Source organism: Zingiber officinale, chromosome 2B (genome assembly GCF_018446385.1).
Source record: "Zingiber officinale cultivar Zhangliang chromosome 2B, Zo_v1.1, whole genome shotgun sequence".
Classification (NCBI taxonomy): Eukaryota; Viridiplantae; Streptophyta; class Magnoliopsida; order Zingiberales; family Zingiberaceae; genus Zingiber; species Zingiber officinale.
In genome coordinates this window covers 101382697-101454785 of record NC_055989.1, presented here as the reverse complement: position 1 = coordinate 101454785, position 72089 = coordinate 101382697, and the positions used below count along the sequence as shown (strand labels likewise).

General features: G+C 38.7%; 4 protein-coding genes across 6 annotated transcripts; 1 reads left to right on the top strand and 3 right to left on the bottom strand.

Annotated features, from left to right (window-relative positions):
- Positions 1-22869: 22869 nt before the first annotated feature.
- LOC122049341 (protein ELC-like) lies at positions 22870-24060 on the bottom strand. The gene has a single exon (XM_042610735.1). The coding sequence runs from the start codon at positions 23961-23963 to the stop codon at positions 22956-22958; it is 1008 nt and encodes a 335-aa protein (XP_042466669.1). The 5' UTR covers positions 23964-24060; the 3' UTR covers positions 22870-22955.
- Positions 24061-26325: 2265 nt separating this feature from the next.
- Positions 26326-32631, top strand: LOC122046530. Of its 3 annotated transcripts, XM_042607271.1 has the most exons (7): positions 26334-26474; positions 26606-26758; positions 28411-29312; positions 29418-29819; positions 29970-30034; positions 30892-31652; positions 32181-32631. In XM_042607271.1, exons 3-6 carry the CDS (start codon positions 28475-28477, stop codon positions 31597-31599), a joined length of 2013 nt encoding a protein of 670 aa, XP_042463205.1. In that variant the 5' UTR covers positions 26334-26474; positions 26606-26758; positions 28411-28474; the 3' UTR covers positions 31600-31652; positions 32181-32631. The 3 variants fall into 3 exon arrangements, with proteins under 3 accessions (XP_042463206.1, XP_042463204.1, XP_042463205.1); XM_042607272.1 differs by lacking the exon at positions 26606-26758 and having other exon boundaries at positions 26326-26474; positions 29970-29995; XM_042607270.1 differs by lacking the exon at positions 26606-26758 and having other exon boundaries at positions 26326-26474.
- LOC122046532 (chlorophyll a-b binding protein of LHCII type 1-like) lies at positions 32529-33584 on the bottom strand. The gene has a single exon (XM_042607275.1). The coding sequence runs from the start codon at positions 33522-33524 to the stop codon at positions 32730-32732; it is 795 nt and encodes a 264-aa protein (XP_042463209.1). The 5' UTR covers positions 33525-33584; the 3' UTR covers positions 32529-32729.
- Positions 33585-34382: 798 nt separating this feature from the next.
- LOC122046531 (cytochrome P450 72A397-like) lies at positions 34383-36665 on the bottom strand. Its single transcript, XM_042607273.1, has 6 exons — positions 36507-36665; positions 36125-36403; positions 35815-36044; positions 35483-35721; positions 34998-35376; positions 34383-34927 (listed from the first exon to the last, which is right to left on the bottom strand). Exons 2-6 carry the CDS (start codon positions 36399-36401, stop codon positions 34499-34501), a joined length of 1554 nt encoding a protein of 517 aa, XP_042463207.1. The 5' UTR covers positions 36402-36403; positions 36507-36665; the 3' UTR covers positions 34383-34498.
- Between the last annotated feature and the right edge of the window lie 35424 nt (positions 36666-72089).

Genomic DNA, 72089 nt, shown 5'->3' with positions numbered 1-72089 from the left:
TCCTTTGGGTGGAGGAGCAAGTAACAATGGGCATTCGAGGGCTAGAATGAAAGCATGTGTGGTACCCTCCTTCTTTCGGGCAACTTGAGCTTCTTCAATATTGATGAATTCAGTTGCCCGTTCAATCAGCAGGTCAAAGTTGGTTGGAGGTTTTCTAACCAAATCTCTGAAGAAATCATTATCATTAAGTCCCTGAGAAAAGATACTTACTAAAATCTCCGTGGTGGTCGTGGGAGCATCCATAGCCACCTGATTGAACCTATTGATATAGGCTCGAATGGTCTCCTTGGCCCCTATTTAAGTGAAAAGAGGCTCCAAGGAGTTTTGTGATATCGCCGGTTGTTGAAGTGGTGAAGAAATACCTTACGAAAGTCCTTGAAGTGATAAATAGAGTTATTTGGCAACCATTTGAACCATCATTGGGCTACTCTGCCAAATGTGGTGAGGAACATTCCGGCATTTTACACCATTAGTAAATTGCTGAAGAAGGGCGGCGTGCTCAAATTTAAGGAGATGATCCTCCGGGTTAGTTGTTCTCGAATATTCTCTTATGTTCAGGTTCTGATAACGTTTGGGTAATGGATAATCCAACCCCCCTTTGAGAGAATGGAGTAGCAATTCGCTCAAGGAAGCTATCATTGGCTACAGCTTTTCCTTTGAACTTGTCCCGCACAGGTACTGTAACACCCATAGGATCCCTAGAAATTTTATACGAATTTATGCATGATTAAATAGGTTTCATGTGGATTCTTCTTAAAAATATATATATATGTCATAAAAAGAACCAAAAAGAGGCATGACCAAGGATTGAACCTTGGACCTCTTAGTAAATGGTTCCATGTTATAACCAGTAGCCCCAGTAGGGGTGTGCTGATATGAAAAGAGGGAAATTATGGTTAAAGGTAAGAAAAGTGAAGACTCTCTTCACTAAAGAGGAGAAGTACAAGTTTCCTTCCTCTTCTTACAATGAAAAGAGAGTTTTACTTCCTCCCTTCATTTAGGATGAGTAAAAGAAAAAGGGAAGGAAAAGTTCATTTTTCCTTCTTCCTTTCATTTGGAATAAAAGGAGAAAAGAAAGAGAAATTTTCATTTTCTTCTCTTCCTCCTCCCTCCTCCTCTCCACCGAAACAAACCCCTCCTTCCTCACCATTGCCGAACCAAGCAAGAAGGTTTTCTCTCTAGGAAAACCTTCACAACCAAGGTTACTTCTCTTATGGAATTATGTGAGAGATGTAAGTATCCCCTCACCTGCAGTACAATAGTTTTCCTACGCTTTATGTTTAAAGATTTTTGAAAAAAAACTTAGGGATTTCCTTGCAAGTTTCGGCCAAGATGAGAAGTTGTGGTCACTTATGGTTGTTAAGTTTACAATTCATGCTATATGTTGTATAAATAAAACCTAGGACCTTACCTTAGGTTTCGGCCAAGATGAAATATAAGGTTTAGATCAAAGGGTTGAAACCTAAACATGATTGTTTATGCTCCTTCATGATACATGATTTATTACATGTTGTTAGTTAAGGTTTCATGCTATATGTTGTATAAATAAAACCTAGAACTTTACTTTAGGTTTCGGCCAAGATGGAACATAGGGTTTAGATCAAAGTATTGAAACCTAAACATGCTTGTTTATGCTCCTTCATGATACATGATTTATTACATGTTGTTAGTTAAATTTTCATGCTACATGTTGTACAAATAAAACCTAGGACCTCACCTTAGGTTTCAGCCAAGATGGAACATGAGGTTTAGATCAAAGTGTTGAAACCTAAACATGCTTGTTTATGCTCCTTCATGATACATGATTTATTACATGTTGTTAGTTAAGTTTTCATGTTATATGTTGTATAAATAAAACCTAGGACCTTACCTTAGGTTTCGGCCAAGATGGAACATGAGGTTTAGATCAAAGTGTTAAACCTAAACATGCTTGTTTACGCTCCTTCATGATACATGATGTATTACATGTTGTTAGTTAAGTTTTCATGCTACATGTTGTACAAATAAAACCTAGAACCTCACCTTAGGTTTCGGCCAAGATGGAACATAAGGTTTAGAGCAAAGTATTGAAACCTAAACATGCTTGTTTATGCTCCTTCATGATACATGATTTATTACATGTTGTTAGTTAAGTTTTCATGTTACATGATGTATAAACAAAACCTAGAGTCTTACCTTAGGTTTCGGCCAAGCATGAACACAAGGTTTAGGGCAAGATTTTGAAATCTAACCATGCTTGTTTTATGCTTCCTCATGATGTATGATTTCCTATTCAATGTTAGGTTAAATGTCCATGGCTTATGTTGCATGAAAAACCTAGAAACACCACCTTAAGGTTTCGGCCAAGGTTGAATATTAGAGTTAGAACCTCATTTATGGTTACCAAAGGACTCACTTGCTATGCTATGTCGGTTGCAAAAGTCTCATGCTTTAAATTGATTAAAGGAAAATTTAAAACATGCCTTCATGTTTCGGCCTAGTTAAGAAGAATGAGGTTAAGAAGCTACCTAGGGTTCCTAAGCTCTTCATGCTATGAATAATGATTATGAAGACTTAGGTAGTTGATTTCATGTATCCATGTTGTTTGAAAAGCTATGATGTATGTTTATATGTTTCGGCCAAGCATGATTTAGGGCTTGTAGGAAGTTTCAAAAACCTTAATCATGTATGATGTTGACCCTTATGATATGATATGAATTTCTATGTCACCATGTTAATTGATATGTGCACTTCATGTTATCATGTTATGTTTTTATGAGATGCTATATAATGTGCACTTCATGTTATCATGTTATGTTTTTATGATATGCTATATGTTATGTGCACTTGGTGCCATCATGCTATGTTTATGCAAGGCTTATGTAAGATGAAAAGCCTAAGAGATGCTTCCCTTAAGTTGGGATCAAGAGCACTCTTCATGATATGACAAGAATATGAATGCTATGAAATGACAAGAACATGATATGTATGATATGACATAATATGACATGCTATTTTACTTTGTATGACTTGTACCAAGGGTGGGCTCCTCAAGCGCCCCTAGGTCGATGGTCTATGAAACGGGCCCAGTAAAAGGGATGGGCTCCTAAGTTGCCCCTAGGTCGATGGTCTATGAAACGGGCCTAGTTCCTAATAGGTTCAAGATTTGCTACCTTGAATCTATTTAGGATGCGCGCATTTATGTATGTATGTGGTACAAGCCGGGCCCTCATGTTGAGATTATGTTTAAGTATGTATATGATATATATTTTCAAAAGGACATTTTTCATATACTCATTTCATGACACATGTTTTCAAAAGATCATCTTGCATTTACAAGTTCATGTTATATGTTTTTTTTTATGCTTCTTAAAGATGCTATTGAAATATGTCTATGATGTTTATATGATCATGTTACGACTTTATGTTTATGTCCTCACATGATATGATATGACTTTATGTTTATGCTCTCACATGATATGATATGACTTTATGTTTATTTCCTCACATGACATGATATGATTTTATGTTTATGTCCTCACATGATATGATATGACTTTATGTTTATGCCCTCACATGATATGATATGACTTTATGTTATGCTCTCACATGTTATGTTATGATTTACCAAATGAACATGTTATTACTTTATGTTCATGCATGAATCATGTTTTTTTGAGTAGGAAAGGGACTTACTAAGCCTATGGGCTTATAGTTTTTATGTTTCCTTGTACTGCAGAAAAAGGAAAGGAATGGCTAAACTAAGAGGAGCAGCAGGAAGGGTAAGTGTGTGTGTGGCAGTGGCACGGTGGAAGAAAACTACTATATGTTTTTAAGTTCTAAGTTTGCATATGAACCATATGTTATCTTTATGCTTTGATAGTACTTTAACTAGTATGGATAGTTATGCACTTATGTTCTTCAGGTTTCATGCTAGTATGCTTATGATATCATGAATTATGTTTCAAATAGTTGGTATTAATTAAGTTGTATGCATGAATACTAGTAAGTCTACATGTTCAGTATGATAAGCATGATGATTAGTGTAGAAAAAAAAATGAATAACTGTTTCCGCTGCCATGAATTTATATGTATGTACGTATGTAAGTAAGTAACCCCGTCCCTCCTTAAGCAGTGGGAGGGCGGGCGTTACAGTATGGTATCAGAGCAAGTCTGTCTTTCCACTACACACACATCAAGTCTACATCCTACCGCTCTAAGTAAGAATTTCTATGCCTACGCTATTTTTTTTATGTATGATAAGGAATGCTTTAATTTAAGTATGCATGTCTACTCCATTTTTAATTATGATAAGTTACAGTTTTAGTCTAAGTATGCATGATGGTAGATTAGGAATAATAATAACTTATACTAGCCTTGTTGTCATTCATGAAGATAAGCATGGCTAGAAGACGCAATACTAGAACCGATGAGACAGTACCTCCACCTGATTTGATGCATGTAGTCACTGAACTTCAGCGTCAGGTCACAGAACAGCAGCAGATAATAAATACTTTGATAAACCAGCAAGGGAACCCTGCTACCCCACCAGGGAATCAGAATACGATGCCCGTCACCAGTGCCACCGGCACCTGTACCACCGGTAGGCCCAGCTCCAGTGGTTCGTCAGGAGGCGTATCTGATTCAGTGGCAGAGGCTGAAGCCGAAAGCTTTCTCCGATAACTGTGAACCATGGGATGCCTAAGCCTGGTTCAAGACTGTGGAGAGCATAGTGGAGCTATTGGATTGGCCCGAGCACGAGAAAGTCAAATGTGCATCGTTCTGCCTTACGGGCGATGCCAGAATGTGGTGGGACCTAGTCAAAGCAAAGAGACAAGTGAATCAAATGAGATGGACAGACTTCGAGACTGAATTCTTCGAGGAATTCTTTCACATGCGTGTGACCAACAAGCACTATGACGAGTTCACCAAGTTCCGACAAGGTGACCTCTCAGTTAATGAAGCCGTGAAGAGATTTAACCAGTTAGCGCGCCTATGCCCAGAATTGGTCAGCACAGAAAGAGAAAGGGTCAAACTTATGCTAAAGATGCTCAGACCCGAGATAGCTCTGAATGTGGCCGGCGGAGTTAATAGACGGCAGGCTGCCGAAGAGTTAATCAGCAGTGCCCTGATCACTGAACACTACTTGAAGGCGATGAACGAGGGCAAAAGTCAAGACCAGCCAGGAGGACAGAAATCTCAAAACACCAAAGCCAACTGGAAAGGAAACCACAGTGGCAAGAGAAAGCAATGAAACGACTCTAAGGGTGGTCCAGCAAGCAAGCAACCTACGTTCCCTCAGTGTACCACATGTGGGAAGAAACATCCGGGAAAATGTCGTATGGGCACAAATAAGTGCTACAACTGTGGATTGGAATGACATATGGCCAGAAACTGTCCTACCCAGAGTCAGACACCTCCTCAGCAGTATGTCCAGAACACAGGTGCTCCCCCACAGCTACACCTGATGCAAGCTGCGATAGAAGGTCCTTAGATAAGCCAAGGGCGATTGGAGGCCCCGCTAGTTATGACGAATGCCAGAATTTTCTCCCTCACCAATGAAGATGTGGCGAATGCTTCTACCATTGTCACAGGTCAGATATTTATTTTCAGTCAGCATGCTACTGTATTATTTGATACTGGGGCAACGCACTCGTTCGTCTCTACCCTGTTCACAAGAAAGATAGACATGACACCCCAAGCCTTAGATTGCAAGTTCTTAACGACCCTACCGTCGGGAGAAGTAATTGTTGGTTGCTACTCGGAAAACCTAATGGCTCCACAGTACAAAAATTTTGTACAAAGGTCTGAACCTTTTCCTAGCTACCATGTGTTCTTTTAAATTAAACTTGGATTGCCTGTGGAACTTAACACGTTTGATCCAAAGTTTAATCTATTTGTTCTTTTAGGTTTAGACTCGGATCTCCTGCGGAACTTAACACGTTCGATCCAAATCACCTAAGTTATTAATTTCATTAAATATTAGTTTCCAAAATTGGCTTCCAGTACTGACGTGGCGAGGCACATGGCCTTCTTGGATATGGGAACAACCACCACCGACTAGACAAAGCCTTTTAAGGAAAGTTAATATTTAATTTCCTTAAATAACTTTAGGTCAACCAAAAAGAACAATCAAATCACAAGGAAAAAAAACAAAAAAAACGCAACATCGAAAACAAATTCGAAATACTAGAATCGCATGCCTCTTGTATTTGGTATTTTACAAAAAAACAAAACTAGTATGATGCGGAAACAATTACTAGTTTTACCTTTCTTTGAAGACAATGACCTCTTGATCTTCTACCGTATTCCTCTTCTAATCTCGGACATTGTGTGGGCAATGATCTTCCGAGACGAGAACCACCTAGCACCTTCTTCTTCTTCCTTCAAGTTTCGGCTAAGCAAAAACTTCCAAAGGATGAAGAACTTTTTCCACCAACCAAGCTCCAAGGGATACAAGCTTTCTCTCCTTCTTCTCCAAGCTAGAATCCGGCCACCAATTAAAACTCCAAGAGCATGAAGAGGTTCGGCCACAAGATGGAGAAGAAAGAAAGAGAAGGGGTCGGCCACACCCAAGGAGAAAAAGAGAGGAGAAAATAATAGAGTCGTTCACCATGAAGACACCTCTACCCCCTCTTTTATAATCCTTGGTCTTGGCAAATAAGGAAATTTAAATAAAAACTTCCTTAATTCTTTTGTCATGAAAAGGAAAATTTTTAATTAATTAAAATCAAAATTCTTTTCTCAATTTCAATGGCCGGCCACATTAATATCTCCAAGCAAATAAAATTTTAAACACAAATTAAAACTTCCTTATTTGCTTCCGGAAATTTATAAAAATTTCTCCAATAATTTTTATCCCTTCATGATTGTTTAATAAGAAGGAAATTTTATAAATTAAAAACTTTCTTTTAAACATGTGGATAATTTCTAAAAAGGAAAGTTATCTCTAAAAATTAAAATCTCCTTTCAATCTACAAATAAGGAAAGATATCAAATCTTTTCTTAATCTTTTGTAGAAACTTATAAAAGAGAATATTTAATTTTTAAACTCTCTTTTAAATCATGAACATGTTTAAAAGGGAAAGTTTTCTTAAAATTTAAAATCCACCTTTTAATCAACAAATAAGGAAAGATTTCAAATTTTTAAACTCTCTTTTAAACATGTGGATGATCTACAAATAAGGAAAGTTTTTACTAAAAATTAAAACTATCCTTTTAATCTACAAATAAGGAAAAAGATTAATCTCTTCTCTTAATCTTTTATAGATAGCTATAAAAGGAAATTTTAATTTTAAAACTCTCTTTTAAATCATGATATCCACATAAGAAATAATTTTAATAAAAAAACCTTTTTAATATTCTAGTGGCCGACCACCTAAGCTTGGGACCCAAGCTTTGGCCGGCCACCAACTTGGCTCATCCATTTGGTCTTGGCCGGCCCTAGCTTGGGTTCCAAGCTAGCTTGGCCGACCCCATTGGATGAGTAAGAAGGTGGGTATGTGGTGTGTATAAATCTCTATATACAAGAGGCTACGATAGGGACCGAGAGGAGGAATTGGTTTTGGTCTCCCGATGAAATTAAGCATCCCGTGTTCACCCCGAACACACAACTTAATTTCATCAATAATAATTCATTCCACTAAAGAACTATTATTGAACTACCGCACCGATCCTAAATTACATTTTGGGCTCCTTCTTATTATGAGTGTGTTAGTCTCCCTGTGTTTAAGATAACAAATGTCCACTAATTAAGTAAGTTACTGATAACTCACTTAATTAATATCTAGCTCTAAGAGTAGTACCACTCAACATTATCGTCATGTCGGACTAAGTCCACCTGCAGGGTTTAACATGACAATCCTTATGAGCTCCTCTTGAAGACATTCTCAACCTAGATTACTAGGACATAGTTTCCTTTTATAATCAACAACACACACTATAAGTGATATCATTTCCCAACTTATCGGGCTTATTGATTTATCGAACTAAATCTCACCCATTGATAAATTAAAAAAATAAATATCAAATATATGTGCTTGTTATTATATTAGGATTAAGAGCACATACTTCCATAATAACTGAGGTCTTTGTTCCTTTATAAAGTCAGTATAAAAGAAACGACCTCTAATGGTCCTACTCAATACACTCTAAGTGTACTAGTGTAATTATATAGTTAAGATAAGCTAATACCTAATTACACTACGACCTTCTAATGGTCTGTTCCTTTCCATCTTGGTCATGAGCTACTATTTATAATTTATAAGGTACTGATAACATGATCTTCTATGTGTGACACCACACACCATGTTATCTACAATATAAATTAATTGAACAACTACATTTATCATAAATGTAGACATTTGACCAATGTGATTCTTATTTCTAGATAAATGTTTATACCAGAAGCTAGACTTTTAGTATACATCCTAACAATCTCCCACTTATACTAAAATACTAAGCTGCTATATCTGCTGCCATACATCTGATTCCCAAACCTTCAACATGCCCATCAAAAGCTCTTGCCTTAAGGGCTTTAGTGAAAGAATCTTCTAGGTTATCATTTGATGCAATCTATGCAGCAACAATTTCTTCTCGTTTATACGATTTCTCGTATTGGGTGGTACTTGCGCTCTATTGCGTTTACTTGCCTTATAGACTTATGGTTTCTTCGAGTTTGCTACTGCACCACTATTATTACAATGAATTGTAATAATCTTTGGACAAAGTAGAAATCATATCTAAGTCCATCTTGAGGTTATTGAGTCATTTAGCTTTTATGGCTACCTCAGAGGCTTGCCATATACTCAGCTTCTATGGTGGAGTCCAGAAAAACACCTATGCTTATCACTCTTCCATAGTTATGACTTTTCCTCCTAAAGTAAACACAAAACCCCGAGATTGACTTATTATTGTCCCTATCTGATTGGAAGTCAAAATTCGTGCAACCCACAGGGACCAAATTAACTGCCTTGTAAGCTAGCATATAATCTCTAGTGCCTCTAAGGTACTTTAATATATGCTTTACTGCAGTCCAATGTCCTTGTCTAGGGTTACTTTGATATCTGTTAACTATATCCTTGGCAAAACAGATTTCTGATCTCGTGTATAGCATACATTAGGCTGTCTAACTTTCGAAGCATAAAGAACTGCCTACATGTCCTCAATCTCCTTTGATGTCATCGGAGACATCTCTTTAGATAAAGACACTCCATGCTTAAAAGGTAGAAAACCTTTCTTGGAGTTTTGCATGCTAAAACGAGCTTGTTATATAAAGCTTGAGATAAGCACAACATTCTTTTCTTGCGAACCTTGTTCCCAAGAATATGTGCTTATTTTCCTAAGTCCTTTATAACGAATTGCTTGGACAACCATACCCTTACTTCCGATAACACCTTGATATTGTTTCCAACTATCAAAAATGTAATCTACGTATAGTACAAGAAATACCACCACGTTTCCATCACACCTTTTGTATACACAAGACTTATCCGGTTACTAAATAAATCCATAGGTCTGGATAACTTTGATAAACCGGATGTTCCAAGACCTTTGAAGCTTTGTCTCAGTCCATAGACTGATTGAGCTTGCACACAAGATGCTCTTAGCCCTTTGCAATGAACCCTTCTGGTTGCTTTATATGGATGCTTTCTTCAGGACTTCCATTAAGGAATGCTGTCTTGGCATCCAATTGCCAAATAGATAAAAGAATCCAGATAGATTTAAGCATGGCTACCAATGAAAAAGTTCCCTTTTTCATCAAGCCTTGCTTTGAAAGTTTCTACCTTCCTGTCTATCCCTCTTTTCCTATTATAGACCTTTTTATACCCAAAGGCTTTTACACCATTTGGTGGTTCTACAAGCTTCCAGATTTTATTAGAATACATATATTCTAATTCTGTTATTCATTACTCTTTACCAAGATGTTGCATCTTTATCTTGGAGTGCTTCGTCATATGTCCGGAGATCAGGTTCATGTCCTCCAGGGATCAAGTCCAAAAACTCTCCCAAAACATGAATCTTTTTAGGTTGCCTAACAACACTCCCACTACGACGAGGCACTTTCTGCAATTATGTATCATTTGTGATACGTGTTGCAGTTTCTTGTGATATTTCATCTTGTACAGTTGGTACTAGGTTAGACATGTCCTTTATTATTTCCTTAAGAACAAATTTACTTATGGGCACGTGATTTATTACATAGTCCTTTTCTAAAAATCGGTCATTGATGCTAACAATGACCTTCTGATTTTTAAGACTATAATCCTACTTTCATTTCTCTAGGATAACCCACAAGTGAATTCCTGTCCAACTTATCATTATCTCTCTTCAGCATATGTGCTGGACTACCCGAATCCGAATATGCTTCAAAATAGGCTTACGCTTATTCAGCAATTCTATATGAGTAGAGAGTTCTGACTTTGGAAGGTACTATATTCACTTCTGTTTCCAGAGTATATCCTTAAAATGAATTTGGCAATAACTCATCATCAATCTATTTATTTCCATAAGAGTCCTATACCTTCCTTTTTCTACACCATTCTGTTGGAGTGTACCAGGTGCAGTTAGTTGGGATTGAATCCCTACTTCTGATAAGTGACTCCTAAATTCTCCCAAGAGGTACTTGCCACTACGATCTCACCGTAGTATCTTGATACTTTTACTTTGACGTTTCTCCGCATCAGCCTTGTACTCTTTGAACTAATCAAAGCACTTAGTCTTGCGGCACATTAAGTAAATGTATTTGTATCTTGAATAGTTGTCTATAAAATAGATGAAATATTTGATACTACCTCTTGTCTGGATAGTCATAGGATCACACAAATCAGAATGAAACAATTCCAACATATCTTCGGCTCCATACCCCTTAGACTAAAAGCTTCTTGGTTATTATTCCTTCCAAGTAAGACTCACAGGTTGGAAAGATTTCCACTACCAATGAACCCAAAAGTTCATCAGCTACCAATGAATCCTACTCAAGTTAATATAACCTAGCCTTAGATGCCAAAGATATAATTGGTTCATTTCCGAAGGTTGCTTTCTCTTAAAGTTAGAAGATGTGTTATAATTTTCATTTATTGCATCGTGGGAGTTATTGGATTATAAATTGTCAACCAACATACCAGAATAGATAACTTCTCTATTTTTCTTGATAACAACTTTGTTATCAAAATAGATACAATATCTATTCTATAATAGTTTAGAAACTGAAATCAGGTTCTTTCTAAACTTAGTACGTAAAGATAATTTCTAATAATCCATATTTTATTCCTATTAGAGAATAAACCTCTCCCACTACAACAGCTGCTACTTTTGCAGTAGTGCCCACGTGGAGGATGTTTTTATTTTCATTTAGTTGTCGGGTTTCCTGGAACCCTGCAATGAATTGTGAACATGATTAATGGCATCTGTATCTACACTCTAGGTTCTGGTAGATAACACCACTAAACATGTTTCAACTAATGAATACACCTATATTGTTCTTTAGTTCTAAAAAGACAGACTACCTTAATGTCCAAGTCCTATTTCTAATTTTTACAATCGGGACTACTAAGTCTTTTCTATAGTATAACAGCTAGGGAATTGACAAACATTTTAAAATCCTAAGAATCACAAAAAAATATTTGGTCAAGATCAATTCCTTAAAATCCCCATGAATTTTGTATGTCACGATAGTGTGGACGTATACAAAATCAAAGAAGAGATTTTATCCATTAATTTTATTATCTCGTCAACTTTACTTTATGACGAATAAAATTAATAGTTGATCTTTCTTTGATCAAATATTTGGTCAAAACTTTTGAATTTAAAATAACATTGATTCCTCAAATAATATTATTTAAATTCTCCAACACCTCAAACATCGTGAATTTTGCATGCCACGATAGTGTGGACGTATATAAAATTAAACATTTGTAAGAGGAGGGGTTTACCCTTTAATTATCTTGTCAATAAATCTTTATGACAAATAAAATTACCTCAAACACCGTGAATTTTGTATGCCACGATAGTGTGGACGTATACAAAATCAAACATTTGTAAGAGGGGTTTTTAATTTTATTATCTTGTCAACTTATTTATTTGACAAATCAATAGTTGGTTTTCTTCGGTCACACAAATAATAGCAGTGACTCCGATGGGGAGGATACTATTAGATGTGCCTAAGTGTATACCATTACTTGACACTAAGTCCATTAATAAGATTGTGCCCCTTCCAATGGGGAAGATCACACGCTCTTAATTAACTTCCTATAGTCATCCAAAATGGAAGTTTAAGCTAGTGATCTGCAAACAAGCTCATCCGATATGGAGGAAGGCACTCAGAGCCAACGCGCAAGCTTGTTGCATCACTTATAAGCCAGTAATGGAGATCGTGGAATTTATTTAAAAAATAAATCCCTCTCCCACTTAGTTATTTAAAGTGAAGAATTTTGACTATGCTAGCCTACTTAGCATGCATACTAACAAGCACACACAACACAACATAAAAAGCAATAAATAGAAAAACTAATTTTCAACTATTATGGCTTTTTATCTATTGCTGTCCTCCATGTGTCGCCAACCCTAGCTGCTGCCATCTTTGGCCACCGCCACCGAGTCTAGTTGTCGCATCCATCTTGCTCCTTGTTCCGCTGCGCCTCTGGTCCTCAAAAGGTTCCACGCCTTGCAAGATTCGATCCGCGACATAAATAGAATTTTACATTTTTCGATCCTATATTCCTCGAAGGAATGTACATGTAAACTAGATCGAACATAAAATAAAATTTACATCCATCGATCCTATATTCCATAAAAGGAATGTACATGTAACTAGATTAAAAAATAAAATCCTAATAAAACTAAATACAGCTCCTGCTGTATTTTATAATACAATCATGCACACACAATAAAATGCCCTTGACATGTCCAAGGGTCCAATCACACACACAATATCTATAAGCCATAATAGTTGGATCCTGCATCCACAAAGTTAGCACATCCTACTATTATCCTGCCTAAATTATGTATGACATGTGCATAATTAAACTAATACCAAATACACAGAGGCAAAACCCTAGCTCTGATACCAATTGTTGGTTGCTACTAGGAAAACCTAATGGCTCCACTGTACAAAAATTTTGTACAAAGGTCTGAACCTTTTCCTAGCTACCATGTGTTCTTTTAAATTAAACTTGGATCGCCTGTGGAACTTAACACGTTTGATCCAAAGTTTAATCTATTTGTTCTTTTAGGTTTAGACTCGGATCTCCTGCGGAACTTAACACGTTCGATCCAAATCACCTAAGTTATTAATTTCATTAAATATTAGTTTCCAAAATTAGCTTCCAGTACTGACGTGGCGAGGCACATGGCCTTCTTGGATATGGGAACAACCACTACCGACTAGACAAAGCCTTTTAAGGAAAGTTAATATTTAATTTCCTTAAATAACTTTAGGTCAACCGAAAAGAACAATCAAATCACAAGGAAAAAAAACAAAAAAAACACAACATCGAAAACAAATTCGAAATACTAGAATCGCATGCCTCTTGTATTTGGTATTTTTACAAAAAAAAATAAAACTAGTATGATGCGGAAACAATTACTAGTTTTACCTTTCTTTGAAGACAATGACCTCTTGATCTTCTACCGTATTCCTCTTCTAATCTCGGACATCATTATCTTCCGAGACGAGAACCACCTAGCACCTTCTTCTTCTTCCTTCAAGTTTCGGCCAAGCAAAAACTTCCAAAGGATGAAGAACTTTTTCCACCAACCAAGCTCCAAGGGATGCAAGCTTTCTCTCCTTCTTCTCCAAGCTAGAATCCGGCCACCAATTAAAACTCCAAGAGCATGAAGAGGTTCGGCCACAAGATGGAGAAGAAAGAAAGAGAAGGGGCCGGCCACACCCAAGGAGAAAAAGAGAGGAGAAAATAATAGAGTCGTTCACCATGAAGACACCTCTACCCCCTCTTTTATAATCCTTGGTCTTGGCAAATAAGGAAATTTAAATAAAAACTTCCTTAATTCTTTTGTCATGAAAAGGAAAAATTTTAATTAATTAAAATCAAAATTCTTTTCTCAATTTCAATGGCCGGTCACATTAATATCTCCAATCAAATAAAATTCTAAACACAAATTAAAACTTCCTTATTTGCTTCCAGAAATTTATAAAAATTTCTCCAATAATTTTTATCCCTTCATGATTGGTTAATAAGAAGGAAATTTTATAAATTAAAAACTTTCTTTTAAACATGTGGATAATTTCTAAAAAGGAAAGTTATCTCTAAAAATTAAAATCTCCTTTCAATCTACAAATAAGGAAAGATATCAAATCTTTTCTTAATCTTTTGTAGAAACTTATAAAAGAGAATATTTAATTTTTAAACTCTCTTTTAAATCATGAACATGTTTAAAAGGGAAAGTTTTCTTAAAATTTAAAATCCACCTTTTAATCAACAAATAAGGAAAGATTTTAAATTTTTAAACTCTCTTTTAAACATGTGGATGATTTACAAATAAGGAAAGTTTTTACTAAAAATTAAAACTATCCTTTTAATCTACAAATAAGGAAAAAGATTAATCTCTTCTTTTAATCTTTTGTAGAAAGCTATAAAAGGAAATTTTAATTTTAAAACTCTCTTTTAAATCATGATATCCACATAAGAAATAATTTTAATAAAAAAAACCCTTTTAATATTCTAGTGGCCGGCCACCTAAGCTTGGGACCCAAGCTTTGGCCGGCCACCAACTTGGCTCATCCATTTGGTCTTGGTCGACCCTAGCTTTGGTTCCAAGCTAGCTTGGTCGGCCTCATTGGATGAGTAAGAAGGTGGGTATGTGGTGTGTATAAATCTCTATATACAAGAGGCTACGATAGGGACCGAGAGGAGGAATTGGTTTTGGTCTCCCGATGAAATTAAGCATCCCGTGTTCACCCCGAACACACAACTTAATTTCATCAATAATAATTCATTCCACTAAAGAACTATTATTGAACTACCGCACCAATCCCAAATTACATTTTGGGCTCCTTCTTATTATGAGTGTGTTAGTCTCCCTGTGTTTAAGATAACAAATGTCCACAAATTAAGTAAGTTACTAACAACTCACTTAATTAATATCTAGCTCCAAGAGTAGTACCACTCAACCTTATCGTCATGTCGGACTAAGTCCACCTGCAGGGTTTAACATGACAATCCTTATGAGCTCCTCTTGAAGACATTCTCAACCTAGATTACTAGGACATAGTTTCCTTCTATAATCAACAACACACACTATAAGTGATATCATTTCCCAACTTATCGGGCTTATTGATTTATCGAACTAAATCTCACCCATTGATAAATTAAAAAAATAAATATCAAATATATGTGCTTGTTATTATATTAGGATTAAGAGCACACACTTTCATAATAACTGAGGTCTTTGTTCCTTTATAAAGTCAGTATAAAAGAAATGACCTCTAATGGTCCTACTCAATACACTCTAAGTGTACTAGTGTAATTATATAGTTAAGATAAACTAATACCTAATTACACTACGACCTTCTAATGGTCTATTCCTTTCCATCTTGGTCGTGAGCTATTATTTATAATTTATAAGGTACTGATAACATGATCTTCTATGTGTGACACCACACACCATGTTATCTACAATATAAATTAATTGAACAACTACATTTATCATAAATGTAGACATTTGACCAATGTGATTCTTATTTCTAGATAAATGTTTATACCAAAAGCTAGGCTTTTAGTATACATCCTAACAGTAATGTCATCTACTCATATGTTGCAAGCTGCGCCCATCAGAATCGCAGACAGGGAACTCTACTGTGATCTGATAGTGCTGGACATGCAGGATTATGATAGTATATTGGGCATGGATTTCCTGAGCAAGTACGGTGCTTCGATAGAGTGTCGTAAGAGAAAAGTGGTTTTCCGGCCTGGAGCAGAACCGATGTTTGAATTTATTGGGAAACCAAGAGAAATTTGGTGCTACGGGGTCAAAAATGTGTCCGGACAGCTTTCTCTCCTGACTATAGCACCGATGCTGTTCGACGATATATTGGGGAAGCAAACCCGTGACCCAAGCATCCAAAGGATCAAGCAAGAAGTCTTAGAGGGAAAGAATGATGGATTCCATATCGCTGACAGTGGAATATTATACCTCAAGGATCGCTTATGTATTCCCGACGACCCAAAGTTGTGAAAGAAGATACTGGAAGAAGCCCATGCAACACCCTATGCGATGCATCCTGGATCCACCAAGATGTACCAAGACCTGAAGAAGAAATTCTGGTGGTTTGGTATGAAAAGAGACGTGGCTCAGTATGTCAGTACCTGTCTGACCTGCGAGAGGGTTAAAGCAGAACACCAGAGACCTGGAGAAGTATTGCAGCCAATCCAAATTCCGGAATGGAAATGGGAAGATATCTCTATGGACTTTATTTCAGGATTACCCAAAACAACAAACGGCTACGACGCTATATGGGTAATCGTGGACAGATTAACAAAATCTGCCCACTTCCTGGCAATCAAAATGACCTATTCGATTGAGCAACTGACTCAATTATATGTCAAAGAAATTATTAGATTACATGGGATTCCTAAGACCATTAATTCTGACAGAGATGGTCGCTTTGTTTCACATTTTTGGGAGTGTGTTCAGAAGGCTCTTGGCACAAAGCTATTGTTCAGTACTGCCTTCCATCCTCAAATCGACGGACAAACAGAAAGGGTGAACCAAGTACTAGAAGATATGTTACGAGCTTGCGCCTTAGACTTCAAGGGGAACTGGTGTCGATATCTATGCTTAGCGGAATTCGCCTACAACAATAGTTACCAAGCTACTATTGGAATGGCGCCTTACGAGGCTTTGTACGGGAGGAAATGTAGATCCCCTATATGTTGGTACGAAGGTGGTGAAAAGAAAGAGATGGGATTTCGAACAGATTTCATTGACAACACCACCCGTGCTATACAGAACATCCGCCAAAGAATAGAAACTGCTCAGAGTCGACAGAAGAATTATGCAGATAAGCGACGAAGGCCGTTGGAATTTAGTGTTGGAGATTCAGTATTTCTCAAGGTAGCTCCCATGAAAGGAGTAATGAGGTTCGGAAAGAAGGGAAAATTGAGTCCGCGCTACGTGGGACCATATCAGATTCAGAAAAGGGTCGGCAAGGTAGCTTATGAGATAGAGCTGCCTCAAGAAATGTCAGCTATCCACAACGTGTTCCACGTTTCGATGCTAAAGAAATGTATTCTGAGCACGGACCAGGTGATCGAGCCACAAACAGTACAAGTTCAAGAGGACTTAAGTTATGAAAGCCGACCGGTTCAGATATTAGACCGAGATGTCAAAAGACTAAGGAACAAAGAAGTACCCTTAGTAAAGGTCATGTAGCAAAATCAAAGGTTCGAAGAAGCCACTTGGGAACGCGAAGACGATATGAAGCAAAAGTACCCGGAGTTATTTTAAGTTCGAGGACGAACTTTTATGAGGTGTGGGGGACTGTAACACCCATAGGATCCCTAGAAATTTTATACGAATTTATGCATGATTAAATAGGTTTCATGTGGATTCTTCTATAAAAAAATATATATATGTCATAAAAAGAACCAAAAAGAGGCATGACCAAGGATTGAACCTTGGACCTCTTAGTAAATGGTTCCATGTTATAACCAGTAGCCCCAGCAGGGGTGTGCTGATATGAAAAGAGGGAAATTATGGTTAAAGGTAAGGAAAGTGAAGGCTCTCTTCACTAAAGAGGAGAAGTACAAGTTTCCTTCCTCTTCTTACAATGAAAAGAGAGTTTTACTTCCTCCCTTCATTTAGGATGAGTAAAAGAAAAAGGGAAGGAAAAGTTCATTTTTCCTTCTTCCTTTCATTTGGAATAAAAGGAGAAAAGAAAGAGAAATTTTCATTTTCTTCTCTTCCTCCTCCCTCCTCCTCTCCACCGAAACAAACCCCTCCTTCTTCACCATTGCCGAACCAAGCAAGAAGGTTTTCTCTCTAGGAAAACCTTCACAACCAAGGTTACTTCTCTTAGGGAATTAAGCGAGAGATGTAAGTATCCCCTCACCTGCAGTACAATAGTTTTCGTACGCTTTATGTTTAAAGATTTTTGAAAAAAAACTTAGGCATTTCCTTGCAAGTTTCGGCCAAGATGAGAAGTTGTGGTCACTTATGGTTGTTAAGTTTACAATTCATGCTATATGTTGTATAAATAAAACCTAGGACCTTACCTTAGGTTTCGGCCAAGATGAAATATAAGGTTTAGATCAAAGGGTTGAAATTTAAACATGATTGTTTATGCTCCTTCATGATATATGATTTATTACATGTTGTTAGTTAAGGTTTCATGCTATATGTTGTATAAATAAAACCTAGAACTTTACTTTAGGTTTCGGCCAAGATGGAACATAGGGTTTAGATCAAAGTATTGAAACCTAAACATGCTTGTTTATGCTCCTTCATGATACATGATTTATTACATGTTGTTAGTTAAGTTTTCATGCTACATGTTGTACAAATAAAACCTAGGACCTCACCTTAGGTTTCGGCCAAGATGGAACATGAGGTTTAGATCAAAGTGTTGAAACCTAAACATGCTTGTTTATGCTCCTTCATGATACATGATTTATTACATGTTGTTAGTTAAGTTTTCATGCTATATGTTGTATAAATAAAACCTAGGACCTTACCTTAGGTTTCGGCCAAGATGGAACATGAGGTTTAGATCAAAGTGTTGAAACCTAAACATGCTTGTTTATGCTCCTTCATGATACATGATTTATTACATGTTGTTAGTTAAGTTTTCATGCTACATGTTGTACAAATAAAACCTAGAACCTCACCTTAGGTTTCGGCCAAGATGGAACATAAGGTTTAGAGCAAAATATTGAAACCTAAACATGCTTGTTTATGCTCCTTCATGATACATGATTTATTACATGTTGTTAGTTAAGTTTTCATGCTACATGATGTATAAACAAAACCTAGAGTCTTACCTTAGGTTTCGGCCAAGGATGAACACAAGGTCTAGGGCAAGATTTTGAAATCTAACCATACTTGTTTTATGCTTCCTCATGATGTATGATTTCCTATGCAATGTTAGGTTAAATTTCCATGGCTTATGTTGCATGAAAAACCTAGAAACACCACCTTAAGGTTTCGGCCAAGGTTGAATATTAGAGTTAGAACCTCACTTATGGTTACCAAAGGACTCACTTGCTATGCTATGTAGGTTGCAAAAGTCTCATGCTTTAAATTGATTAAAGGAAAATTTAAAACATGCCTTCATGTTTCGGCCTAGTTAAGAAGAATGAGGTTAAGAAGCTACCTAGGGTTCCTAAGCTCTTACATGCTATGAATAATGATTATGAAGACTTAGGTAGTTGATTTCATGTATCCATGTTGTTTGAAAAGCTATGATGTATGTTTATATATTTCGGCCAAGCATGATTTAGGGCTTGTAGGAAGTTTCAAAAACCTTAATCATGTATGATGTTGACCCTTATGATATGATATGATATGAATTTCTATGTCACCATGTTAATTGATATGTGCACTTCATGTTATCATGTTATGTTTTTATGAGATGCTATATAATGTGCACTTCATGTTATCATGTTATGTTTTTATGATATGCTATATGTTATGTGCACTTGGTGCCATCATGCTATGTTTATGCAAGGCTTATGTAAGATGAAAAGTCTAAGAGATGCTTCCCTTAAGTTGGCATCAAGAGCACTCTTCATGATATGACAAGAATATGAATGTTATGAAATGACAAGAACATGATATGTATGATATGACATGCTATTTTACTTTGTATGACTTGTACCAAGGGTGGGCTCCTCAAGCGCCCCTAGGTCGATGGTCTATAAAACGGGCCTAGTAAAAGGGATGGGCTCCTAAGTTGCCTCTAGGTCGATGGTCTATGAAACAGGCCTAGTTCCTAGTAGGTTCAAGATTTGTTACCTTGGATCTATTTAGGATGCGCGCATTTATGTATATATGTGGTACAAGTCGGGCCCTCATGTTGAGATTATGTTTAAGTATGTATATGATATATATTTTCAAAAGGACATCTTGCATATACTCATTTCATGACACATGTTTTCAAAAGATCATCTTGCATTTACAAGTTCATGTTATATGTTTTTTTTTATGCTTCTTAAAGATGCTATTGAAATATGTCTATGATGTTTATATGATCATGCTACGACTTTATGTTTATGTCCTCACATGATATGATATGACTTTATGTTTATGCTCTCACATGATATGATATGACTTTATGTTTATGTCTTCACATGATATGATATGACTTTATGTTTATGTCCTCACATGATATGATATGACTTTATGTTTATGCCCTCACATGTTATGTTATGATTTACCAAATGAACATGTTATCACTTTATGTTCATGCATGAATCATGTTTTTATGAGTAGGAAAGGGACTTACTAAGCCTATGGGCTTATAGTTTTTATGTTTCCTTGTACTGCAGAAAAAGGAAAGGAATGACTAAACTAAGAGGAACAGCAGGAAGGGCAAGTGTGTGTGTGGCAGTGGCACGGTGGAAGAAAACTGCTATATGTTTTTAAGTTCTAAGTTTGCATATGAACCATATGTTATCTTTATGCTTTGATACTACTTTAACTAGTATGGATAGTTATGTACTTATGTTCTTCAGGTTTCATGCTAGTATGCTTATGATATCATGAATTATGTTTTAAGTAGTTGGTATTAATTAAGTTGTATGCATGAATACTAGTAAGTCTACATGTTCAGTATGATAAGCATGATGATTAGTATAGAAAAAAAAATTAAATAATTGTTTCCGCTGCCATGATTTTATATGTATGCACGTATGTAAGTAACTAACCCCGTCCCTCCTTAAGCAGTGGGAGGGCGGGCGTTACAGGTACCTCTCCAGAAGACTCCTGGGGTATTATTCCTTGGCCCAATTATTCTAATGGCGTACGAAAAAGTGCTCAGGGTGCTGGGTTGGTGAGAGAGGCACAGGGGGCAAGCCAGCATGACCCTCCTGCTAAACCCCTCTCTCCCTTTGATGAGCAGTTGTTGATGCTATCGGATTTGGTGGTGGTAGTTTACCACCAGTGTTGGCTTGTTATTATTGTTGAAGTAATTTCTGCACTCTAGCATTGATAAGCAACTCCAGATCTTCCTGTGTTAAGGTGATGGTATTGAGTTTTCCAACCTCCTCCATCACAAAGCTTTAGATTTAGACGAAGAATCCCACAGATGGTGCCAAACTTGATCCTGTCTGAAGGCTATGAGATGACACGCTAGCTTCAATGGATGGTTGGTAGAAGAGTAATAAGCTTCTCATGATCTGAAGGAACTCCCTAACGACCCTACGCACAATCAGACAAGCTAACAAAGTGTTAGTGACCTAAGATCGGAATACGAATCTCTAGCTAGGGCCTCCGACGCTCAAGTCAGTCTCCTCTTTTGAAAGTGGAAGAAGAACAGTAGAGAAAGTGCAAGAAAGTATAACTTCAGATGCAAATGTTTGCGTACCTTTCCAGCGGAGAGGATTTCTCCTTTTATACCACCTCACATAACCTTTGCGATCGTGAGGTGGTCCCCGATTTGTTAGACCTTGTTAAGTGATGGAAGAAAGTACAACCTGAGTGTTTCATGATAGTTCCAAGAAATCTTTTTTCTATCTATAAATGTATGTCTTTTGTCATTTATGCTCCGCACTATTACTGAAGTTGTTGAAGGAGAATGTTATTATAACTTACTCATTAATAGGAAACCAATTAGTTTTCAAAGGAGATTTCAAGGAAATATTCCCTAACAATTATGAGAGGCTGTCAAAATGCTGTCTGTTGTTGGCTTGCTGAATGCATCTCAGCCGCTCCACCAGGCCAGCTGTACTACTTGTTATTGTATTAATCTACTTGACCATACATTAAATATTACAAAAACCTACTCAGAAACTAATATAATACCCTTATTATGCCATAAGTTCACCTGAGGAGCCCTATAATAAAATGCGTATGTGAGAACTATATTTTAGGGGTACTATATCTTCAAGTAATTTAAACCTAACCGTCCTTTGATAAGCCAGACATATATAGAGAGTCATATATTTAATCTATCCTTATCCGAACAATAGTGTATGTATAAAGAGTTTTATGAGATGAAATGTTATCAAGTCCGCCTGGGTTTTGTCTGGCCAGGTATTCACGGAGAACCTTATGTCCATTTAGCTTTTACCCGACCGAACGCGTGTCAAGAGCTATATATAGGATTAAGTATTTTTGGGTCTGTCCGGGCCTTGCCCGACCGGGCCTTGCCTGGTTGGGTGGGTGTTCGCAGAGACTGTTCAGCCTTTACACGCCCGAACACATATCGAGAGCTATATATGAGATTGAGTATCTCTGGGTCCATCCGGTCTTTGCCCGACAGAGTGTTCACAGAGAACCTTATGTCCGTTTAGCCTTACCCAGCCGAACGCGTATCAAGAGCTATATATAGGATTAAATATCTCTAAGTCCGTCCGGACTTTGTCCGACCAGGTGTTCACAGAGAACCTTAATATTCATTCAAGTTGACCCATCTAAATATTTTAAGCTAGAGTTATTTGAGCAAGACCTAACAATTAGATGATCAACTGACTTAGATGGAAATTACTTTCCTATCTTAACTTTAACCTCAACATTATTTTAATCAAAATCTTTCCGTCTTCTCCAAAACCTGCTCGATACAACCTGTATCCCTCGTCATTGGATAAAAGAGAACAACATGTTTGAAAATTATTATTCATCAAAAACTCCTGAATAACAACTTAAACCGGTATTTAAATAGACTAAAAACTCTAATTTTGATGGATAACTTAGCCATTATTTGTTTAACTTATATGTATATGAAGTCGTTTTAACCTTGAGAAATTTCTATATCATAACAACTAAGCAAGACTGGTAGAAACATAACCACCAAATCTAATTCAATAGCCTGCCAAATCTTTGTCCAGAAGCAATAAGAGTCTACTAGAGCGTTGGATTTTGCTGACCCAGGCCCTGTGGAAGAACTGCTGCCTCGCCAAGGCTTTCATTTGCTTCATGTAGCTAGCGAAATCCAACACCTCCGCCTCCAGCGCTTGATCAAGCGCGTACACCACGTCATCCACAGCGGCGGCCGCCGCTTCCTCCTCCAACATCCGCCTCCCGGCCTCTTCCACCGCCTCCAGCCCTTCTAATGACGTAGCCTCCACGCCACGAACCAGTTCTAACCAATCGCAGAGCGCATGCGCGTCCTCTGCTTTTCGCTTCACGGCCTCCTCCAATCTTTGCTTCTCTGTTTCGAGCTCCCACAGCCCCGATTGAATCGCTCGAGCTCTGTCGAGCAGCAACGCTTGCATCTTCGCGAGCCGCTCGACGTCGGCCTCGATTTGCGACCGGAACGCCCACGCGTCATCAAGGAGACGGGCCAGAAGACAGTCGATTGTCTCCTTCATCGTCGGCATTACGGGTCCCCTTTTTACTGCCGCGTAGGGGTGGCAGAGCCCAAAGACCCTAACGAGGTCGCGGGCGAGGCCGGCTAGGTTGGACTCGGGGAAGGCCCACTCTTCAAGGTAGGGAGAGGCGACGGCGCCGGACGCGGCGTCGACGAAGGGGTGGTCGTGGAGGAGCGGTTGGTCGGCGCCGGCAGGGAAGACGAAGACGAGGGGCGGCGTCAAGGGGTAGTCACGCTGGAGCCAGATGGTGAGGAGGACGTGGGGCGCGTCGGGTGAGACGGGGAGGAGACCGTGGGCGTGGAGGAGTCGGGCGGCGTCGCCGTCGCCATCGGTGAAGGTGGCGGAGTGGGGGGAAAGGGAGGGGAACGCACCGAGGAGGGAGAGGAGGTGGTCGCGGATGAGCCACTTGAGGTCGGTATGAGTGTGGGTGTAGGAGAGGGGTTCGTCGCCGGTGGCCCGCAGGGCGGCGTCGATGAACTCGGCTGCGGCAGATGGCATGGCGGCTGGATCTCGCGCTTTGTGAGGTTTGTAAAAGTTTGGCCGGGACGAAACCGTTCGATTTCTTCCGAGTTCATAGCGAAGTAAATCCGTTCAATACAGGTAGATATTAAGAAATAATTTTGAATTAGTAGATTAGATTCATCAATTTCAGTACAATTTCTCATTATACTAAATCACACGCTAAGTTTAAGTTTAATCATTTTTTATTTTTTATTTTTTTTGTTAGTTGCTTGGTGTACGATGCGAGCTACAACTTAGAGGCCAAGGAAACTAATCGCAGTTGTTTCTTCTTCGATGGTTGGAATTATAATTAAGCCATTTACTTGACGAACTAAGTCTTCTCAAAAGAGATTAAGAATTAGAAAGCATGCAAGTTGAGCATAATTATAATTATTTCTTTACCAAATTCCAGTTTACCAAACACTTCAATCTATTATATTCCCTTGGCTACCGGACCTGCTAAAGATTTCAGGGAACTCTTTTATATATATAGACTGTGTTATAATCGAATTGGAAAATCTGCAGTGTTATATCATTGGATTGTTTTATTTATTAGGTGAAAATAAAAGGGAAATGTGCTTCAAAGATCTTAATACCTGGAGCCCTCTTGCCCGTTTTCACTTTTCAGCTTTCCGGGTTCTTTAGTACCACATCTAGAGATTTGAAACTCGTGAGTAGAAAAGTATCTATAAAATAGCTGAGCCGGTGATTAGAAAAGTATATTAATTTTTTTTGACCTTTTGATAATAAGTATAGTATCTCTTAGGTTGTACTAATGTAAGCCTACTAAATTTGAGTAAAGTTTTATTTGGAGCTTTTGATTGAATAATTAGCTACGTATGTAATGTAATTTTGATTACATTATTACGTTTGGAAATGTAATGTATGTAATATTTGATTACAAGGATGATTATATTTTTTTGTTTAATATTTATTATTTTTTTTTTGTTTGGTATCTATTATTTTTTATTAAGAATGTTGTTTGGTATCTATTATTTTTTATCAGGAATGTAATTTGTATTATTATAAAATGATAAAACTACTGATGGTCGTTGCACTTCTACCGGAGCTTGCGGCAGCTACCGGCCGATCGCCGTCGACGGTCGCCGCACTTCTACCGGATCTTGCGGTAGCGATCGGTCGGCGGCGGTCAGCGATCGGTCGACGGCGGCGGGCGGTCGCGGTCGGCGACGGCCGGCGGCGGTGGCCGGTGGCCGGCGGCCGGCGGCGGTGGCCGGTGGCCGGCGGCGGGTGGTCGACGGCCGACGGCGGGGGCCGACGGTGGACTAAGGGTATATTCGGTATTTAAATTTTGATGGGACGTTGACCTCGTAATGTAATCGGATTACATAGTATTTGCTTTGTAATCCAGATTACAAAACTTCACTACATTTTGTAATCCAGATTACATTACATTACAAGTTTAAAAGTAAAATAAATAAAATAATCTACCTTGTAATGTAATCAGGATTATATTATAAGGCAGATTACGCTCTACCAAATGTAGCCTTAATGCAAAGTAGTGATCTGATTATTTGCGTGAACACTAAGTTTAAGTTGCTGTTAGTGTTATTAAACACCAAGGTTAGATTAATTAGAAGAACCAGTCAACTGTTCGTTCATTAGCTCTCGATTTTAGAAAATCAATAGTGTTTTCAATGATAGGAAATTGTAAAGTACATTATAGGATTTAGGTATCATTTCACATCCATCATTATATATCCAGAAATTGCTACACCTCCCAAATTCATAGCATTTGTACTTAGTCTTTGTCACTAATTAAAGCAGTATGAATCACGGTCCAACAAGACCGACTGCAACCGCCCGACCGACAGGCGACAGCCGTTGGTTTGGTGCCTTCTTAAGGACAATAAATGACAATTAAGAGTGTTTTAATGCATTTAACTATTGTTTATGCGAGAAGTTATCCGTCCTAATAAAACTTCATGTGCTCGAATATAGAAAATATTAAATAATAAAATCAATGAATTATGAAAGTAATATTGATAAAATAGGATAAATCATGCGGATAAACGGATATAATGGGAAGTTTCGAAAATGAGTAAAAATTTAGAAATCGGAATTCGGGAAGATTGAAACTTCTGACATTTATTAAAGATATTATTATTATTATTATTTATTATTTATTATTTATTCTTATTTTTAAAAAAAAAAATTGAAGAAAGGATACGTCATGTGAATAGTGGGAGACATCGGAACTAGGAAAGACGGAAGCTTTTGGACAAATTTTAAAAATAAAAAATTGGAGATATTTTGATTATTTAAATTGGTTTATCATTTTTTTAACGAAAATATAAAAATATTATTGCACTTTTCTGTCGTTGCCAGATTACGTGGCTGCGCCGTGGCCCTCACTTTTCCTATCTCCCACGTTTCCTGCCTCTCCTCCTCTTCCTCCCTCCGATTCTCAACACCAGCGAACAACGCGATTCGCCTTCCTCGATCCCGGCCTTCTTCTGTGCTTTCTGGCGGCGGAGCCACTTCGAGGTGACCAAATGTTTCTGCTTGCCTTTCGTGTTGTCGCCTTTTTTTCCTTCTTCTTTCTGTTAGTATTTTTTTTTTTTTTATGTTTTGGATGGTTCCGATTCTCCGCGGTTTTATATGTTTGGGTGCTGCAGCCTGCAGATGAGTTGGCTCCGGCTTCTTGTCTTCTTATTGATGTTGCGAACGAAGAAATACACAGCGAGCTTTATCCGTTGGTTTCGGGCTTTTCGTCCTCCCTCCCGTGGATTTTCTTTTTAACCTTTTTAAGTAAAAGAGATGAATTTTAGGTAAGAACATGTAGGACTTTTGGCCTCCCCTGTTCCTGCTACTCCGTTCTGGCTTGAGTTTCTTAGTTCCTCGTTCCAATTCTTGTCTCACGGTCGTGACGGAAGATGCAAAAATTTATTGGGAGAAAATAAGAGGTTTTTTATAACTCTAAAGAAGCTGACGAAGGATTTCCAATGGAAGTTTCGTTAGCTAAATCTTGTTTGACAATTGCCTTTGGTCGATTTGTTGCCAAAGTATCCTTTTCCAACTATTTTTGTTTATTGAAGAGCTGTTTTTGTTTGTGAATCGTGTCATGCACAGAAGAACAGTGTCACACTCAGAACAAATTCTTCTTCAGTGGTGCCTATACTATTATTTGTTGGCATTATTCCATGTCCTCCTCATCCAATCGTTTCTATTGGCAATGTCGCAGTGAATCTTTCTTCTATCCGTGAGTGGAACCATTTAGTACTAATATGTATCGAATAGGTCCAATCCAATTCTAAACCAATCACATCCGATTGCTTGAAAATTACCCTTGCTCCCCCTTATTAATTTTTAGATATTTATGTATTCAATCAAGTCGAACTATTTTGAATGATTAAACCATGGGATTAGTGGCTTTAAAGACATTGGATCTAGTGACAAATTACAAAAGCAAGTGAGAGCATAGAAAGTTAAAGATTCAAGATTGTGCTATCATTCAAAGTCTAGTGAGAAATGTGGAGTTTCTTTCATGTATCATTATTATAGTTTTATTTTTGCATTTGTTTCTTTCATGTACCTAAGGCTAGTGAGAAATGTGGAGTTTTATTCTGTATTTGTTTCTTTCATGTATTATTGTTGTATTTTATTTATTTCACGGTGTCAATTGCCACCAATGTGATCTACCTTGCCCCACCACTATGTAGGCAAATTTCCCATCAACACTAGGTTGTGTTAGTTCTAATTTGAAAGTCTGTGAATGAGTTAATCATTAGTTTTTTTTGTTGTTGCGCTGATGTTATCATATAATCATCTTCTATCATCTAGTTTAAGTGCATGGACTCTGACAATTTGTTTTTTTTTTAGTGGACATTGAGAGAGAGCAGTAAGGTAGGAATTTATTTACTGAATTCTTTAGTCTACCAGGAGAGATTCTGCTTTGATGACTAGTCAAAACATTCTACAAACACCAAAATATCGCATATCATACCTGTTCTATCATGACACACATCTACCAATTTGCTCATGGTGTGATATTTACAAAAGGTATTTGACTATTTTTCCATAAAAAAGACCTTTTCGCTATGCTCTTTGATATTATTATCCAAGATATAAGAATCGAAGACTTAGATGTCAACCCCTGAAAGCTTTCAAATTTTCTTATTCTTTCCGACACAATTTTTTTTTTTATTCTTGATGGTCATAGTGATAAATCTAAAAGTAGCATCAGAACACAATTTCTTGCTTTACAACTACATGTTGATACTATATGTAGCACCTTCAAAAACACCATGGCACATCATACAATTCAAAGAGATAGCAACAGAAAAAACTTGGACATGGGCTGTGTAATGAAAGTGATAGACTAACTCTCTATCACTTCCATTCACAATGGATGGCACATGGGAAACTAGCAAGTAACAACACAACATTTCATTGTAATAAAAATGGTACTTTTTTATGATAGGATCAAAGTCAATCACCAAGAAGAAGAGGGCTACTTGCAAGTTTGAAATATCAATTCTGGAAGCATGGATACAAGAGAAAGAAGTACATCTGGATCCATGATTGTTTGTGATTCCCATGTTAATGATTTAAACTCGACCTTAGGTGCTCATGAGTTAACTGAATTTATGGGACCCAGAATGACGACAAGTCATTTGGGCAATTCTATGCCGGAGAAGGTTGTAGATTCATGCAATGAAGTAAATGTATCAAATGAATTATATGATCAAAAATGCCAAGATTGTTCTATAAACCAGGAGAACACTAGCATATGCCATCATTTCAATCCAGAAGGCATTTTCTCAGAGGAAATTCATTTTCCTATGCGTTTGATAAATCAGAAGATGAAGAATATGATAAATCGAAAAAAAGGATTTGCATTCAATCGAGTGGCTAGTAGATTTGCTCAGTCACATTTACCATTAAGCAAACACACAGTAGGTTCCTATCTGACAGAATTTGCTGCAAAGGAGCCTAGTCTTGGAGCACAGGACATGCCACAAAGTAGTGACAAGGAGTTTGATCCCTGTGAAGCTTCTAAAACCTTTCAACTTTTCCAAGATGAATTTACTGCATCAATTTCTCAGTCAGCAGCAGAGAAATTTGAATCTCCAACAACAAACCTGTCTACTGTGTATAGTAAAGATAAAAAAGTTTCGACACGATCGGATCATGTTTTTGAACACCCAATACTGGCTAGTTTGACTAATGTGAATAGGATGCACAACTTCCATAACTTTGTTGGCCAGTCAAGGTTCACAGGTTTAGGTGCCAAAGCTGGTAGTAAGGTTGCCAGTAATATTAGAAGTTCATGGTCCAGAAAAAAAAATGAATATATTAATGCAATAGAAGATTCATGGCCAGGTAATCTCCCCTTTCCTTCTAAAGACAGAATAAATGAGAACGAGTATGTTAATCACTCATTAAGCAATATGCCTGACTGTTTCTTTCATAATGTTGGAAATTCAGATATGCATGAGAATCCGAATTCTGCAAATTCATATGGCAATCCGAATTCTGGAACACACACAAATGGAGGATCAGCAGACCCTTCCAATGCTCTTGATTTTTGGTTGATGAGAAAGATGGACACAGAATTGTCACAAGGGAAAAATACTATGGTAAACTCAACAGAAACTGCCCAAGTGAACTATACTAATTTGTTTGAAATGTTCACACTGCCTGCAATATCAATGAGACCTGGAAAGCAAGAAGGAGATTTACCTTTTATTAACTTGAGTAGCATGAGAAATGGGGATGATGGGTTTGAAAATGAGACTTATATGATGGAAACAAGGAAAATATCTTATTCCAAAATTGATGCTGTTCAAGTTGATGCTTGCCCAGTAACGTCTTCTCCAACTCCAGTAGGTAATGTTTGATAGTTAAATGATTAACAACTAAGACTAGAGAAAGCATTCCATATTTGTTTTCGAGAATCAATGGGCTTATTCGAATGCAGTGTTTTTATTTCTAAAAGCTTTATACTTCCTATTGAATTCCTTTTATTATGATTTTCAGGCATGATTTTTGACAGACTACAAAAGGTACGACTACGTTGTCTTGAATTTTCTAACTCTAATAAGGTATCTGTAAGACAAGTTACTAATTGGTTATTATGGTGTATAATATATGTATACATGGAGACATGCCAAGTTAATTAATCTGGTTGAACATTTCATGCCCACTGTATTCTTCTTTTCTTATTTCATTGTGCTCAAAATTGCTGATGTATCACTTTCTTGAGTTGTATACCTTCTGTACATTGTCTCTCGTTATTATTATTGCTATTACAGTATTTAACTTTTGAAAATTACCATGAAGTCTGGTGTCGTTCTTTCATGTTCTAGTTTCTTTGTATCCATAATGAGTATCTTGATCTGACCTAATAACAACAGCTGAGTTCCCTTAGTCTATTAATTGCAGAGGAGAATCGCATGAAACTAGAAAAAAACTATAAGGACAAGGCATGCTATGTACAAGAGTTTTGGAGCCATGAGTAAAATATCTACTTATTAGGACTGCTTGGAAAACCCTTTTTACTAATGTTGAAAAAAATCTATCAGTATCCTAGAAATAAAAACAAAGGACAATGGACAATCTATTGAATATTTGAGCAAAAGTGCCAATCAATATAATGTGCTATATCAGGACTCATCAAACATTACTATCGGAATACTGCCAATTATCTGAACGTTTTCTTGGAGGTAGTAAAATGCACCACGTTGATATAAGGCTACAGCATCTCATGATACAATGTCCCTTGATATCTTGATTTTCTATTTTGGCATATATGCATATTTGTACACATCCGCCCATCCTCTAGCCTAAGCTTATTTAGCATTTGATTTCTCAGATAGTTTATGCATATTTTGATAGTCTTCCTTTTAGTCATATTGGTGATGATTAAAAAAGGTGCCACTACTGACAATGGATTCTACAGGATCTTGAGCGCACAAAACTAATAAACCACCACGTATCAGCTTTTCCAATCAAACAAGCCATGGTGAGACATGCTGCTTCCTTAGATAGAAGATGTAGCACAAGTAATGAAGAACTGAATGTATCTAAAACTGGGAGCAAGGATGTGGTTCAAGCTGTAACTCACGCCCAAAGATCCATTGAATCCAATTCAGTTTGTGTAGTTGAAAACTGTACAATGCCCGAGCATTCTAGCAAATGGCTTAAGCGCTTAAGACCGAGAAGTTCAGACTTGTTTAGTGCTAAAAGAACCAACATTGGAGTTGACCCCACAAGTGCAGATGTGTATAGCTTATCAAGTGATCTCGGCAGTTATAAGATACCCAGCCCTGACATGAATAAAAATCCTAAGGAGCAACTGATATCCCTTGGGACCAATAACTCGCCATCTGCACTGGAATGCTCAAATGAACCATCAGTGAAGGAAAATCAGTACTGGATAAAAAGGTGGTGTTGTGATTCCTGTCAAAAAGTTGAATCTTACAAAAATATCAGCACACCTGGGCTTTGTGAACCTGAAATTCCTCAATCGTCCCTAGATAATTTTGAAGGTAAACAATTCCCTAGCATCAGGGCTATGGCATTGATGGGGAGGGCAATGAACAGTTCTCAGACACCCAAGTTCAAAAGAAAGGGATCAACACTGTTGTGGAATGATGATGATTTTTGAAATCTTCTCAGCTTTCAGTTGGAGCCTGCTTTCTCATAGTCATGGCATGATAGGTACGATATTGACATCTTCCACCGTTCAATAATGGCAGTGTGTTTCACGCAGACATTTAAGAAATATTTCCTTAATATCCATGTTTTTGTTTTTGCTTTTATTCAGTATCTCTTCTCTTCATCCATTCATCCATCCATCCATCCTGAACCCTTTGTTCTTTCTGCATTCCATCATATTTCTCATACTTCATAGCTAAAAGATGAAGTTTAAATTTTCACATCTTATTACTAAAGAAAAAATGTCCAAACGAAAAGTTTCATGAAAATTATTACAAAGGCTCTTATTTTGAGATCACAGAGGTTATGTTTACCCTTGCATATTTTTGATGAACTCCTGAGAGATTGAATTTGTTTTAGTTCCTAACATGTTCTATCTAGTATCCCAATTTCAGTCATATATTGAGCATTATTCTATAATCACCAATTCAAATTAGTTATTACCAAGTAAATAGCAACCCAAAGCGTAAAAGGAAGGTTCCAATTTTCAACTGATGCAGTGATGCTTTTTCTTGAACTTCCGTCTTGCAGGGACCAACAATAGTGTGTTCTGTAAATTGTTGCGCCACATATATGTAGCTGTATACTATCGAACCTCCTCAGCTTTGAGACGTATATATTTGTAGAGAACGAGTCTTCTGTACGGTAACAGGATGTTCTAGATAATAATGTACAGTGTAAGTGGAATAATCACTGTGTAATAAAGCATCGAGGGTTTGCAGGGTTCCTCCCATAATTATTTGTTGTTTTCATTATATTTTAAGTGATAAATTATAGTTTACACATTTTGTTATGGAGCATTCCCTGCTAAGTGATCTTCCTAATGGAGCAGCATTTTGATGCACATGAACCGAGGTCACAAAGTATTACAACCATGTATTGAAATGGACATCTAACATCGAAACATTTTATTTAGACTTAGATTTCTCTTACTGAACAGATTGATCATCCCATCTTACAATCCATCTAAACAAAGGAGGAACAGAGTACATTACAAAGTTCCAATTTCACACACTAGTGATTCCCTAATAAATAGTGCACATGAGTTTTCAGTCTCGACCCAAACATTAATTACATTGCTTATTTGCCAGGGACGAAGTTGGTGGCGTAGGCCCAGGCGTTGTTGTTCACTGGGTCGGCGAGGTGGTCGGCGAGGTTCTCCAGCGGTCCCTTCCCGGTGACGATGGCCTGCACGAAGAATCCGAACATGGAGAACATGGCGAGCCGCCCGTTCTTGATTTCCTTCACTTTCAGCTCCGCGAAGGCCTCAGGGTCGTCGGCGAGTCCCAGCGGGTCAAAGCTACCGCCAGGGTACAGTGGATCGTTCACCTCACCGAGCGGCCCGCCGCCGATCCGGTACCCCTCAACGGCCCCCATCAGCACCACCTGGGACGCCCATATGGCCAGGATGCTCTGTGCGTGGACCAGGTTGGGGTTGCCGAGATAGTCAAGCCCGCCCTCGGAGAAGATCTGCGAGCCGGCCTTGAACCACACTGCCTCGCCGAACTTGACACCGTTGCGGGAGAGTAGCTCCGGGGTGACGCAACCCAGCGCGCCGAGCATGGCCCACCGGCAGTGGATCACCTCCAATTCTCTGTTCTTGGCGAAGGTCTCGGGGTCGGCGGAGAGGCCTGCAGTGTCCCATCCATAGTCTCCGGGGAACTCTCCAGTGAGGTAGGAGGGGGGATCACCAGAGAGTGGGCCGAGGTACTTGACGCGGTCGGGGCCGTACCAGGGGCTGGCCGAGGCAGGCTTCGGCCTACCCCCGGTCTTGCGCATGGTGAACCGGCCACCACCTCCGAGGCCATCGGAGGAGGCGAGCTTGACGGGCTTGCCAATGAAGGAAGGGGAGGAGAGCGCCATGGTGGAAGCCATTAACTGGAGCAAGAGCAGAGAAGTGAGTGATGAAGGAAAGGTGTTAATTCGATGAGGAGGTGTGATGTGTTGGGGACTGGGGAGTGTCAATTTAAGAGTCAAGGGAGAGCGGGAAAATGTGGTGAGCTTATCCTTCGCAATCTCTATCTCGCGTTTCATTGGCTCTGAGGCTGAGAAGCATGGATTTTCGTTGAACGCGTGGCGGATTATGATCCTCAACAGCCATGAAATTACTTGGGTAGGCGCCGTCGACTCCCGTGTTGTGGATACGTGTCGATGGGAGATTGGAAACTTTAGATTTTCCGGGGACAGTTGCGTATCTAGTTTATTTCCCCATCTGGAACTGCACGATAAGCCATTAATTGGGGCTTCCCCTGCCTCTCAATCCGTTAATTTGGTTCCCATTTTGAGGAATTTCATAATTTAATTTTAAATTTCATGACAATAACGGCATCGCTATGCTGAGTGGATTACACTTGATCTGGGAGATCGCAACCATTGTGTTTCAGAGAAAGACCAATTCACTTAAAAGCCGAAAGATTTCGGGAAGGTGAAATTTAATTGGCCAAACAATGATGTTGTTAGGAGACATGGCGTGGAGATCCAAATGGGCATAGGACTTATTTTAGCCATTTGAAACTAATATCAGTTAATACTTTGAAAATAAAAATTATGAAATATCTACTGGGTGATGAGATGTGAAGTTTCAGAAATTTCAAAGATCATCGTGAACAAATGAAGTTTTAGACCCATTTAACTAGAAAGTTCTTTCCTGGATAAAATTGTTATCATGTGATCAAAAGATCTAGAGTTAGAATTCTAAAAATAATCTTTTATAAAAAATAAAATAAGACTATGTATGACGAAAGTTTCATGCACTGGTTCTTCATTTATTTATTTTTTTTAAACTAGAAAGTTCTTTGATTATTCAAGTGAAGAAATAGCAGTATAAGATTACAACTCGACTGGTCATATCAAAGGGAAAGGGGGCGCAACCTGATCGGAACACCGTGCTGAGGCTTGAGAGTCAGGACAGTGTACGGCGCATGAGTGTACGACGGCGAGAGCTCGAAGGCGAAGCGTTGAAGGACCCGACAGAGCGCCATCTTGGACTCCAGCAACGCGAAGTTCTGGCCGATGCAGATCCGGTGGCCGCCGCCGAAGGGGAAGAATGCATTCTTCTCCGACGCCTTGTACACTCCCTCGGCGAATCTCTCCGGCTTGAACTCCTCCACGTCTTGGCCCCAGAAGTCAGGGTCGTGGTGCATCTGGATCACGGACAGGAAGATCAGCACGCCGGGCGGGTAGACCACGTTCCCAATCTTCACGCTCTTGAACACCTGCCGCTGCATCCCAATCGCCGGCGGGTAGAGCCTCAGCACCTCGTACAGAATCATCGTCACCTGCCCATGTTTCGTTTACTTGAGACGTGTTTTTTTTTTTTTTTTGGTTCGAAGAATTAATGTTGCTTACGGTCTTCAAATGGCTCAATCCGTCAAAAGTTGGCTTCTCTTTTCCGAAAACTTGCAGAACCTCCTCGCGCGCTCGTTCTTGCCAATCTTGGTGCATGCTCAGCACCACCATCGCCCACGTCAGAAGCAGAGAGGTCGTCTCTTGGCCTGCGAAGTAGAACAGTCGGCATTCTTCCACCACCTCGTCGGTGGTCAACCCGGCGTCGGCGTGCTCCTGGAGGTGTTGCTGATTGGACTCCAGCAACATGCCCAAAAGGTCGTCGTTCTTTGCGTTGCCTGATTTCATGCTCTCCTCCCTATTTTTTATTATGCGCAGAAGAATATCTCTCACCTCTTTATCGATTTCTTTAGCTCTAGTGTTTGTTCGGGTGGGCAAATACCTGTATCAGTAGATCAGTAGACGATTAACTCTCAGCAAATTAAATCCATGATTTTGATTCTACGTCGAAAGAGATCACGTTGTTAGTGTAATTGGTGCTTGCTTACTTGTAACCTGGAGTAAATGCCTTCGACATGGCACTGGCGACGAGCAGAGCCTGCTCATCATGAAGCTGGAAAATTCTCCTTCCTTCCTCAAGACTGCTACCGAAAGCAGTCCGGGAAATGACATCTCCGGTGAAGTTCTGCAAATCAACCCAAACATCCACTTCCTTACCTGTCGCCGCCGGCTTATCCCACTGGTCGATCAGCTCATCACAACAGGAAGAGAAAGCAGGCAACATCCGCTGCGTATTTGTGGACGGCACACTCTAAACTCTATCACAGGGAACAAACTAACTGGACTGGATCTATGGATGGATGGATGGATCAATAATTACCTTTAACCTCTCTATATGGAAAGCGGGGTTCAAGATCTTGCGGTGCTTTGCCCACTTATCGCCTTCTTGTCGTACCACGCCTCGCAAAAAGTATCTTATCATGTAGTTGGTGTTCGGCTTCCCGATCTCGCCGCTCTTGATGGCCATGACCTCCCTCGCTTGATCAGGATCAGCGATCAAAGCTCTGGGAAGCGGCCCCATCCAGTGGAAAGTCACCTTGTTCTCCTTCCCTGCATCAAAATTCCCAGCTTTAATTTTACAAGAATTGGAACTGGATCGGAACAGGGAGGAAGGACTACTCTCTGCTCACCGTAGGTCTCGACGGCGCGGCTGAAGAAGGCGCTGACCCGGGGGAAGATGGCGTGGGAGAAGGAGGGCATGGGCTTGGAGCGGGCCTCCTCGGCGAGCCGCACCATGTCCTTGAGGTCGCCTCTGAGGGGGCGGTAGGAGGAGCCCTTGAGGCCCTGAGACCGGAGAACGCGCTCCAGCCGCCGCGGCTGCAACAGCGCCCAGTTCAGCATCCGAAACGCCCACGCCACCGCCAGCAGCAGCGCGGTCAGACCGCCGTAGAACGCCAGAGAAGCCATGTCTGCGATTGCAACTGTAACTGTGAGAATTTCTCAAGGGTTCGAATAGATCGGAGCTGTGGCCGTCGAATTGATGCCGGCGGATCTATGAATAGATTATTATACCTGCTCGATCGCTCAGCTTCGCTAATCCCACCCACGTTCGCTAAGCAAAGACTTTGCCTGCGGTTTCTTAGATCTTCGTCATCTTGTTCTGGAAGCAATGGATATCGATTGGCTTCTTCGGTCTTCTGATTTTTTTGTGGTCAACATCTCTTTGCATTCTGTTGGGTGACTTTGAAAGTTCTTCGTCGTCCACGTGGCACGCAAATAGGTGTTTTTCTGTTATTACGCTGAGGGTAATAATTTTTGAATTAGGATTTGGAACCAGGCTCGTAATTTATAACTGTCAAATTTCGAATTTTAAAAAATAATATTTAAGTATTTTTTTTTCCGGAGGATTCAAATAATTTTTTATTATTTTTAAAATTTTCTATTTTTATGATAGATTGGTATTTATGAATTTATCTATATATTTTTCTTCCTTTATTGTTTCTCCTCAATTTTTCCTGATTGTCAGTAGTAAAATAATCATAAATTGATTATACGATATATTTTGTCTGGCATCAGTTATATTTTTTTATATTTAGGAAATTTAACTAAGATTATTTTAGGTCGATAACTACCTTTACAAAATAATAATAATTGTTCGAAAATGGAATTGATGACAGATTGCAAGAAATTCTTAGAGTGATCATCAGCATGCTTCTGAGCTTATTGTAACATCATATATTTAATTTTTTGGGTAGAAGAAATCTCACGGCATCGAAACTAAACGACAGAAAATTGAGAGATTCAAAGTCTAAGCTACATGACTATCTGTGCGGACAATGCATTTGAATCGAATAAGTCTCTCATGTATAGGGATGGCAACGGGGTAGGATGGAACGGGGTGGGAATAGATTTGTCATTTTCATTCTCGTCCCATTTTTATTTTTTCAAGTTCGGGGATTCCCCGAACCCGAACCCACGAATTCAGAGATTTCTCATCCCCGCCCCATTTCTAAATTTAATTTATATTATTATTATTATTATTTAATAATAATTATTAATGATAATATTAATATTAATATCAATATCAATAATATTATTATTAATAATATTTTCAAAAAATTTAATATTAATATTAACACTATTATTAATATTTTTTAAAAAAAATCATATTATTATTTATTAATATTAATAATAATAATATTCGGGGTGGGTTCAGCGATAAGGATAATATTCTCATACCCGCCCCATCCCTAAAAAATCAAGGATCCCTATCCTCATTTTAAGTTTTCCCCGCGAGACTCTAAATTCATGGGGAAAATTGTCATCCCTACTCATGGAGTCAAAATTCATTTTTGAATAGATTTTCATAAGGCATCCAGTGGAATATGAAGATTAAGCTATTAAGGTTAAGCGCGTAACAATATAATATTCTAGTTTGATTTTATATATATATATATATATATATATATATGAGTGATCTCCTGCGCGCTCGCACAGTGTGCGACTGTGCGCGTGCGCAGGAGATTGCTCGTTTTTTTTTTGATTTTTTTAATATTTTAAATTTAAAAAATCAATTAAAAAATTTAACATTTCCTTATATAAATTTTTAATACCTTAATATATCCCCTCAACATATTACAATACTCAATAAATGCTTAAATTAATTTTATTTTAATTTTTTTTTAAAACCAAACACTATAACCTAATTGGGAAGCCTAAACCCTAGAGGTAAAATCTAAAAAAAAATAGCTTTAACACTATAACCAAAGCTTGAACCCTAGAAATAAACTCTAAAAAAAATATTTTATTTTTATTTTTATTTTTAATTATTTTTTAATTCATAAATTAAAAAAAATTAAAAAAACAGTTGTTATCCTGCGCGGTGCGCACAGTCGCGCACTGTTACGTCGCGCAGGATAACAAATTTGTGTATATATATATATATATATAATTGTTATCCTACGGACCTATTGCTGTGGAATGTTATGGACATGTTGATGTGGTAAAATCATGTCATTTTTTTTTTCTAAAAATTCCCAAAATCCCCCTTTCTCCTCCCTCCTCCGATGCCGCCGTCCTCTGCCGCTACCTCCCACTTGTCGTCGAACAGAATAGAACATAACAAAAGGGTTTAGCCTTTTGTGTTGCCACCGCCCAAGCTTTCCTGTTGCCGCCGCTGTCTACCGAACGCTGGCCAACCCTCAACGTCTATTGCTGCTCTAGCTAAAGGGGCATCACCTAAGGCTGCTATCAACGCCAGCAATTGTTGTTGTCACCGTCTGAGGCTGCTTCCGCTATCCAGGTTATTGCCTCCATTCAACGTGCTGCTCTCTCTGGTGGAAGCTTTGCGTTGCTGCTCCCTCCGACAGAAATTGTTTCATCCAAGGGGCTGTGCTGCCCAGCATGTCCTGTTCCAGCCAAGAGTATTTGCTGCTAGTACGAGGTTACTGAACCTCCATAGATGAGTTGTGCCACTGGTGATGGGTTGCTCCGCCCAGCCATGCTGCTGTGCTACTGGAAGTTCTATTCCTGTTGAGTTAATGGTCGTCGAACAGCCTTGTCCCGCCCAGCAGTTGTTGCTGCTGAAACTCAACCCTCGCCAGACTTAGTGCCACTTACCGGCAGCGAAGTCTTTGCCTTCAAATTGCAATTGTTGTTTCCATTCATCATGTATTGTTGTCGGGTTGCTTCGGCCCCGAACTTGAATCGGACTGTCGCCCATGAGGAAGCAGCGGGGGTCGAGGACGTCCTCAAAGGCAGCGGGCAGGCGGTGCTCCGGAGAGAGGTGGTAGTCGACGGAGAGGACGACGGCAAGAAGGGCAGTCGCGAGGCGGGAGTAGAGGCCATGGAAGGGCGAGGAAGCAACATGGAAGATGATGAATCCACCACCGTGGATGTAGATGATGACCGGGAGCTTGGATCCGGTGGGAGGCAAAGAGGGTGAGGGGAGGAAGAGGCAAATACCGGTGCCGCGGGCGGAGTCAAGTGGGAGGTAGCGACAGAGGACGGCGGCATCGGAGGAGGGAGGAGAAAGGCGAAAAAATGATGCAGATATTTTTAGAAAAATAAATGACGCGATTTTGCCATGTCAACACGTCAGTAGCATTCCGCAACAATAAGTCCGTAGGATAACAATTCTCTCTCTCTATATATATAGTTTTTAAGATAATTTTTTTCCTTTTCTATTTAGAATTTAAGATTTTTAAGATTTTATATTTTTATTTTTTTAAAAAAATTTAATAATATGATTAATTTTTTTCCTCTTCTTAATTTGTATATGGTACCATAGTAGTTCTCTTTTTCTGATCTAATTTTTCTATTATCCCTGTTACTATTTCCAATTGTTGTTGTTGTCTTCTATTACTGCTATTGATTTCGGTGCCAACATCCTTTACTGTCAATTTCGACACCAATATCCTTTTTTACCGATTTCGATGTCAACACTCTTTTCTATCGATTTCAGCACCGACGCCTTGTGTTGTCGATTTTGGAGCTGACGCTCTGTGTTGTCGATTTTGACACCGACCCTGTACTGCTGATTCAACACCGATGCCCTTTTTTGTTGATTTTGGCACTGATGCCTACGTTGCCGATTTATACGTCAGCATCCTTTTCTGCCTCGAATTCTTATTATGATCACGGGTCATCTTGACACCAATTTTTACGGATCATATAGATATGTATTCATATAGTTTGGTTATTCTGAGTATTATTCTTTCTATCACTATGTCTGGTTGTACAAATGCTTCATGGAAATCTAATCTGTATATGTTGGAGCAGTTTCAATAGTTCCTTGCTTCATAATCCCCCTGTCATGTTAGCTTCCTCTCATATAAATTTTTCATTGTCTGATATTTCAGGTATATCTTCATCCTTGTGGATTTTGGACTCTAGTGCCTCTCATCATATGTCATCTAGTTTATCGTCTTTTATTTCTTTTTCTCACAGTTTATTTATATCTATTGTGACTGTTGATGGTACTCTTATATCATTAATAGGTATTGGTTTAATTATTTCATCTTATTTATCTCTTACTGATATTTATTATATAACAAATTTTGCTTTAAATCTTGTTTTTGTTAGTCAATTATATGAGTTTGGATACCTAGTCTCTTTTTCTTCATCCAATTATTATGTTTAGGACCCGCGATCTCAGAAGCTGATTGAGACAAACCGTAACGAAAACTCTATGTTTTGGATCAACTTAAAGTACCAGAAGTTGTAGTTTCGAGTGTGGATTTATCATCTTTTCATCTGAGTCATTCATCTTTCTGATTTTATTTGTGACACTCTCATATATGTCATGTTTCAGTGCCTCATTTGTAGTTTTTAGCTTTTACAAGAGTATTAGGACATTTAAAAAGTTTTGATATTTCTGATTGTAGTGGTTGTAAATTGGTCTATTTTTTTATCTTACCATTTTCTAAAAGTCTTTCTTTTCCTTCTGCTCCATTTGATCTTATCCATTCTGATGTATGAGGACCCTCTTCTATTCCTATAAAAGGGTGGTCAAGATATTATGTTTCATTTATTGATGATTGCACTTGTTAGTCTTGGGTCTATCTTATAAAACATAGGTCTGATTTGTTAGAGTGTATACTAAAAGCCTAGCTTTTGGTATAAATATTTATCTAAAAATAAGAATCACATTGGTCAAATGTCTACATTTATGATAAATGTAGTTGCTCAATTAATTTATATTGTAGATAACATGGTGTGTGGTGTCACACACAGAAGATCATGTTATTGGTTCCTTATAAATTATAAACAGTAGCTCACGACCAAGATGGAAGGGAACAAACCATTGGAAGGTCATAGTGTAATTAGGTATTAGTTTATCTTAATTATATAATTACACTAGTACACTTAGAGTGTATTGAGTAGGACCATTTGAGGTCGTTCCTTTTATACTGACTTTATGAAGGAACAAAGACCTCAGTTATTATGGAAGTGTGTGCTCTTAATCCTAATATAATAACAAGCACATATATTTAATATTTATTTCTTTAATTTATCAATGGGTGATATTTAGTTCGATGAATCAATAAGCCTGATAAGTTGGGAAATGATATCACTTATAATGTGTGTTATTGATTATAGAAGGAAACTGTGTCCTAGTAATCTAGGTTTAGAATGTCCCCAAGAGGAGCTCATAAGGATTGTCATGTTAAACCCTGCAAGTGGACTTAGTTCGACATGATGATGAAGTTGAGTGGTACTACTCTTGGAGCTAGATATTAATTAAGTGAGTTGTCAGTAACTTACTTAATTAGTGGACATTTGTTATCTTAAACACAGGGAGACTGACACACTCATGATAAGAAGGAGCCCAAAATGTAATTTGGGATTGATGCGGTAGTTCAATAATAGTTCTTTAGTGGAATGAATTATTATTGATGAAATTAAGTTGTGTGTTCAGGGCGAACACGGGATACTTAATTTCATCGGGAGACCAAAACCAATTCCTCCTCTCGGTCCCTATCGTAGCTTCTTAATTATAGAGTACTATACTCACCTATACCCACCTTCTTACCCATCCCATAGGGGCCGGCCAAGCTAGCTTGGAGACCAAGCTAGGGTCGGCCAAAGTTTGGTTCATGGGTGCTTCAAGGTGGCCGACCCTAGCTTGGGTTCAAGCTTGGTGTGGCCGGCCCAAATTAAAATAAAAGGTTTTTATTTTTTAAAATTTTCTTATGTGGATAACATGATTTAAAAGAGAGTTTAAAAATTTAAATCTTTCCTTTTATAAGATTCTACAAAAGATTAAGAGAAGAGCTAAATCTCTTTCCTTATTTGTAGATTAAAAGGTTGATTTTAATTTTGGTAAAAACTTTCCTTTTTAACCATGTTCATGATTTAAAAGAAAGTTTAAAAATTAATAATTCTCTTTTATTAGTTTCTACAAAAGATTAAGAAAAGATTTGATATCTTTCCTTATTTGTAGATTGAAAAGAGATTTTAATTTTTAGAGATAACTTTCCGGAAATTATCCACATGTTTAAAGAAAGATTTAATTTATAAAATTTCCTTTTTACCAATCATGAAGGGATTAAAATTATTGGAGAAATTTTTTATAAAATTTCCGGAAGCAAATAAGGAAGTTTTAATTTGTGTTTAAATTTTTATTTGCTTGGAGAATATGTGTGGCCGGCCATTATAATTGTGAGAAGAAAAATTATTTTTAATTAAATAAATTTTTCCTTTTCATGGCAAAAGAATTAAGGAAGTTTTTATTAAAATTTCCTTATTTGCCAAAACCAAGGATTATAAAAGAGGAGGTAGAGGAGCCTTCAAGAGGTGAACTTCTATTCTTTTTCTTTCCTCTCCTCTTTGGTTTTGGTGGCCGGCCCTATTTCTCTCCTCTCCTCTTGTTGGCCGAAACTCATCTCTTGGTGGAGCTTTTGTTTGTGGCCGGATCAAGGAAGGAGAAGAAGGAGAGAAAGCAAGCCTCGTCTCTAGCATCCCTTGGAGCATTGGTGGTGGCCAAAATTCTTCATCCTTGGAGGAGTTTATTGTGGCCGAAATCTAGAAGAAAGAAGGAAGGTGGAAAGGTGGTTCTCATCTCGGAAGATCGTTGCCCACACAACGTCCGAGGTTAGAAGAGGAATACGGTAGAAGATCAAGAGGTTTTTCTAAAAGATATAACTAGTATTTTTTCTTTCCGCATCATACTAGTTATTTTTGGAAATAATACTAAATACAAGAGGCATACGATTCTAGAGTTTCGAATTTGTTTTCGATATAGTGTTCTTTTGTTTTTCTTTTCCTTGTGATTTGATTGTTCTTTTCGGTTAACCTAAAGTTATTTTAGGAAATTAAATATTAGCTTTCCATAAAAGGTTTTGTCTAGTCGGTGGTGGTTGCTCCCATATCCAAGAAGGCCATGTGCCTCGCCACGTTAGTACTGGGAACCAATTATGGAAATTAATATTTAATGGAATTAATAACTTAAGGTGATTTGGATCGAACGTGTTAAGTTCCGCAGGAGATCCAAGTCAAAACCTAAAAGAACAAATAGATTAAGTTTTGGATCAAACGTGTTAAGTTCCGCAGACGATCCAAAATTTAATTTAAAAGAACACATGGTAGCTAGGAAAAGGTTCAGACCTTTGTACAAAATTTTTGTACAGTGGAACCTCTAGGTTTTCCGAGTAGCAACCAACAATTGGTATCAGAGCTAGGGTTTTGCCTCTGTGTATTTGGTATTAGTTTAATTATGCACATGTCATACATAATTTAGGCAGGATAATAGTAGGATGTGCTAACTTTGTGGATGCAGGATCCAACTATTATGACTTATAGTTATTATGTGTGTGATTGGACCCTTGGACATGTCAAGGGCATTTTATTGTGTGTGCATGATTGTATTATAAAATACAGCAGGAGCTGTATTTAGTTTTATTAGGATTTTATTTTTGATCTAGTTACATGTACATTCCTTTTATGGAATATAGGATCGATGGATGCAAATTTTATTTTATGTTCGATCTAGTTTACATGTACATTCCTTCGAGGAATATAGGATCAAAATGTAAAATTCTATTTATGTCGCGGATCGAATCTTGCAAAGCGTGGAACCTTCTAAGGACCAGAGGCGCAGCGGAACTAGGAGCAAGATGGATGCGATAGCTAGACCCGGTGGCAGTGGCCAAATATGGCAGCAGCTTGGGAGGACAACACACGGAGGACAACAAGAGATAAAAGCCATAATAGTTGAAAATTAGATTTTTCTATTTATTGCTTTTATATTGTGCTGTGTGTGCATGTTAGTTTACATATTTAGTAGGCTAGCATAGTTAAAATTCCTCATTTATAAATAACTAAGTGGGAGAGGGATTTTTAATTAAATCCCATAGTCTTCATTACTGGTTTGTAAGTGATGCAAACAAGCTTGCGCGTTGGCTCTGAGTGCCTTCCTCCATAACGGATGAGCTTGTTTGTGGATCACTAGAACAGACTTCCATTTTTGGATGACTATAGGAAGTTAATTAAGAGCGTGTGATCTTCCCCAACGGAAGGGGCATAATCTTATTAATGGACTTAGTGTCAAGTAATGGTATACACTTAGACACATCTAATAGTATCCTCCCCATCGGAGTCACTGCTATTATTTGTGTGACCAAATGATACCAACTATTAATTTTATTTGTCAAAAAGTTAGGTTGACAAGATAATAAAATTAATGGGTTAAAACCCTCCTTTTACAAATGTTGAATTTGTATACATCCACACTAACGTGGCATGCAAAATTCACAGTGTTTGAGGTGTTGGTGAATTTAAATAATATTGTTTGAGGAATCAATATTTTTTAAAATTCAAAAGTTTTTGACCAAATATTTGATCAAAGGCAGATCAACTATTAATTTTATTCGTCATAAAGTAAAGTTGACGAGATAATAAAATTAATGAATAAAATCTCCTCTTCGATTTTGTATACGTCCACACTATCGTGGCATACAAAATTCATGGGGATTTTTAAGGAGTTGATCTTGACCAAGTATTTTTGTGATTCTTAGGATTTAAAATATTTGTCAATCCCCTAGTAGTCATACTATAAGAAAGACTTAGTAATCCCAATTGTAATGATTGGAAATAAGACTTGGACATTAAGGTAGACTGTCTTCTTAGAACTAAGAACAATATAGGTGTATTTAATTCATTAGTTGAAACATGTTTAGTAGTGTTATCTACCAGAACTTGAAGTGTAGATATAGATGCCATTAATCATGCCCGCAATTCATTGCAGGGTTCCAGGAAACCCGGCAACTAAATGAAAATTAAAACACCGTCTACATGAGCACTACTGTAAAAATGGTAGCTGTTGCAGTGAGAGATGTTTATCTTTTGATAAGAATAAAACATGGATTTTTGAGTAATTGTCTTTACGCACCAAGTTTAGAAAGAACTAGTTTTCAGTTTCTAAACTATTCAAAGAACTTGATATTCTGACTCTTTTAATAACAAAGTTGTTATTAAGAAAAAGAGGGAAGTTATCTGTTCTGGTACGTTGGTTGGCAATTTATAAATCCAATAACTCTCACGATGCAACAAATGGAAATTAGTAACACATCTTCTAACTTTAAGAGAAAGTAACCTTTGAAAATGAACCAATTATATCTTTGGCTTCTAAGGCTAGGTTATATTAACTTGAGTATGATTCATTGGTAGCTGATGAACTTTTGGGTTCATTAGTAGTGGAAATCTTTCCAACCTACGAGTCTTACTTGGAAGGAAAAATAACCAAGAAGTTTTTAAGTCTAAGGGGTATGAAGTCAAAGATATATTGGAATTGGTTCATTCTGATTTGTGTGATCCTATGAGCATCCAGGCAAGAGGTTGTTTCAAATATTTCATCTATTTTATAGACAACTATTTGAGATACGGATATATTTACTTGATGTGCCGCAAGTCTAAGTGCTTTGATTAGTTCAAAGAGTACGAGGCTGATGTGGAGAAACGACAAAGTAAAAGTATCAAGTCACTACGGTAAAATCGTAATGGTAAGTACCTCTTGGGAGAATTTAGGAGTCATTTATTAGAAGTAGGGATTCAATCCCAACTAACTGCACCTGGTACACCCCAACAGAATGGTGTAGGAAAAGGAAGGTATAGGACTCTTATGGAAATAAGTAGATTGATGAGTTATTAAGAATATTATCAAAATCATTTTAAGGATATACTCTGGAAACGGGAGTGAATATAGTACCTTCTAAAGTCAGAACTCTCTACTCATATAGAATTGCTGAATAGGCATAAGCCTATTTCGAAGCATATTCGGATTCGGGTAGTCCAGCACATATGCAGAAGAGAGACAATGATAAGTTGGACAGGAATTCACTTATTTGTGGGTTATCCTAGTAAAATGAAAGTAGGTTTGTAGTCTTAAAAATCAGAAGGTCATTGTTAGCATCAATGACCGATTTTTAGAAAAGGACTATGTAATAAACCATGTGCCCATAAGAATATTTGTTCTTAAGGAAATAATAAAAGGCATGTCTAATCTAGTACCAACTGTACAAGATGAGATACCACAAGGAAACTGCAACACGTATCACAAATGATACACAATTGCAGAAAGTGTCTTGTCGTAGTGGGAGGGTTGTTAGGCAACCTAAAAAGATTCATGTTTTGGGAGAGTTTTTGGACTCGATCCCTGGAGGACATGAACCTGATCTCCGGACATATGACAAAACACTCCAAGATAAAGATACAATATCTTGACAAAGAGTAATGAATAATAGAATTAGAATATATGTATTCTAATAAAATTTGGAAGCTTGTAGAACCACCAAATGGTGTAAAAGCCTTTGGGTGTAAAAAAGTCTATAATAGGAAAAGAGGGATAGAAAGGAAGGTAGTAACTTTCAAAGCAAGGCTTGATGAAAAAGGAAACTTTTTCACTGGTAGCCATGCTTAAGTCTATCCGAATTCTTTTATCTATTTGGCAAGTGGATGTCAAGACAGCATTCCTTAATGGAAGTCTTGATGAAAGCATCCATATAAAGCAACCAGAAGGGTTCATTGCAAAGGGCTAAGAGCATCTTGTGTGCAAGCTCAATCAGTCTATGGACTGAGGCAAAGCTTCAAGGTCTTGGAACATCCGGTTTATCAAAGTAATCCAGACCTATGGATTTATTGAGTAAACAGATAAGTCTTGTGTATACAAAAGGTGTGATGGAAACGTGGTGGTATTTCTTGTACTATACGTAGATAACATTTTTGGTAGTTGGAAACAATATCAAAATGTTGTCAGAACTAAGGGTATGGTTGTCCAAATAATTCTATATAAAGGACTTGGGAGAATGTATATATTTTTGAGATCAAAGTAATAAGGGATCGAAAGAAAAAATATATTTTACTTATCCCAAGCTTGATACATCGGAAAATCCTTGCTCGTTTTAAGCATGCAAAACTCCTCAAAAGGTTTCTTACCTTTTTAAGCATGGAGTGTCTTTATCTAAAGAGATGTCTCCGATGACATCAAAGGAGATTGAAGACATGTAGGCAATTCTTTAAGCTTCGGCAGTTAGACAACTTAATGTATGTTATGCACGAGATCAGAAATCTGTTTTGCCAAGGGCATAATTAGCAGATATCAAAGTAACCCTAGACAAGGACATTGGACTGCAGTAAAGCATATATTAAAGAACTTTAGAGGCGCTAGAGATTATATGCTAGCTTACAAGGCAGTTAATTTGGTCCCTGTGGGTTACACGGATTTTGACTTCCAATCGGATAGGGACAATAATAAGTCGACCTCGGGGTTTTGTGTTTATTTTAGGAGGAAAAGTCATAACTATGGAAGAGTGATAAGCATAGGTGTTTTTCTGGACTCCACCATAGAAGCTGAGTATATGGCAAGCCTCTGAGGTAGCCATAAAAGCTGAATGACTTAATTACCTCAAGATAGACTTAGATATGATTTCTAGTTTGTCCAAAGATTATTACAATTTATTGTAATAATAATGGTGCAGTAACAAACTCGAAGAAACCATGAGTCTATAAGGCAAGTAAACACAATAGAGCGCAAGTACTACCCAATACGAGAAATTGTATAACGAGGAGAAGTTGTTGCCGCCTATATTGCATCAGATGATAACCTAAGGTCCTTAAGGCAAGAGCTTTTTGAAAGGCATGGGAATCAGATGTATGGCAGCAGATATGGCAGCTTAGTCTTTTAGTATAGGTGGGAGATTGTTAGAGTGTATACTAAAAGCCTAGCTTTTGGTATAAATATTTATCTAGAAATAAGAATCACATTGGTCAAATGTCTACATTTATGATAAATGTAGTTGCTCAATTAATTTATATTGTAGATAACATGGTGTGTGGTGTCACACACAGAAGATCATGTTATTGGTTCCTTATAAATTATAAACAGTAGCTCACGACCAAGATGGAAGGGAACAAACCATTGGAAGGTCATAGTGTAATTAGGTATTAGTTTATCTTAATTATATAATTACACTAGTACACTTAGAGTGTATTGAGTAGGACCATTTGAGGTCGTTCCTTTTATACTGACTTTATGAAGGAACAAAGACCTCAATTATTATGGAAGTGTGTGCTCTTAATCCTAATATAATAACAAGCACATATATTTAATATTTATTTCTTTAATTTATCAATGAGTGAGATTTAGTTCGATGAATCAATAAGCCTGATAAGTTGGGAAATCATATCACTTATAATGTGTGTTGTTGATTATAGAAGGAAACTGTGTCCTAGTAATCTAGGTTTAGAATGTCCCCAAGAGGAGCTCATAAGGATTGTCATGTTAAACCCTGCAGGTGGACTTAGTCCGACATGATGATGAAGTTGAGTGGTACTACTCTTGGAGCTAGATATTAATTAAGTGAGTTGTCAGTAACTTACTTAATTAGTGGACATTTGTTATCTTAAATACAGGGAGACTGACACACTCATGATAAGAAGGAGCCCAAAATATAATTTGGGATTGGTGCGGTAGTTCAATAATAGTTCTTTAGTGGAATGAATTATTATTGATGAAATTAAGTTGTGTGTTCAGGGCGAACACGGGATACTTAATTTCATCGGGAGACCAAAACCAATTCCTCCTCTCGGTCCCTATCGTAGCCTCTTAATTATAGAGTACTATACCCACCTATACCCACCTTCTTACCCATCCCATAGGGGCCGGCCAAGCTAGCTTGGTTCATGGGTGCTTCAAGGTGGCCGGCCCTAGCTTGGGTTCAAGCTTGGTGTGGCCGGCCCAAATTAAAATAAAAGGTTTTTATTTTTAAAATTTTTCTTATGTGGATAACATGATTTAAAAGAGAGTTTAAAAATTTAAATCTTTCCTTTTATAAGATTCTACAAAAGATTAAGAGAAGAGCTAAATCTCTTTCCTTATTTGTAGATTAAAAGGTTGATTTTAATTTTTGGTAAAAACTTTCCTTTTTAACCATGTTCATGATTTAAAAGAAAGTTTAAAAATTAATAATTCTCTTTTATTAGTTTCTACAAAAGATTAAGAAAAGATTTGATATCTTTCCTTATTTGTAGATTGAAAAGAGATTTTAATTTTTAGAGATAACTTTCCGGAAATTATCCACATGTTTAAAGAAAGATTTAATTTATAAAATTTCCTTTTTACCAATCATGAAGGGATTAAAATTGTTGGAGAAATTTTTTATAAAATTTCCGGAAGCAAATAAGGAAGTTTTAATTTGTGTTTAAAATTTTTATTTGCTTGGAGAATAGGTGTGGCCGGCCATTATAATTGTGAGAAGAAAAATTATTTTTAATTAAATAAATTTTTCCTTTTCATGGCAAAAGAATTAAGGAAGTTTTTATTAAAATTTCTTTATTTGCCAAAACCAAGGATTATAAAAGAGGAGGTAGAGGAGTCTTCAAGAGGTGAACTTCTATTCTTTTTCTTTCCTCTCCTCTTTGGTTTTGGTGGCCGGCCCTATTTCTCTCCTCTCCTCTTGTTGGCCGAAACTCATCTCTTGGTGGAGCTTTTGTTTGTGGCCGGATCAAGGAAGGAGAAGAAGGAGAGAAAGCAAGCCTCGTCTCTAGCATCCCTTGGAGCATTGGTGGTGGCCGAAATTCTTCATCCTTGGAGGAGTTTATTGTGGCCGAAATCTAGAAGAAAGAAGGAAGGTGGAAAGGTGGTTCTCATCTCGGAAGATCGTTGCCCACACAACGTCCGAGGTTAGAAGAGGAATACGGTAGAAGATCAAGAGGTTTTTCTCAAAGGTATAACTAATATTTTTTCTTTCCGCATCATACTAGTTATTTTTGGAAATAATACTAAATACAAGAGGCATACGATTCTAGAGTTTCGAATTTGTTTTCGATATAGTGTTCTTTTGCTTTTCTTTTCCTTGTGATTTGATTGTTCTTTTCGGTTAACCTAAAGTTATTTTAGGAAATTAAATATTAGCTTTCCATAAAAGGTTTTGTCTAGTCGGTGGTGGTTGCTCCCATATCCAAGAAGGTCATGTGCCTCGCCACGTCAGTACTGGGAACCAATTATGGAAATTAATATTTAATGGAATTAATAACTTAAGGTGATTTGGATCGAATGTGTTAAGTTCCGCAGGAGATCCAAGTCAAAACCTAAAAGAACAAATAGATTAAGTTTTGGATCAAACGTGTTAAGTTCCGCAGGCGATCCAAAATTTAATTTAAAAGAGCACATGGTAGCTAGGAAAAGGTTCAGACCTTTGTACAAAATTTTTGTACAGTGGAACCTCTAGGTTTTCCGAGTAGCAACCAACATGATTATCTTATCATTTTCAATAACTTTAGAGCTCTTGTGAAAACTCAACATTCTAATATCATAAAGTATTTTTGTTGTGATTGGGGGGGGTGAATACACTTCGAATCATTTTTGACATTTACTTATTTCTAATGGCATTATTCATCTAACTTCGTGTACAGATACTCCTGAACAAAATGGTGTGGCTAAATGGAAATATAGTCATCTTGTTGAAACATCACGTTCATTTTTATTGTCTGCCAGTGTTCCTAGTACCTTTTAAGGGGAATCAATTCTTACCACTGCTCACGTGATTAATAGAATTTTAACCTCACATAATTCAGACTTGCCACCTTTTGAAAAATTGTATGGGCATGATCTTGTTTATTCCTCTTTGCATATTTTTAGTTGTACTTGTTTCGTCCTTCATCCATATGTTGAGCATAATAAGTTAGTCTCTCGGTCTGCTCTTTGTATTTTTTTGGGTTGTGGTGTTAGTCAAAATGGATATCATTGTTATGACCCCGTTAGTCAAAAATTATACGTCTCTCATCATATTGTGTTTCTTGAGCATACTCCATTCTTTTCTATTCCAACTAGTTCGCATAATATAACAAAGTCAAATCTTCTTTACATTGATCCTTTCAATACCGACACTAATGAAGTTTCACTTTCTAATAGCTCAACTGAATTTGGTACTTTGGTTCTTGAGATATTCGCTGCACATGCTCCTCCTCTGCTACTACTCAATCATCTCATAAGGTTGCGAATAATCATTCTCTCCACTATCATCAATCTACTCGTGTTTGTAAGTCTACTAAATTACTAGATTTTGTTTACGCTTGTTATTCTCGTTCTTTTGCTTCATTTGTTACATCTATTTATTATTTTTCTGAGTCTGTATCCTATAGAGAAGTTATTCGTAACCCACTTTGACGGAATGCTATGGCTAAGAAACTAACTTCTTTGCATCAGACTCATACATGAGATTTGGTATCGTTGCCAAAAAAAAAGCATGCTATTAGTTCTCGTTAGGTATATAAAATCAAAACTAAATCTGATGGATCTATCAAACAATACAAAACTCGTCTTGTTGCAAAAGATTATTCTTAGGAGTATGACATGGATTATGAAGAAATATTTACTCTTGTTGTAAAAATGATGACTATTCATTCTTTGATTGTTGTTGCTTCTATTTGTCGATGGATAATATCTCAAATGGATATCAAGAATGTTTTTTTAAATAGTGATCTTCATGATGAAGTTTATATGACACCTCCTCCTGGTATTTCACGCCAACCTAGTGAAGTTTGCAGGCTTCGTAAAACGCTTTATAGTCTCAAACAAGTATCTTGTACTTAGTTTGAGAAGTTCTCTACAGTGATTACTTCGCTTGATTTTCATCATAGTAAACATGATTTATCATTGTTTGTCAGATGTATGAGTACAAGTTGTATTCTTTTATCATTATATGTTGATGACATGATTATTACTAGTAATGTTCTTATAGAATTGCTTCCTTGAAGTCTGAGTTGGCTTATTATTTTGCTATGAAAGATTTGGGTATACTACACCACTTTATGGGCATTGAGGTTGCTTATTTCTCGAAAGGTTATCTTTTATCCTAGTCAAAGTATATATTTGATGAGTTAGAGCATGCACATCTTACTAATAATAGAGTTGTTGATACTCCTATTGAGACTAATACTCAATATTCTCCATATGATAGCTCACCTTTATCGGATCTTAGTTTATACAGAACTATTGTTGGAAGCTTGGTTTATTTCACCGTGACTCGTCCAGATATTACGTATGTTGTTCATGTGATTTAGTAAATTTGTCACTACACCAACTACAATTCATTAGGCTGTTGTTCTACGTATTCTGAAGTATTTTTAGGACACTCAATTTCAAAGCCTTTTATTTTCTTCTACTTCATCTCTAGAGTTGCGTGCATAATCTGATGTTGATTGGGCTGGTGATCCTACGGATCATAAATCTATCACTGGCTTCTGCGCTTTTCTTGGTGATTCTCTCAGTTCTTAGAAGAGTAAGAAATAAGATGTTATTTCTAGATCTTCCACAGAAATGATCTCAACTACTTGTGAGATAGTTTGGTTGCGTTGGTTGCTTGCGGATATGAGTATCTCTCTTCATCAATCTATTCTATTATATTGTGATAATAAGAATACTATTCAAATTGCACGCAATTCAATTTTTCATGAGCAAACAAAATATATTGAAATTGATTGTCACATTACTCATCATCATCTTCAGATTGATATCATCACATTGCGCTTTGTTTCTTTAAATCTACAGATTGCTGATATGTTTACTGATCCCATCTGGAATCTGAGTCAGATGGACCGCGAGGTGAGGTGGATGGAATGTTGACTGAGTCGCGACGTCCCAGAGGAGGGTATGCTGAGATGGCTTCTGTGTTGACCAAGTATTCAAAAGTCTCCTGGTCAACGCTACCTATAGCCAGGGACCTAGTCCCCGGTCCCTGGTAACCCGAGGCTCGAGGCAGATCCAACGGACATATAAGTAATAAATTAATACTGGAATAATAAGATAAATGAGAGTGAGTACGGTAACGTACCCTGGCCCAGGGGGACGCCATCGGATGGGACGCTGCTCAAATTGTCGTGACCTGAAAGAGCAGGCAAAAGAGAGTCGGATGTGGAGTTGGGTCTGGCGGTACGGAGCTGAATGCGGCATGGATCTGGAAGACGATACGCGGACCGGGACACAAGATCAGCACGCAGGCTGGGACACAAGATCAACACGTAGGCCAGGACACGAGATCAGCACGCAGGCCGGGACATGAAATCAACACGCATGCCGGGACACAAGATCGGCATGCAGGCCGGGACACGAGATCGGGATAGGACATCGGCGCGCAGGCCGAAATAGGATCTCGGCACGTAGGTCGGGAAATAACAACAAGAAGAAGGCTAGACATACAAAGTACATCGTCTGAAATACAACCGCGGCTCGAAGGCCAGAATAGAAAACATAGGCGGGATCATCGCATAAGTTGGAACACAATGCACAAGCCAGATTGCGCGAAGGCTGGAATAATGACGGCATGTATTGGAGTATGACCATATCAGCGTCAACAGGGCTTGCTGCCATAGTTGGCGCTGGGCGACAGCCACCACCGGGAGCTGCACATGGTGGAGACAGCTGCCACGTCAACACTGTGCTAACAATGGTCCGGCTGCAGCAAGAACGGCTAACCCGATAGCTCACTATCGCGACGACGGCTAGAAAGGGAGAAAGAGGGAGGCTCGATGGCTGGGAGGCGAGCGTGAGAGAGGGGCGGCACGTGTAGGCCGGGAGCAAAGGAGTAGGGATGTAAATGAGTCAAACCGAGTCGAACAGTATTAGGCTCGAGCTCGGCTCATTTAAGTTATATTCAGGCTCGAGCTCGGCTCGAGCTCGAATCAAGCTTTTATCACAAGGCTCGAGCTCGGCTCGTTTTAGAATTATCAAGCTCGCGAACAGTTCGAGCTCGGCTCGTTATTAGCTCAATTATCAAAGTTAATGAGCCTAACTCGTTAAGCGAGCTCGGGCTCGTTTAGAACTTATTTTTGGCTCGTTTTAGAGCTCATTTTTTTGGCTCATTTTAAAGCTCATTTTAAGGCTCGTTTTTTTGGCTCATTTTAGAGCTCGTTTTTTGGCTCGATTTAAGGCTCATTTTTTTGGCTCGCGAGCCTATAAACGAACATGTTCGTGAGCTCACAAGCCAAATATCCTTAAGCTCGAGCTCGTCTAGATAAAACTGTCGAGCTCAAAATCGAGCTCGAGCTCGAGCTCGGCTCGATAAGATAAACGAACGAACTCGAACGAGCTTTTTACAGAATCGAGCTCCGAATAGCTCGCGAACCATTTGGTTCATTTACATCCCTACAAAGGAGGTGTCAACACTGGGGAGGGGATACGACGGAAACTCTCCAAGGCAGCCTCTGTGCCTGAGCCGTGACAACCTCGGCCGCGACATGGAGAGGGAGAGGCAGCCTCGGCAGCCAGCATGGAGAAGAAGGAAGCGGAAGGAGGCGATGCTGTGGCCGGCATCGCGAGGAGAAGGAAGAAGAAGGGGCCGGTCTCTCCGACGGCGACGGCACGAGGGGAAAAAGTAGAAGAGAGGAGCAGAACGGCAGTCAGCACCGGCAAGGAGTTGAGCCCGGGGAAGACAAGTTGGCGGTGTCGCAAGGAGGAGAAGGAGAGGAGGAGGGTTGGCAGCCGGTGTCGACTCCGGTGAGGAGCGTGGGGAAGAGAACGCTGGCCAAGTTTTCTGGTGGCGGCGAAAAAGGTTCCACAAAGCCCCCCCATTTGCATGCTACAGTGTCCCCTCTTAAAACCCTACCCTATGCTTTTACCAAATTGCCCCTCCCTTTTCCACTAATTACTCCCTTGCCCTAAACCATATCCACATCACAAGCCTCCCCTTCAAGTCTAGTCGAAGGAAGCGCAAGTCCGACTGACTAGACCCAGCCAAATGAAAAACAGAATCGCTACTGAATGTAGAGTCATATCACGGATCTGTCATATAACGTCGAACGAGTAACTATGGACGACGAGTACCTGGCCGAGCGACGAAAAGAATAAGCGCCGACCAAGCGACAAAGACATATCGAGCGAGTGTCGAAAGAGTGATCTAGCGAATGTCGAGCGATATCGAGCAGACGGTCGATAGATGCTGAGTAAAACGATCGAGCGACAATAAATCAATACCGGGCGACCGAAAAAGTGTCAACCGAGTGATAGTAAATCGCGACCGGACAATAGAAAAAATGATGGATGAGCAGAGACGTGAGCGTGACCGAGAAAAATACTGACCGAGCGTCAATGAATCACGACTGGGCAATGGAGAGAATGATGGACGAGTAGAGCCATGAGCGTGACCGAGAAAAATACTGACCGAGCGTCAAAAAATCACGACTGGACAATGGAGAGAATGATGGACGAGCAGAGCCGTGAGCGTGATCGAGAAAAATACTGACCGAGTGTCAATAAATCATGACCGGGCGACTAAAAAATGTCGACCAGGTAAAGAGACAATCATCGAACTGAACCAAGAGGCCGATGACGAATGGTCGCAAAACTCATTAACAGAGCGAGAGCGGATCTCGTGATCAACGTGAGCATGGAGTCAATGAGATCGAAGGCAAACGGGAACAAAGCCCTTGAGCTGAGCAGGCGCAGAGCTCGTGAATCGAGCAGCGAGTGAGACTCGAGTCTCCAGCAATGCAGCGAGTGAGATGAGTGCCGACCGAGCAACAGCGATGAGCGAAACGTGAATGTTGAGTGCCTATCAGAGCAGCGAGTGAAGCGAATGTGATGAGTGCCGGGCAGAGCGGCGAGTGAGCGTTGAGCGGTGAGCACCGACCGAGCAACAGCGGTGAGCAAAACGCGACTGTCGAGTGCCGGGCAGAGCGACGTCTGAAGCGAGTATGTGCCAACCAAGCAATAACGGTGAGCGAAACATGAATGCTGAGTGCCTAGCAGAGCGGCGAGTAAAGTGAGTATGACAAGTGTCAGGCAGAGCTGTGAGTGAGCGATGAGCACTGACCAAGAGGTCGTTGGCGATACTCCAGTCCGAGACCGATGGCGATACTCTGGTCCGAGACCAGTGGCGATACTCCGGTCCGAGACTGATGGCGATACTCTGGTCCGAGACCAGTGGCGATACTCCGGTCCGAGACCGATGGCGATACTCCAATTCGAAACTAGTGGAGATACTTGTGGTCTGAGACCAGTGGCGATACTCCGGTCTGAGACCGGTGGCGATACTCTAGTCCGAGACCAGTGGCGATACTCTGGTCCGAGACCAGTGGTGATACTCTGGTCCGAGACCAATGGCAATACTCCGGTCCGAGACCGGTGGCGATACTCTGGTCCGAGACCAATGGCGATTATCTCGACCCCGAACGGGGGAGGTAAGAGATGATATACTCCGGTCCGAGACCGGTGGTGATTATCTCGACCCTGAACGGGGGAGGTAAGAGATGATATACCCGGTCCGAGACCGGTGGCGATTATCTCGACCCCGAACGGAGGAGGTAAGAGATGATATACTCCAGTCCGAGACCGGCGGCGATTATCTCGACCCCGAACGGGGGAGGTAAGAAAGCCGATAAGCTGGTCCGAAACCAATGAAAACTGCTCAACCCCGAACGGGGGAGATAAGCCCTGAAGTCCATAGAAGCGGAGCCCGTAGCAATATGAGGGAGCAAAGCCTTTATCATACCTGATCGCGGAGTGATGTCGGCCGACTAAGGATCTGTCTCGTCTCCTCAACTCCTGAATACCCGTGGAGTAAGGGGAGAAGATAATAATCTGAGCCTTGACCGTCAAAGGGAGTGAAGCCAATATACAGGAGCAGAATCCATAGCCATAGAAGGAAGCAGAGCACCGTGGGTAAAGGGAGCAGAACCTGATCGGGGAGTTGGGCCCCTAGTCCCTGATTGGAGAGTAAGGTCCCTAACCTGTAATCAAAGAGCGAGGCCCCTAGATCCTGTCGACCAGCTAAAGCTCCACTCGATCCCTCAACTCCCGAATACCCGTGGAGTGAGGGTAGAAGATAATATGTCTTTCAGGATCCTCCGGGACTGTGATAATGGTAGAGAACCTCCCGACGTCGTCCATCTTCACGTTCCAGAACAGGTGAAGGAGATTCCCACAGAAAACATCAAATTGATCCCATCCGGAATCTGAGTCAGATGGACCGCCGGGTGAGGTGGATGGAATGTTGACCGAGTCGCAACGTCCCGGAGGAGGGTATGCTAAGATAGCTTCTGTGTTGACCAAGTCTTCAAAAGTCTCCTGGTCAACGCTACCTGTAGCCAGCGACCGGGTCCCCCAAGTCCCTAGTATCTCGAGGCTCGAGACAGATCCAACGGACATATAAGTAACAAATTGATACTGGAATAATAAAATAAATGGAGAGTGAGTATGTAACGTACCCTCGCCCGGGGGGCGCCATCGGATGGGACGTTGCTCGAGTTGTCGTGACCTGAAAGAGCAGGCAAAAGGGAGTCGGATGTGGAGCTGGGTCTGGCGGCACGGAGCCAAATGCGGCCTGGATCCGGAAGACGATACACGGATCGGGACACAAGATCGGCATGCATGTCGAGATACGAGATCGGCACACAGGCCGAGACATGAGATCGACATGTAGGCTGGGACACGAGATCGGGATAGGACATCGGCGCGCAGGCCAAAATAGGATCTCGGCATGTAGGCCGAGAAATAACAACAAGAAGAAGGCTAGACATACAAAGTACATCGTCTGAAATACAACCGCGACTCGAAGGTCGGAACACAAAACATGGGCGGGATCATCGCATAAGTTGGAACACAATACACAAGCCAGATTGCGCGAAGGCTGGAATAATGACGGCATGTATCGGAGCACGACCATATCAGCGTCAACAGGGCTTGCTGCCATAGTTGGCGCTGGGCGACAGCCACCACCGGGAGCTGCACATGGTGGAGACGGCTGCCACGTCAACACTGTGCCAACAATGGTCTGGCTGCAGCGAGAACAACTAACCCGATAGCTCACGGTCGCGACGACGGCTGGAAAGGGAGAAAGAGGGAGGCTCGATGGCTGGGAGGCGAGCGTGAGAGAGGGGCGTGTTAAAGTGTATACTAAAAGTCTAGCTTTTTGTATAAACATTTAAGAATCACATTGGTCAAATTATCTACATTTACTGCTAAGTGTAGTTGTTCAATTAATTTATATTGTAGATAACATGGTGTGTGATGTCACACACAGAAGATCGTATTATCGATTCTTTATAAATTATAAACAGTAGCTCACGACTAAGATGGAAAGGAACAAACCATTGGAATAGTCGTAGTGTAATTAGGTATTAGTTTATCTTGACTAATAAATTACATGTGTACACTCCAAGTGTATTGAGTAGGATCATTTAAGGTAAGTTCTTTTTATACTGATTTAATAAAAGGGCAAGACCTTAGTTATTATGGAAGTGTGTGCTCTTAATCCTAATATAATAACAAGCACATATATTTAGTATTTATTTCTTTAACTTATCAATGGGTGAGATTTAGCTCGATAAATCAATAAGCTCGATAAGTTGGGAAATGATATTACTTATAGTGTGTGTTGTTGATTATAGAAGGAAACTGTGTCCTAGTAATCTAGGTTGAGAATGTCCCCAAGAGGAGCTCATAAGGATTGTCATGTTAAACCCTGCAGGTGGACTTAGTCCGACATGACGATGAGGTTGAGTGGTACTACTCTTGGACTAAGATATTAATTAAGTGAGTTGTCAGTAACTCATTTAATTAGTGGACATTCGACATCTTAAATACAGGGAGACTACCACACTCATAATAATAAGGAGCCTAAAATGTAATTTGGAATTGGTGCGGTAGTTCAATAATAATTCTTTAGTGGCATGAATTATTATTGATGAAATTAAGTTGAGTGTTCGGGGCGAACACAGGAAGCTTAATTTCATCGGGAGACCAAAATCAATTCCTCCTCTCGGTCTCAATCGAAGCCTCTTGTATATAGAGATTTATACCCATCCATACCCACCTTCTTACCCACCTTAAGGTGGCCGACCAAGCCTAGCTTGGAGCCCAAGCTAGGGCCGGCCAAACCAAGGTGTGAGGTGGTCGGCCCTAGCTTGAGTCCAAGCTTGGTGTGGCCGACCATAATTAATTAAAAGGATTTTATTTTTTAAAATTTTTCTTATGTGGATTCCATGGTTTTAAAAGGGAGTTTAAAATTTAAATCTTTCCTTTTATAGCTTTCTACAAAGGATTAAGAAAAGATTTGATATCTTTGCTTATTTATAGATTGATAGGAAGATTTTAATTTTGATAAAATTTTCCTTTTTTGTAACCATGTTCATGGTTTTAAAAGAGAGTTTAAAATTTAAATCTTTCCTTTTATAGCTTTCTAAAAAGGATTAAGAAAAGATTTGATATCTTTCCTTATTTATAGATTGATAGGAAGATTTTAATTTTGATAAAAATTTCCTTTTTTGTAACCATGTTCATGATTTTAAAAGTGAGTTTTAAAATTAAATATTTCCTTTTATAAGTTTCTACAAAAGATTAAGAAAAGATTTGATATTTTTCCTTATTTGTAGATTGAAAGGAGATTTTAATTTTAGAGAAAACTTTTCTTTTTGGAAATCATCCACATGTTTAAAAGAAAGATTTTAATTTATAAAATTTCATTTTATAACCAACCATGAAGGGAAAAATTATTAGAGAAATTTTTAATAAATTTCCGGAAACAAATTAGGAAGTTTTAATTCTTGTGTGAATTAAACTTTCCTTGATTGGAGCTAATAGGTGGCCGACCATGTTAATAATGTAAATAAAATTGTTTTTTTTAATTAAATAAATTTTCCTTTTCATGGCAAAGGAATTAAGAAAGTTTTTATTTAAATTTCCTTATTTACCAAGACCAAGGATTATAAAAGAGGGGGTAGAGGTGTCTTTATGGGTAACAACTCTATTCTATTTCTTCCTCTCTTTTCCTCCTTGGTGGTGGCCGGCCCTATTGCTTTTCCCTCTTCCTTTTCTTTCTTCTTCATTGGCCGAACCTCATCATCTCTTAGAGCTTGAAGGTGGCCGGATTCTAGCTTGGAGAAGAAGGAGATAAAGGAAGCATCCCTTGGAGCTTGGTGGTGGTGGTCGAACCTCATCTATTCTTGGAGTACTTGTGGTGGTCGAACCTTGCAAGGAGAAGAAGGCTTTGGGTGGTTCTCATCTCGGTAGATCGTTGCCCACACAACGTTCGGGATAAGAAGAGGAATACGGTAGAAGATCAAGAGGTCGTTGCATACAAAGGAAGGTATAACTAATAATTATTTTCCACATCATACTAGTTTTTCTTTTGTCTGAATTCCAAACACAAGAGGCATTAGATTCTAGTTTTTTGAATTATAATTCGAGTTTGTGTTTTTCTTTGTTTTTCGAATTTGTGATTCGATTGTTCTTTTTGGTTAAACCTAGAGTTATATAAGGAAATTAAATATTAGCTTTCCTTAAAAGACTTTGTCTAGGCGGTGGTGGATGCTCCCATAACCAAGAAGGCCATGTGCCTCACCATGCAGTCCTGGAAGACAATTTTAGAAATTAATATTTAATTAAATTTATAACATAGGTTGATTTGGATCAATAGTGTTAAGTTCCGCTTGTGATCCAAGTCTAAACCATTAAGAACAGATAAGTTAAATTGGAATCAATAATGTTAAGTTCCGTTTGCGATTCCTAATTTTACTTCTAAAGAACACAATAGGTTGTTTAGGAAAAGGTTCGACACTTGTATAAAATTTTTATACAGTTGAACCGGTACGATCCTCCTAGGACCAACCAACAATTGGTATCAGAGCTAGGGTTTGCCTCTGTGTATTTGGTTTTCAAATAGATTATGCACATATCATATATAATTTTGGCAGGATAATAGTAGGATGTGCTAACTTTGTGGTTGCAGGCTCCAACTATTATGGTATATAGATATTGTGTGTGATTGGACCCTTGGACATGTCAAGGGCATTTTATTATGTGTGCATGATTGTAATATTAAATACAGCAGGAGTTGTATTAGCCCTAGGATTTTACATTTATGTTCGATCTAGACTTGATGTACATTCCCTTGTGGAATATAGGATTGATGTATGTAAAATTTGATTTTATTTTTGTCGCAGATCGTATCCTTGCGAAGCGTGGTGCTATTGGAGGACCAGAGGCACAACGGAAAAGGAAGTTCGATGGACCCGACGACATGAACCCTAGGGCTAGCAGCACGCTAAGGACAGTGATGGAAAATGCCATAATAGTTGGAAAATTAATTTCCATATTTATTGCTTTATTTACTGTGATGTGTGTGTTCATATGATATGTGCTTGTTATAGTTAAAATTCCTCACCTTAAATAACTAAGTGGGAGAGGGATTTTTAAATAAATTCCACGGTCTCCATTACTAGTTTATAAGTGATGCAACAAGATTGCGTGTTGGCTCTAGGTGCCTCCCTCCACAACGGATGGGTTTGTTGCGGATCACTAGATCAAACTTCCTTTATGGATGGTTATAGGAAATTATTTAGGAGCGTGTGATCTTCTCCAACTGAAGGGACACAATCCTATTTGATGGACTAAGTATCAAGTAATGGTATACACTTAGACGCATTCAATAGTATCCTCCCCAACGGAGTCACTGCTATTGTTTTACGTGACCAAAGGAAAACCAACTATTAATTTTATTTGACATAAAGTTAGGATGACAAGATAATAAAATTAATGGGTAAGACCCTCCTCTTACAAATGTTGAATTTGTATACGTCCACACTAACGTGGCATGCATAATTCCCGGTGTTTGAGGTGTTGGTGAATTTAAATAATATTGTTTGAGGAATCAATGTTTTTTTAAATTCAAAGTTTTGACCAAATAATTGACCAAAGACAAGACCAACTATTAATTTTATTCGTCATAAAGTAAGATTGACGAGATAATAAAATTAATGAATAAAATCTCCTCTTTGAATTTGTATACGTCCACACTAACGTGGCATACAAAATTCATGGGGATTTTTAAGGAGTTGGTCTTGACCAAAATTTTTTTGATTCTTAGGATTTAAAATGTTGGCCAATCCCCTAGCTGTTATACTATAGGATAGACTTAGTGGTCCCAATTATAATGATTGGAAATAAGACTTGGATATTAAGATGGACTGCCTTCTTAGAACTAAGAATAATAAAGGTATATTTTATTCATTAGTTGTTACATGTTTAGTAGAGTTATCTATCGATACCTGATGTGTAGATACGGGAACCACTGATCATGTCTGTAATTTATTGCAGGGGTTCCAGGAAACTCGACAACTATATGAAAAGAAAATCACCGTCTACATGAGCATTGCTGCAAAAGTAGTAGCTGCTGCAGTGGGAGGTGTTTATCCTCCGAGAGGAATAAAACTTGGATTTTGAGAAATTGTCTTTACGTACCAAGTTTAGAAAGAACTAGATTTCAGTTTCTAAACTTGATATTCTGTCTCTTTTGATAATAAAGTTGTTATCAAGGAAAAGAGGGAAAATATTTGTTCTGGTACGTTGGTTGACAATTTATAAATCCAACAAATTCCATGATGCAACAAATGAAAATTAATAACACATCTTCTAACTTTTAAAAAAGAAAGTAACCTTCGGAGATGAACCAATCTTATCTTTGGCATCTAAAGCTAGGTTATATTAACTTGAGTAGGATTCAAAGGATAATAACCAATGAACTCTTGGGTAGTGGAAATCTTTCCAACCTGCGAGTCTTACTTAGAAGGAAAAATAACCAAGAAGCTTTTAAGTCTAAGGGGTATGAAGCCAAAGATATGTTGGAATTGGTTCATTCTGATTTGTGTGGACCTTTGACTATCCAGGCAAGAGGTTGTCTTGAATATTTTGTCTCTTTTATAGATGACTATTCGAGACACGGGTATATTTACTTGATGCGCCACAAGTCTAAGTGTTTTGATAAGTTCAAAGAGTACAAGGCTGATGTGGAGAAACGTTAACGTAAAAGTATCAAGACACTACGGTGAGATCGTAGTGACAAGTACCTCTTAGGATAGTTTAGGAATCACTTATCAGAAGTTGGGATTCAATCCCAACTGACTGCACCTGGTATACCCCAACAGAATGGTGTAGTAGAACGAAGGAATAGGTCTCTTATGGAAATAGTTAGATTAATGATGAGTTATTCAGAATTACCAAATTCGTTTTAAGGATATATACTGAAAACGGAAGTGAACATAGTACCTTCTAAGTTAGAACTCTCTACTCCCATAGAATTGTAGTCTAAAGCATATTCAGATTTGGGGTAGTCCAGCACATGTGCTGAAGAGAGACACTGATAAGTTGGAATAGGAGTTCACTTATTTGTGTGTTATTCTAGAGAAACGAAAGGAGGTTTATAGTCCTTAAAATCAGAGGGTCATTGTTAGCACCAATGACCGATTTTAGAAGAGAACTAGGTAATGAACCACAAACCTATAAGTAAATTTATTTTTAAGAAAATAAAGGACACGTCTAATCTAGTATCAACTGTACAAGATGAAATATCACAAGAAACTGCAACACGTATCACAAATGATACACAACCACAGACAGTGCCTTGTCGTAGTGGGAGGGTTGGAAGGCAACCTGAGAGATTCCTATTTTGGGAGAGTCTTCGGACTTGAACCCTGGTGAACATGAACCTAATTCCCGGGCATATGACGAAGCACTCCAAGATAAAGATGCAACATCTTGGCAAAGAGCAATAAATACATAATTAGAATATATGTATTCTAATAAAGTCTGGGAGCTTGTAGAACCACCAGATGGTGTAAAAGTCATTGGGTGTAATTAGGTCTACAATAGAAAAGGAAGGACAAACAGGAAGGTGTAAACTTTCAAAGCAAGGTTTGTTGAAAAAGGGAAACCTGTTACCGGTAGCCATGCTTAAAGTCTATCCGGATTCTTTTATCTATTGCTGCTCATATGGATTATGAGATTTGGCAAGTGGATGTCAAGACAATTTTCTTTAACGGAAGTCTTGAAGAAAACATCCATATGAAGCTACCAGAGGGGTTCATTGCAAAGGGCAAAGAGCATCTAGCATGTAAACTCAATCGGTCTATTTATGGACTGAAGCAAAGCTTCAAGGTCTTGGAACATCCTGTTTAATGAAGTAATCCAGACCTATGGATTTATTCAGTGTCCGGATAAATCTTGTGTATACAAGAAGTGTGATAGGAAACATGGTGATATTTCTTGTACTATACGTAGATGACATTTTTGATAGTTGGAAACAATATCAAAGTGTTGTCGGAAGTAAGGATATGGTTGTCCAAACAATTCGATATAAAGGACTTGGGAGAATGTGCACATATTCTTGGGATCATGAGATCACAAGAAAAGAATGTTGTGTTTATCCCAAGCTTCATATATCGATACAATCCTTGCTCGTTTAAGTATGCAAAACTCCAAGAAAGGTTCCTTACCTTTTCGGCATGGAGTAGCTATATCTAAAGAGATGTCTCCGAAGACATCAAAGGAGATAGAGGACATGAAGGCAGTTCCTTACGCTTCGGCTGTAGGAAGCCTAATGTATGTAATGCTGTGTACGAGACCGGATATCTGTTTTACCGTGGGCATGGTTAGCAGATATCAAAGTAACCCTGGACAAGGACATTGGACTGCCGTAAAGCATATATTAAAGTACCTTAGAGGGACTAGAAATTATATGCTGGTTTACCAAGCAAATGATTTGCTCCCTATAGGTTACACGGATTCTGGCTTCCAATCAGATAGGGACAATAGTAAGTCGACCTCGGGGTTTTGTGTTTACTTTAGGAGATGAAGTTATAAGTATGGAGGAGTGTTAAGCATAGGTGTTTTTCAGACTCCACCATAGAAGCTGAGTATGTGGCAGCCTCTGAGGCAGCCATAGAAGTTATATGGCTCAGAAACTTCATGATGGACTTAGACATGATTTCTGGTTTGCCCAAAAATTATTACAATTTATTGTAATAATAGTGGTACAGTAGCAAACTTGAAGAAACCATAAGTCCATAAGGTAAGTAAATATAATATAGCGCAAGCACCACCCAATACGAGACTGTTAGAGTGTATACTAAAAGTCTAGCTTTTGTAAACATTTATTTTTGAAATAAAGGAATCACATTGGTCAATATCTACATTTATTTGTTAAATGTAATTGTTCAATTAATATATATAGTAGACAACATGGTGTGTGGTGTCACACACAGAAAATCATGTTGTCGGTTCTTTATAAATTATAAACAATTGCTCGCGACTAAGATGGAAAGGAATAAACCATCGGAATAGTCGTAGTGTAATTAAGTATTAGTTTATCTTGATTAATAAATTACACTGGTACACTTTAAGTGTATTGAGTAGGACCATTTTAGGTAAGTTCTTTTTGTACTGACTTAATAAAAGAACTAGACCTTAGTTATTATGGAAGTGTGTGCTCTTAATCCTAATATAATGACAAGTACATATATTTAATATTTATTTCTTTGACTTATCAAAGGGTGAGATTTAGCTCGATAAATCAATATGCCCGATAAGTTGGGAAATGATATTACTTATAGTGTGTGTTGTTGATTATAGAATGAATCTGTGTCCTAGTTATCTAGGTTGAGAATGTCCCCAAGAGGAGCTCATAAGGATTGCCATGTTAAACCCTGCAGGTGGATTTAATCCGACATGACAATGAAGTTGAGTGGTACTACTCTTGGAGTTAGATATTAATTAAGTGAGTTGTCAGTAACTTACTTAATTAGTGGGCATTCGTAATCTTAAACACAGGGAGACTAACACACTCATGATAAGAAGGAGCCCATAATGTAATTTGGGATTGGTGCGGTAGTGCGGTAATAACTCTCTAATGGAATGAGTTATTATCGATGAACTTGAGTTGTGTGTTGGGGCGAACACGGGATACTCAAGCTCATCGAAAGGCCAAAACCAATTTCTCCTCTAGGTCTCTGTCGTAGCCTCATTAAAGCCTCAAGTCCATCCAAAGAAAGGCTCATCTTGGTGTCCAAGAAGGGGGTCGACCCAATGCTTGGTGACCAAGCAAGGGTCGGCCACATCCACTTCTATAGGGGTCGGCCCTATTGCTTGGTGACCAAGCATGTAGGGGCCGGCCAAAATTAATTCAAATAGGAGGGGCGTTTTGAAATTTTAAAATCTTCTCTTTGTAGAAAATTACAAGTTTTAAAAGAGAGATTTTAAATTTAAAAACTTTTCTTTTTTGAATTAGGCCACATGTTTTAAAAGAGAATTTAAAAGTTTTAAAACTTTCCTTTTTTTAACCATCTTCATGGTTGAAGGGAAAAAGGAAGAGAAGTTTTAAAATTTAAATTTTCTATCACCATGTTAAAAAAGGAAATTTTATAAGAGAAGTTTTAAATTTTAAAACATGGTTTTAATTTTTAAAACTTTCCTTTTTAAACTCCCACTTTAGGAAATTAGGAGAGAGCTTGTAAAATTTTATAACGTCTCATAAAATTTTATTAAAAATTTTATTTTTCCTTTTTCCCTTGATGAGGTGGCCGACCACCTTACTTGGTGCCCAAGCAAGGGGCCAGCCATAATTAAAATAAAAAAATCATCACAAAATTAATGTTGGTGATTGATTCAATTAAGAGGAAAGAAAAGGAAAAATAAAAAGGGAAAAGGAAAAACTAGAGGATGATTTTATTTTTTGTAAAAAGTTTTTCATTATTTGCCTTGGGCAAGTAATATAAAAGAAGGGGTGAGGAGGCCTCATGAGACACAACTCTTATTCTCTTGCTTGGAGACTCTCTTGGTGTGGCCGGTCCTCTCCCTTCTCTTTTCCCTTTTTCTCTCTTCTCCTTGGTGGTGGTGGTGGACGGATTTTAGAAGAAGAGGAAGAAGCTTTTGGGTGATGTTCATCTTGGAGGATCATCACCCACACGACGTCCAAGGCAAGGCGAGGAATACGACAGAAGATCTCGAGGTCATTAGCTTACAAAGAGAAGGTATAACTAGTAATTTTCTTCCGCATCATACTAGTTATTTTCTTTGTAAGAATTCTAAATACAAGAGGCAATTAGATCTAGTTTTTCGAATTAGTTTTTCGAGTTTGTGTTTTCTTCTTTTTTGAATTTGTGATTCGATTGTTCTTTTTGGTTAACCTAGAGTTATTTAAGGATATTAAATATTAGCTTTCCTTAAAAGGCTTTGTCTAGGCGGTGGTGGTTGCTCCCATATCCAAGAAGGTCATGTGCCTCGCCATGCAGTCCTGGAAGCCAATTTTGGAAATTAATATTTAATGAAATTAATAACATAGGTGGATTTGAATCAATAGTGTTAAGTTCCGCTTGCGATTCAAATCTAAACCATTAAGAATAGATAAGTTAAATTTGGAATCAATGATGTTAAGTTCCATCTTCGATTCCTTGTTAAGTGTGAAAAAAAAAAGAAACAAAAACAAAAACACCCATGCCCACCCACGTGCACATGCCCTCCCCCACACCTCCTTTTTCCTTTTTCCTTTTCTCTTCCCCACCGAAGCCTCAAACCCCCTCTCTTCTTCGTTTCTCTTCTCTAGCGGCGATGAACGACCGAGCTCTCCCCCTTCTCCTTCTCAAGCACCGCAACCCTTGTTTCCTCCTGTCGCACCTCTTCTCCTCCTCCAGCAAGGGCAGAGAGCACTGTTTTCTCCTTTGCTTCCTCTTCTCTGCTTCTCGGCAGCACCGTCGGAGCTCCTCGGGGTGTGTCGGAGCCCGTCGGACCACCAGAAAAGAGGGAAAAACAAGGCTCTAGTTGCTGCCCTCTTTTCTAGCCAACCACAGCAGCCATCGGGGCTAGCTGTGGCCTTCGCCGGAGCTCGCCGAGATCACCGGTGAAAAAGGGGAAAATGTTTTTTCCTTGCCTCTTCACTATCCCAGTAGCCTTCCTTGTTTTCAAATATCCCTAACTGCTCTAGTTCCCTTTTGTCTCCTCCAACAGCAGCCCTAGCTGCTGTCCTTTTCTTGGCAGCACCGCCGGAGCTCGCCGGAGCTAGCTGAGGCGGCCAACGACGAAGGGAAAACAAAACCCTAATTGCTGCCCTCAATTCCAGCAACCACAACAATCTTTAGAAGGTTTACTTTGTGCCTTGTATTAATCAATGTGCACTTAGGAGAGCTATCTAGATTAAAACAAAGGTTTCATTTAGGAATGCGAAGTGGTACGAGATAGCGCTCCGAGTCGTAAATTAAAAATTTAGATGTTGATGTCATGGTTCATATTAGATAGTATTTTGACTATTTGAGTTATGTTGTATTATGTTTGTAGACACGAGCTCGAGTGGAGCGCGGTGACCTGCCGACACTCGAAGATTTTTGTTGTACATAGTGTGGGTACATTTCTCTTTGACTCATATATCTATCCTTGTGCATGAATAAAGTAATAATGAAATTATATATATTATATTTTCAAAAGGGAATTAAAATGATACTTAAATAGTGAAATGGGTATTAACTAATTAAATTATTGGAGGGTAAATAATTGATATTATTTCTTGTTCACATATGGGTTCATATTGGGATTTATATAGGAAGGGTTGTTTTTAAATTTAAAGAAATATTTTGAATTACTCTTCTGTTGATACTTTGTCTTTTTGACTTGCTTGATCTTTCATACTTCATGCTTTTGATACTCTATCTGTTGATACTTGTAGCTTTTTACCTGTGGACCCTATAATGATAAATTAATAGACTTGATACGAAAATATTACCTTGATTGACCATTCAATATAAAAAGAGAATAATCATGATAAACGGATTAATATAATCATAAAGGTGAAATAATAAAGATAGTAAATGAAGAATTAAAAAGTGAAGACTATGAGCCTAGCTTTATACCAGAGCTCTATATTAGAGTGCTGGACCGCCCACATGTTATTGTGGTAGCGCGGCGGCCGCGGTCCAGAGTACCTGACCGTACACCCAAGGCGTGTTGGCGTGATGTAGCCCTCGGTTAGTGTTTACCACCGGTGAGGGCTGATAGCCCATACGTCAGATGACGTATACGATAATTTTATACTCCGAGGAGGCATTTAGCATATCCGTATGATATTACACTCTGATGATATTGGCTCCGGTGATTCACTTTTTAGTTGATTTATCAGATCCAAACTATTGATATACATGTTGATATTACCATGATAACTTATAACCGAGTGATTAAATAATAAGATTGAAGAATTGATTTTATTAACGATAACAAGTGATGATAAGGTGAAGATCCTAAACTCTAATATAAAATCTTACTTGATTATAGATAATGAGAAAATGATGATACATATATATGTATAAATGTAGAACTTTAAGAATAATCCTAAAGTTGTAACAAAAGATTGTGATTTATTCTACTTCCTTGACTTCTTCAATAAGATTAAATTCATGCACATCTTTCTTGAGTATCCACTTAGCCATTTGGCTAACTTTCTACATTTCTTGGCCTCTAGTTTTGCAGGCAAGGGGATCCTTTTGATATTATAGTTGATTTTGGACTTCCATAGAGTTGCTCAGAGATCTCGACATGCTGATTTTCTGGTTTATTTTACTTTTGTTTCGCTGTATTTACATTTTGAAATTTTGTTACAGATGTCGTTTATCTGTATAGTAATTGTAGTTTACGAAAACTATGACAGATATATATAAATTTGATACATTTCGTGGTTATGTTATTTCTATTTTATGTGTGTTCCAGTCGTGTGGGCTGATGAATACGTTGTTTAGGTATATATATTGTGATGTATGTATGTATGCTTTATATTGTCACCGGTACAGGGGAGATGCTGTTGGATTTTTGTCTGACAGGGACTCCTCTGGGGGCGTGACAATTTTATTGGTATCAGAGCCCGGTTTTTCGTTTTCTGTTCATTGGTTTTGGCTTTATTTCGAGATTTTTATTTTTGGTTTATGTTGTTCTCGAGCAAAGAAATTTTTATACAAGTCGAGTTGTATCTCTGAGCTATAGGCTTTAAGGGTCATTCTTCGTTTTAATTATCTTGATTATAATTGATTATTAAAATTTTCATTTGATTTTATAGGAAATGCCACGAGCCCGTGGTCACGGTTGGGATAGTAGCCGTGCTCGTAGTCGCAGTCGTGGTTGCGATAGTGGTAGTGGTCGCGGTCGGGGTCGTGTATGTCAGCGTGCCACTACTACTCAGGGGATCGATCATGGTTTCGATGAGACCCCTATCTCCCCTTCTGAGTTGATACCGGGAGCTCAGGTTGGTCCCAGTGTCGGAGTCAGTGGTCAGACTGAGGGACAACCTCATCTTGTTGCAATTCATGTAGCCGTACCAGCTATTCCCACAGCATCCATTATCATGGAAAAGGCCCGTATTCCTTTGCTTGCTAGTTCAGCAAAGGATCGTTTTACACTGTTCCATGGAGGCACTAATCCTTGGGTGGCGCATACATGGTTGAAGGATATTGAGGGCACTTTTGGATACATGTCCTGTTCAGATACAGAGAAGGTAGAGCTAGCCGCTTATCATTTTCGAGGGCAAGCATCCACATGGTGGAAGATGCAAAAGACAGTCTTTGGGGATCAGATTATCTCTTGGCAGTCTTTTCGAGAGGCGTTCGAGAGATAGTATTTTCCTGTAGCATTTTGTATTGCTCGACACCAGGAGTTCATGAGTCTCAAGCAGGGTGATCGGAGCGTGCTAGACTATAGTGCAGAATTTAGCAGACTTGCTGAGTTTTGCCCACATATGGTAGCTCAGGACTCAGATCATATGTTTCATTTTACACAGGGATTGGCAGCATATATTCGGATCAGGATGTCTGGATTTCCTATTACCACTTATCGGGAGACACTTGATCAGGCCATATTTATTGAGATGACTCAGCAGCAAGTCCCCCAAGAAAGAGAAGCCAGCCGACAAACCTCGCAGATCTCACACGCTAGACAGTAGAGTCGAGGTCGTCGATCTCGTGGTCAGGATACGACTAGAGAGTCTTCACGGTCACAAAAGGTGGCCAAAGTATCACAGGGATCTAGTCGCCCAGTTCCATCACAGCGGGGCCAGATATCGATGAAGTGTTTTTAATGTGGTGCACCAAATCACCTGCCATCAGAATGTCCACTGGATAAGAGTATATGTTTCTATTGTAAACTGCCAGGACATATACAGAAAGATTTCACTTTGAAGGCACAACATCAAGCAGGAGGATCACAGTCTCAGCAGGCTCGACCTACCTCACGACCTCCACAGTCTCGGCAGCAGAAAGGCCCGCAGAGATCTCAGCAGTCTCAGCAACGAAATCCCCCACCTACACAGTCCGCTCACCAGCCACAACTCTATCATTTGCAGTCCCAGGTGGAGAGTGAGTATCACTTAGTACCTCCACTTCAGCAGTATCTGCCAGCTCCCTCTCAGCAGTATTTGTCAGCCCCATCTCAACAGTACTTGCTACCTCCACCCCAGTAGTACTTGCTACCTCCACCCCAGCAGTACTTGCTACCTCCACCCCAACAGTATCAGCCACCATTATCTTATCAGTCTTCGACCCAGTCATACCAGCCTTCGAAGGATCAGAGTCAGCCCTCTTCTTCTATCCAAAGGGGTCAGCCATCAGGTCTTGAGCCGGGACATGTTTATACTTTGACTCATGAGGAGGCACAGCGAGCTGGAGGATCTGTTATCCGAGGTATTATTTCTGTTTATAGTATTCCTGTGGATATATTGATAGATACGGGTAGCTCGCATTCCTTTATTTCTCCTGAGTTTGTATGCAAGATTAGGAGGGTCCCAACTCTTCGACCTTATGGATTATCAATATTGACACCATCAGGTGGAGTATTGATGTCAGATCAGGAGGTCAAGAGTTTTCCTT

Excerpts from the sequence above, each read along its gene's own strand:
- LOC122049341 (XM_042610735.1), bottom strand. The coding sequence starts at position 23,963 with ATGCCATCTGCCGCAGCCGAGTTCATCGACGCCGCCCTGCGGGCCACC.
- LOC122046531 (XM_042607273.1), bottom strand. The coding sequence starts at position 36,401 with ATGGCTTCTCTGGCGTTCTACGGCGGTCTGACCGCGCTGCTGCTGGCG. Across the intron at positions 35,722-35,814 it reads TCCATATAGAGAGGTTAAAG|CGGATGTTGCCTGCTTTCTC; the intron begins GTAATTATTGAT and ends ACAAATACGCAG. Across the intron at positions 34,928-34,997 it reads GATTGAGCCATTTGAAGACC|GTGACGATGATTCTGTACGA; the intron begins GTAAGCAACATT and ends AAACATGGGCAG.
- LOC122046530 (XM_042607270.1), top strand. The coding sequence starts at position 28,475 with ATGGATACAAGAGAAAGAAGTACATCTGGATCCATGATTGTTTGTGAT. Across the intron at positions 29,313-29,417 it reads AATAGAAGATTCATGGCCAG|ATATGCATGAGAATCCGAAT; the intron begins GTAATCTCCCCT and ends TTGGAAATTCAG. Across the intron at positions 29,820-29,969 it reads GTCTTCTCCAACTCCAGTAG|GCATGATTTTTGACAGACTA; the intron begins GTAATGTTTGAT and ends TATGATTTTCAG.
- LOC122046532 (XM_042607275.1), bottom strand. The coding sequence starts at position 33,524 with ATGGCTTCCACCATGGCGCTCTCCTCCCCTTCCTTCATTGGCAAGCCC.